Source organism: Crocuta crocuta, unplaced genomic scaffold, assembly GCF_008692635.1.
Source record: "Crocuta crocuta isolate KB4526 unplaced genomic scaffold, BGI_CrCroc_1.0 scaffold85, whole genome shotgun sequence".
Classification (NCBI taxonomy): Eukaryota; Metazoa; Chordata; class Mammalia; order Carnivora; family Hyaenidae; genus Crocuta; species Crocuta crocuta.
The window spans coordinates 841,620-913,708 of NW_027530620.1; the positions used below are offsets into that span (position 1 = coordinate 841,620).

The window sequence follows — 72,089 nt, forward strand, 5'->3', positions numbered from 1 at the left end:
TGTCTGACTCTCATAAATAAAATACAGCTCTTCCCCATACTCTAGTTCTTCACCCAATTTTATTTCTCTTAATAACACTTTCCTCTATGTCAGATGATACTTCATATGTATTTGTTAAGTAATCTTTTTGCTATTTGTCTGGACTACAGTGTAAGCTTCATGAAAGCTGGGACTTTTTCTCGTTCATCACCGTGTCCTGGTCACTGGAACAATGCCTGGCACATAGAAAATACTAAAGGAAATGTTTTTAGACTGATGGATGGATGGATGGATGGGTGGATGGATGGGTGGATGGAGAGATTAATAAATGCAAAGAGATAGACAGGTTAGGAGCTGGAGAAATGGTCCAGATGAGAAATAATGAAGAGCTCAATCAGGTCAGTGTAGTGGGGATGGGAAGAAGAGGGGAGGTGGGGGAAATTACGGCAGCCTGAAAGGAATCAGCAAATCAAGCTATTTGAAGTGGGTGACTGGGGGTTTCTTGATGCTTCATCTCAAGACATGATATAGATACTCCCCAGCAGGTGTTTTGTAGGCAGCTGGATTCATTCATTCACTCATACATTCATCTGGTCCAACCACCTGTTCCACATACCTGAGAGCCAAGGAGATAAGGGAATTTTCCTGGATTCATACAGCAAATTGCTTAAATTTGAGAGTTCACTTTTTTCCCCCCATTATACATTTGATAGGGGACTCGGTTTTCCGGATTTTGCCATTGCCCAAAATAGTTAAGTTTTCAAAGGTTTCAACATGTGAATGCCAGTTAAGAAACTGCCCAGAAGTCTCCCAATTCCTGGTTACGGCCTTTCTTTGTTACTTTCCAGAGACTCAACCTTTGTCATTCTTGTAGAGATCGGCCAAGATTTCTTGTCCTGGCTTTGCTGCTGAGTTTCCTGAGCTCAGTTTCTTCACTAGCAGCAAATGAGCTAGTGAGGCTGTGGGTGTGTTATGATGTGTATCTAAATAATGATGGCCTAGAACTTTGGAAAAGCAAAAGTCTTCGTAAATTATTGTTATTAGTCCTTCTTCAGAAGTCCAAGGAAAGGGATGCTATCTCAATGGAGAAGTGTGGGCTGTACCAGGAAGATGGTCAGAGACGATGAGGCAGGCCCTGAGGAAGAAGTCTTTAATAAGTGAAAAGTCTGACCTTTGTTTACTGTGCAGTTTGTAAAGTGATTTAAAATATACTGGGCACTGGAGCCCCACTGCTATGGTTGAAGCATATGTTTTTATTACTTAAACTTTACAGAGCAAGAAACTGAAAATCAGATATCTCAAGTGACTTCCCCAAATGCCGTACCCAATCATTTGCAGAGCAGATTTCAAGCCCATGTCTTCTGATTTTTAATCTTGGGCACTTCTCTCTAGGTCAGGAGGTTCCAAACATCAGAGCAAGCCTGTCTAAATGGGGATCTCTTAGGGAGTTTATTAAAAGTAGTGATTTCTGAACTTCACCCCAAAAAGTTTCAGTCAATAGATTTTTGAAGCCCCTGAATCAATCTATTTATCAAATATCTGTTTTAGATGGAGCCATTATAAAAAAAAATACTATTGCCTGGGTGGCTTAAACAATAGACATTTATTTCTTATAGTTCTGGAGGCTGGAAAATACAAGATCAAGGTGCTGGCAGATTCAGTTCCTGGAGAGGGCCTGCTTCCTGGTTTGTAGTCATGGCCTTTCCTTTCTACATACATGTGGACAGAGAGAGAGAGAGAGAGAGAGAGAGATCTCTGTTTTCCTCCTCTTAAAATGGCACTAATCCCATCTGAGGATCCCACTCTCGTGACTTCATCTAAACATCCCAAAGGCCCGACCACCATAGACCATCACATTATGGGTTAGGGCTTCAGCATGAATTGAGGCTCGGGGCACAAATAATCATCTCATACAGTAAGTACTCTATAAAATCTTCTGTGTAGCCAGGGTGTTAAGGAAGCCCCCACTAGGAATCATATGCATGTTTGCTATGTGGGATATAAGAACCATAACGAGGGACAAAATTAATTGGTATGTGTGTGTGTGTGGGGGGGTGTGCCCACCTATGCCTTTTCCAGGGAAGTTTTATTGATGCCATTTATAAACACCTTTTCCCACCAGCCCCCATGGAGTTGCCTGCCCTTGGTGAGAAGGCAGTTGTGTTCTGATTCTGGCCCCCTGGGCAACAGCACATTTGCTCTGATGCTGCTGCAACACATGTGTGACCTCGCAGGTGCAGGTCCGTGTGCAAGTCTGTGTCCAGGCCTGGGGAGCAGGGGAGGGTGAGGAGAGCCTGGTCTGTGTGTGGAAGCTAAACAGAACCTTGGCTGGCTGTGGAGCTATGCGGGCACAGTGAGCAAGCTGGGTGGGCACCCCAGCTCCAGCACCCACTGGTGTGGCTGAAGCTCCGTGTCGGGGACGGTATCATCAGAGACCCAGAGAGAGAAGCTGTTAGGCCAAAGAGGTATGTGGAGCAGGCCCGGACAGGAGCCAGGGGTTATTTCAGACGGGGCCGTGTGAATATAGAGAGATAGTCCAAGGTAGAGGAGGCGATGCACAGGGCCTTTGGTGTGTGTCTATGTCTTCTTCCCTTTGGGGATCTGCTTCTTGAGCCCCTGTTTTCCTGAAGCTGAGGGAACACAGCTGCGGCTGGCGATCCACAGTAGGGGGAGGTTGGGAGGGAAACTCAGCTGAAAGTGGTTTGGGTCTCGGGCCTCCTGTGGGAGAAACTGTCAAGGGGCCAGGCTGTCTGTCACAGTCCTTAGGGCTGCTAGAGTGACAGGCCTATAGGGGCAGAGAGGGTGGGGTACTCCAGGAGAGAAGGTGGCCTGGAGGTCAAACGTGGGGTCAGTCCTGCCAGATACAGGATCAGGAGGCCTGGTCATTGAGTAGCAGTAGGGGACAAAAGTGACAGTTTCTACATTTTTAGTCTCTTAGGTGAGATAAACACATAATCATCATAACAATAAACAAGATATTTTAAAAGTGATAAACATAAGGAAGAAATAAAAGGAGAAGATTAGAAATTTAACTACCTGATTCAGATAAGGTCAATAGGGAACTTTTCTGCAATACAATGACATTTGAGAAGAGACCCAGAAGAATGAAATGGGTTAGCCAGATCAAGAGGGAGGTAGGGACTGATCAAGGCAGAGAGAAGAGCATGTGTCCCTGGCCAGGTAGAAAGAATTTAATGTGTTATAGAAATGGAAAGGGGCGCCTGGGTGGCTCAGTCGGTTAAGCGTCCGACTTCGGCTCAGGTCATGATCTCACGGTTCATGGGTTCCAGCCCTGCATCGGGCTCTGTGCTGACAATTAGCTCAGAGCCTAGAGCTTGTTTCAGATTCTCTGTCTCACTCTTTCTCTGACCCTCCCCTGCTCACTCTTTCTCTCTCTCTCTCTCTCAGTAATAAATAAAAACATTTTAAAAAATTAAAAAAAAAAAAAAGAAATAGGAAGAAGGCCAGTGACACTGAAGGTTGATAAGCAAAGGGAATGAGACAGAGGCAATCACCATGGATGAAGGACAGCTAATCCAGGACCCCGTAGACCTTGGGAAGAGATACAGAGTTTTAAGTACAATAGGAAGCCAATGGAGGATTTCATGTAGGAAACCATCAATAAAATTTGCATTTCCAAATGATTTGGGTAAAGAATAAGGAAGAGAAGAAGGGTAAGAAGGGACTTGGGGAGGTTTGTTAGGTAGTCATAACAGAAATCCAGGCGGGAGACTGTGATGGTTGTGACCCGTGTGGCCAAAATAGAGGTAGAAGGAAGTGGGTGGATTTAAGAAATATTTTGATGGAAGAATGAGCGTGACTTGGGCAATAAGCGAAAGAAAATGATCAAGAATGGCCCTGAGTTTTTGACATGTATAACTGGAGTGCCTGAGAGGGCTGAGGGCCACTTGTTGAGCTGGGCCATTGTGAAGAAGTTTCTTTGGGGACAGAGAAAGATTGAGAGTTTGATTTCTCACACACCAAGTTTGAGATGTCTGTTGAACAAGATGGAGACGGTACTGCACTTGCCAGCACAGAGATGGCATTCACGGCCGTAGAAGTGGGTGAGATTACTTGGGAAGAGAGTGCACAGTGGGAACAGGGGAGCCACAGAGAATCCTGAGGAATGGACTTCCGGAGGAGGCTAGCAGGCCGCGCCCCCAGGTGGGGTGATGTTTCTTCTTGATCTGAAGGGGCCAAAAGTAAAGGCAACTGTGACAGCACATGTCACCTTACAGTGAACCGTTTGCTTGTCTCGATAGCCCAATAGACTTTCAGTCCTTCAAGGGTGAAGAGTGGGAACACAGTGCTTTTATTCTGAAACCCCTAACACCTAGCACACATGGCACCTAAAACGAACCATGCACTCTGCTAAGAGCTTTACATTCATAATATAATTTCGTGCTCCAAAATGGTCTTAATGTCATCATTTTACAGAAGAGGAAACCTGAATTAAGAGAAGTTAAATCATCTGAATTAAGCATTTAAAGCATTTGACCACATTACCATACCTAATAAATGGCAAGGCCACATTTAGCATCAGTCTATCAGATTGAAAAACATAACCTTCCAAGTCCAGTGGAAGAGAATTTTTGACAGTATTCTGTGATAAGTGCCTTTTGCTGTAGAGAAAACTTGCACCTGATAGTGTCCATTTTATCAGTCTTCATGTTGTGGTTTATGCATTGTGTCCTATTTAATTACTCTTTTCCTACTCTGATGTCATAAAGATATTCTCTTGTATTGTCTCCAAAAATTTTTTTTAAAGATTTATATCTTTAGTGCCTCTGGAATTTGTTTTTGTAAATAGGGTAAAGCAAGCAACTAATTTTATTATCTTCTTGTATCTATCAATACTAAGCTGACCCAGGACCATTTACTAAATGTTCTTTTTATCTTTATTTTATTGTATTTTTAAGTTGTTTTAGTGTTTATTTTTGAGAGTGGGGGGGAGGGGCAGAGTGAGAGGGAGACACAGGATCAGACGCAGGCTCCAGGCTCTGAGCTGTCGGCACAGAGCCTGACGGGGGACTCGAACTCATGAACTCTGAGATCACGACCTGAGCCCAAGTCAGCCGCTCAATCAACTGACCCACCTAGGCTCCCCTAAAATATTATTTTTAAAGGACTTACTTCCTCCAACTAATTACAATGCCACATCCGACACTCATTCATTCAACAACTGTGTGTTGGGAATCTACTATACACCAGGTACTGTTCAAGTCCCTGAGTAAAACATTGAAATGCATAAAGCTAGGGAGATCTAGAGACGGGTGTGGAAACTGGAAGGATTTCAGTATACCAGAACAGTTATATGCATTTTGCAAAATATCTACATCCAATTTCTAAATTATATGGTGTATAAATAAATAAACAGGTATTCTCATTTTTTAGGCTCTACTTAGTCCAATACCAGGAAGCCCTCTAAGAGCTCCCCTCTTTTGGAGATATGGGGGTGTTCTTTTAGCCTCATATGAAGTTTCTGCTATAAGACTGATTACATTATGTCACTGCTTGTTTACTTATTTTCCCCAACAAAAACCATCTTGAGAACAGAGCCCCTGTTATTACTGAGTCAGACACTTGGACAAGGCCTTGTTTTGGGTCCATGTTTGTTAGGTAAATGGATTCATCTTCAGCACCTGTTTAAATACAAGGGTATGAAGGATCTTACCAGGAAGCAAGCCGTCTTGCTATTGGTCGATCACAAAATATGGAATCCAGAGGATGTAAACAGAACACTTTCACCCTTCTCCACCAAGCTCCTTTTTTAAAGATGTGCCTCAGCAAACCTAGGGAGAGGAAAGACATAATAGGCAGGCCACAGAGGACTCCCCCCAGGAGAGCAACGAAGAGAACTCCCTGATGGCAGCTGTGTGGCAGGTCCAGGGAGCAGCCTGTCTAGTCTGGAGCCAGAGGACATGGGCCCCTGGGGAGAGGTCTCCATGTCAGAGCAAAGAGAGGAGGTGAGGAGATCAATCAAGTGCCCAATGTGAGAGTGTTTGAAAACAATAATCCATGAGACGATCTGATGAGTTTGAAAAAAACTTGACCAACTGTGTTGCACAGTCATTATAATGTAAACCCTGATAAGACTATGGGACGGAGCACAGATGGGAGGGTGGTATAAGGAATGCTAAATGGTTGGATCATAATAGAAAGACACTACATAATGTCTACATTTGATAAAACAGGAGATAGTGAACTATGTGTATTATTTAGACAGACAGAGGCAACTGTCTGGTGAGACAGCTCAGTGAGTCAAATGAGGCTGCCTTTGGAACATGGAGCCAAGAAATGCTGAAGGGCTTGCTGTGTTTCCTTAGAAGCCTTAGGCTACTTTTTTCTTTTTAAGTATCTGCCTCTATTAGTTTGATGAAATATGTTATTATTACAATTTTTTCAAGTTTATTTTTGAGAGAGACAAGGACAGCGTGTGAGCAAGGCAGGGGCAGAGAGAGAGGATAAGAGAGAGAATCCCAAGCAGGCTCCATGCTGCCGGCACAGAGCCCAACGTGGGGCTCGAACTCACGAACCTGTGAGATCATGACATGAGCTGAAACCAAGAATCTGACGCTTAACCGACTGAGCCATCCAGGTGGCCCAGTTTGATGAAATATTTTAAAACCTGAGTGAAGCACTGGTTTACCAGAAGAGTTTTAGGTAAGTCGACTTCCCATCGAGCAGCATGACCGGCAGACTGACAGAAGTCTTGCTCATTTGGAGAGCTGGCTTATCCTGGCCTGTTTATTTTGGCCCAGGGAAGGCACTCCTCTGACTCCTTGCTTCTTGTTTAGAAGTGGAGGGAATGTCAAGTGACCGCTTTTGGCTAATGACAGTGGCCCCCGTGAATGCGTATCTGATTTACTCACATCTAATCTCGACAACGGCTCTTTAAGGTGGGTATTATTATCCCCACTTCACAGACGAAGAAACTGAGACTCAGAGACACGCCTGGCCCAAGGTCAGTAGGCTAGTTAGAGGTGGGGTAAGGACTCGAACTCCGGTTTGCTGACTCTAGAACACAAGCAAGACTGGACAGCAAGCTATCCCTAGAGTCACATCTAGATATGTCCCCTGCACTGCCATACGCCTTGTCACATCTGCCTCAACCCCTTCTACGTCCATCTCCTCACACTGAAGCAAGGCCAAGTCCAGCCATATTTCTGCTCCAGCATGGCCTGGTCCCCATCACCCCTGCTCACTCCTGCCCTCACTGTCAATGCTTGGATGTATTTCCTTCCACTTATCTTCTAGAGAGATGCAAACAGGTGTCTTTCAAAATAGATGGTTATCATATGATACATGCTGTCACATCCTTTGCTGTTTTCCTTCTATGTCCTGTCTCTCCCTATCAGTTCAGGTTGCTCCAGATCATTTATTTTTCACACAGTCGATACTATTCTACAGTATAAATGACCTTAATTCACTTAATCTCCCTTTATATTTCTATAGGATCATTTATCACCATTTTATCACTCTGATCCTTATAGCAACGCTTTTGGCAGAGATGTTATTATCCTGGCTTGTAAAGATGAAGAACGCAGTCTTAGGCAGTTAATTCTTTGGCCTCTGCCACTAACTTGACAAGAGAGGCTTGACAGTAAAAAAACCCAAGATTCCAAAAAGTGCCTCTCAGTGGGCATTGCCCCCGGCCATAGGGAGATGCTTCACTCCCTCCCAGCGGTAGCCAAGGGCCAAAGCCGAGCGGGTGCGGGGCCCAAAGGTCCAGCGAGTGCCCTCTGCCTCAATTTGGACAACCCTGAAGAGTTCCCTCAAGTGCAAGCTCACTGGAGTATCCGCTGAGGGCTGAGATGTAATCACACTATGGTTCAACCTCTCCTCTGCCCAGTCTTGCTGGCCTCATTTTCTCACAGGTATATTTCTTGAGAGCACTTCCCAATCAACCTTGTGCATACAATCTCAAGCTCAGAGAGTGTCTCCAGGCAACTGTGACTAAGACGCTACTGTTTTGGAATTTAGATGCCTCCCTTCTTTAAATAGTTCTCCCTACACAACCTCTTTAGCCTTGTTCATAGCATTTACCAATATCTGATATATTCTGTATTTATTCATTATTTACCTCCCTCTGTCCTCAGAGCATATGTTCCAGGCAAACAGAGGCTGTTTTGTTCCCTGTTGCATTTCCAGCACCTAAAACTGGTCGGGTATTATTTAACGATAAAGGATTTCTGAATATTTGCATAAATGATTCCTTTGGGAGTCATGGAGGCAGCATGAAGAAGTGGGTGAGATCATGTTCTTTGGTAGCCGACAGGCTGCTCTAGTTCAACCCTGTTACCAAGGGCAACGGTGGTCAAGATTCAACCCATCTCAGGCTGTTTCCTCATCTATAAAATAAGGCAAATAGGACCTACATCATGGCGTTTTTCAGATGACCAAACGAGATAATGTATACAAAGCTTAACTCAAAGTTAGCTCTGAAACCTGTTAAGTGATCATTATAATTCTGAACAGACTTCTCAAAAAAAAAAGGTAATTATAAAAATCACTATTCTAAATTATTTTTCTAGACCATTGGGTTAAAATACTGGGGAAAAATACAATTAGGCAGTAATTATCTCTCCAACCTGCTGAAGAACATTTTCCCTAATTACAATGTAGATTTCATTAGCTCGTTCTGTAACATTCAGTCCAGGACACAAAAAGCCCATTGGACAAATTACCACCTTGTGCTCACTGGGCACAGAGCCCTTCATCTGAGCAGCTAGAGCTCTCCGGACATATCATCATCATTTGTAGCAGGCTGCAATGGTAGGTATAATTTGGGAAATCAGATGTAGGAGAACTGGTTTCAAAACTAAGTAATATGGAAGTCAGAATATGGAAAGAAGGTTTGACTTCAAGTCCTTGTTACTTCATCCCATGCCATCTTGAACAGGAGACCTATCCAACCATCCATCCATCCACCCACCCATCCATTCATCCATCCATCCATCCACCCACCTATCAAACACTAGCACTTATCATTGGCAGCCACAGTGCTAGACCCTGGAGATAGGAATGAGCAAATTCAGCTCTCAAGGAGCATACCCTCTAGCGGGAAAGAGAGAAAACCACTTCATATCCAGGTAGTAAGCGTTGAGTTAAGAGGAAAGTGCCATGATGGGGCCTCATCTTTGTGTTGGGACCGGGGATGTCAGGTGAAACTTGACGGAGAAACCGATGCAAGTGAGTCAATTCCAGGCAGAGAGAATGACACGTGAGCAGGGATGGAATCTTGAGAAATGAGGCACATTAACGAACTCTGAATGTTTGAGAAAGACTGGGATATAGAATGCCAGTCAGGAAATGGGCGTGATGGATCCAGAAAGAAGGGCAGAGATAAAAACAGGAAGAGATTTGAAATTTGTGCTAATGATAGTGGGCTATTGCATGGTCTAGAGGAGAAAAGAGACCCCATGCAATTGGCGTTTATCAGGATCATGCTGTCGGCAATGGGATGTGTGGTCCGGAGGGGAGGGGAACCAGAGCGGGCTTGGGTAGGAGCGAGGCTGGCAAGACGGGAGGTCAAAATAGCATCCAGGCCACCAGGATGACCCATTCATGCTCCCCATTTGCCCACATGCTGAAAGGATGCAGAGCCCATTTTCACTGCCAGACCTCAGATGACTGAGGCACATTTGTCATCTTAAAATGCATGCTACCTCATTGCCTGTCTTTTAATTTCAAGTTGTTTCCTCTATGTGGAGGAAAGAACAGGGATGGGCGCAAATATTTGAGCGCCCCCTTCTCTAGTGCACAATGATAAAACCGCTAAAGCCTCATGATTATCCTGCTCATGTCGCACTTTTATTTTTTAATGTTTTTAAAATTTATTTCTGAGAGAGAGAGAGAGACAGCGTGAGCAGGGGAGGGTCAGAGAGAGAGGGAGACACAGAATCTGAAACAGGCTCCAGGCTCTGAGCTGGCTGTCAGCACAGAGCCCGACGCGGGGCTCGAACCCATGAACCATGAGATCATGACCTGAGCCGAAGTCAGACACTTAACTGACTGAGCCACCCAGGTGCCCCCCATGTCGCACTTTTGATGAGAAAGCGCAGATGCTATAGTGTTCGCCTCTCACCTGCCTTTGTGTTTTTAAGGAAACTGCAGGAGAACATACCTTCTGGAGCAGGCTACCCTCGCTCACCAGCTGATTCATGTACCAGAAGATCTTGCTGTACTTAGACTAACAAAGACCTGCAGCTTTTCCGAAACTCTCCACTCTTGTCCTGACTCTGGGGCTTGTTTTTCAAAACAGAGAGTCCTGCTTCTGTACTTCTCTCCTCCTTTTGGTAGGCTGGCATCTGAGTGTAATAGAAATGATTTTCCCTCAAAGGAACTGCTGTCTTTTCTTTTTGTTTTCTTTCATTCGTTCAATGGTTTCTTCATTCATCAAACACTGTTAAATGCCTTCTTAATCAATGCTAGGTATTCTACTAGGCACTAGGGACACACTGTTTAAAAAGGCAGGATCCAAGCTATTCAGAAGCTCATAGTCCAGTGAAGGCAGCAGGCGAGGAAAGAGACAAGGAAAAGCCCGTGTGACTGGGGCTGTGACAGAGGGCTCAGCTGAAGGGATCTAACCCAGTCTGGAGTGATGAGTCAAGGCAGGCTTCTCGGTGGAAGGGACGTTTGAATTTAGAAGGCCTTACAGAAGTAAGACTAGGCTGGAGACGTTTTCCATGGGAAAGGAGAGGTGTGTATACAACTGGTGGGTGGGGCTACACATGTTGGGATTCGCCAAATAGGTCAGTACGATTCAGGCAAAAAGTACGTGCACGTGTGTGTGTGTGTGTGTGTGTGTGTGTGTGTGTTGGAAGGGGAGCAAGACTGGCAAGAGAAGCCAAGAGAAGAGAGCCTAGAGAAAGGACAAGCACATCCGAAGGGTCTTCTAAGCATCCGTGTTGGACCTGGTGCAGAAAGCTTAGCGAGCCTTTGGAGAGTTTTAAGCAGAGAACTTACATGCTAAGTTTGTGCTTCATGAAACAAATAAAACAAAACAAAACACACCCGTCTGGTGGCAGTAAAGAGGATGGAGGGAGACCTACTGCAAGCACAGGGACTACTTTTGAGAACACAAGGTGTTCTTTTATAATTCACTTTTCCCAGGCTTGGCCATGATGGGGAAGACAGAGAGCCATCCTGAAGCAAAATTTCTATCCATAAGGTACATTTCTTCTGTCTGGGTAATAGACTAATAATCCCATGACTTCATCTACGGGATTGTATTGGGGTATAGTGTGTGCAGAATCTATGGGCATCGGATTTCTTGGCTGCCCAGGAAGGTAAGGATTCCCATGAGCTGTGGTCCAGGAGCGCTGGCAATGGGAAGACTGTGTTCTCTCCGTCTGGCCTTGACTGTCTCCGTCTGTGATGTGGACACATCGCCTCTCATCTCTGGGCATCCATTCTCCCAGCCAAAAATCAGATGGAATTACATGGTTCCTTAGGTCCTTTCCAGCTTGGAACCCCACAACATGGACAGTTTGGTGAGCTGGTTTTTGAATCCAATGGATCTCAGTCTGAATTCTGTGTCTGTCATTTCTGGCTGCATGACCTTCGATAAGTTACTCAAACCCTCTAAGGCTAAGGTTAAAATGGGGATAATAAGATTTCTTGCAGGGTAGTGGTGGGGATTAAATGTGATACTGCACATAAAGTATTTAGCACTCTTATCTTTTTAGACATGGAGGGATGCCATTCTTATAAAATACCTTCACATATTTAAAAAAGAAAAAAAAGGCTAACCCGGTGAGACCATGAAACAAGGAAACTCACCCTTGATCACGTAGTGTCAAGGAACTAGACAACTGAATGTTTCACAATGTTTACAAATTAAGCTCTGCAGTGTTTTCTGACCGCTATGCCTACATTACAGGTTACGATCAATCGTGCTCATCCACTGTGCCAGAGCGCCCTCTGGTGGTCCCAGTTAACATTTTCATTAAGATGATTGAAGAGCAAACGCAGCTTTGTGGATTTATAAAGCAAACAGCAAGGCTTTGTGGGTTCGTTAATCTTAGATAAAGTTAATATTGCTAATCTTAGATAAAGCTAGTAAAGTACCATTCATTATATCACTTCTAATAGTAATTCTTTAGTCAACTTTTCCATAAAAGTCATGTTCCAGGCATTTATTAGATCTTGCAGTTTGAAAAGACAAAATTACATTTTAAATTAAAACATAAATTACACTGAACATTTGAATTGCACATGGAATCTTCCCAGTAGTTCTTTATGCCATGAAATTGAAGATAGTTTGGCATCATTCAAAAGATGGTGCCATAGCAAAACTGGGGTTTTCTAGGGGTGGCATTGCTATAAAATTGGCTGGGTGGCTTTGGGCAAGGTGATTCATTTCTGTGAACCTGCTGCCTTGTATTAGGATATAAGACTCTAAGCCTTATCATTTCCAGGTTCTTTCCAGCTTTCAAATTCCTTGACTTGCAGGGGACACATTTTCCATTTTCTTTCAATATTAGGGCTCTGGCTTCACAGAAACTTGATGTCAACTTTTCTTTATGAATTGGAGGCTTCAAACACAGTAGTTTAAGATGAGTTTGTAACATTTTGTAAAATCATCTCTAGCTATCTGTAGCAGAATGGCTGGTCATTAATAAAGATTAGTGTTCTCCTTCCATAGGGTAGAATTTTGTGCAGAAGCCCATTTGGCAGTCCTTAGTAATTTTTTTTTTTTATTTTAAAGAGAGAAAGAGGGAGCACGAGTGAGAAAGAGGGGCAGAGGGAGAGAGAGAGAAAATCTTAAGCAGGCTCCATGCATAGCATGGGGGCTCGATCTCACAACCCTGGGGTCATGACCTGAGCTGACATCAAGATTTGGATGCTTAGCCGACAGAGCCACCTGGGCGCCCCTTCCAGTCCCTCTTTGCATCCAGGTAGGACTAAATGGCTAGTTTTTGATAAAGAATCATGAGCGAAAAGGATGTGTGTCCTCCAAGCCAAGGTAGTTAAATATCAAATGTATGTTCCTTCACTCTTTCTCACTCCTCTTGTCCTCAAATAGATGACACTTGAGCTACGCGGAGTCATATGACAGAGCCACATGGGAAAGTATCTGGGTACCTGAATTACCTGTTGGAGATGGGCCGCCCAGGAGAGCCACCCAATCAGAATACCTGCAGTGGACTTTGCGTGAGTGAGAAATAAACTTTTACTATGTTAAGTGACCGAAAATTAGGGGTGGTTTGGTATGGCAGCTAGCTTTCATTATCTTAACGTATTCTCCAACTGCATGATGCTGAAATCTAATTGGGAGCATTGTATCAAAACAAACTGATTTCATCAAAGCAAGTTCTCTCTCTGTCTGGGAAAGAGGAGGGGTTAGGAGAAGGCGAGGATTAGTTTACTTAATGTTTGTTTCCTGATTAGGAAAATGGTTCTATTCTGAAAAAGGTCTTATCAGGATTTCCTTTGAACTTTGTTACACAAAATGAGTCCTATGTAGACGATCTCCCGGGTGTTCTGGTTGTGGATGGGTATAGACACTGCAATTACTGCTGACTCATACTTGTCAGGTGTTTTGGAACAAAACAAAGTTCAACGACTGCTGATCTGGATAAAATAAGCAAAGTCATTAAATAGCTTCTGAAACTTTCCGATTTGTCTGCATTTTGAAGTGACCTTGTTAACAGGGGATGGTGTTAAAGGAATCACTGATTACACCCAGTAGCACATAGCAGAGTTATTAATCATTAAGTCTTGTTTTTGATAGCGAGAAAAACATGGAAGACAAAAACAAGGATTTTACTTAGCTATCTCTCCCTGCAAACACTGACACTATTTTATTTAAGCCAGAATCCTATGGGAAGATAATTGAGAATCAGTGATGTAGAAACATATCAGCAACAGTAAGAAAAACCATTACGGTACAAATAAGATTGTGGCACAACACTGGTCTGGAGCTATCGGCAGAGCACGATGCTGGTCACAATCCGAAAATTACAGCAAAGTTTTAATTAGCAGGCATCCAGAACAGCTGTCCAGAGGAATGAACTTCCAATGAGATAAATGTCTTGTGGAATTAAAACTCTTAGGGTTTTATTGTACGTTGCCACCTAAATTATATCATTTAGGAGCCTGGGGTTTAAATTGGTTCTGTAAACAAGATGATAAATGTGGCTGTATGACTTATGAGGAAAATTAGCTTATAGAAATTGAAGATTTTTCTTCAGATAGTGACAACATTTAAAGGGTACATAGAGCTTGCTTGATCTGACAGCTAAGCTTCTAGGAATCTATTCAGAGAAATATTAACTGTGCAAAATAAAAAAAGAAGTATTTTTTGTAGAAAAATGGAAACACCTAAAGTTCATCAGTTAAAACCTGATTGAATCAACTGTGGCAAATCTGTACTATAGAATGCTGTGTACCTCTTGCCAAGAATGAATAGATATTTATGTGCTGATGTAGGAAGAAGTCCTCAATGAAAGGATAGAAATTGAAGATATATCATATGACTCTGTTGGTCCTTGTTGTTTTCAAATTCATAGTGTAACTTAAGGCCCAAGGGTGCAAGAGCATCTGGTTCCGAGAGCCCCAAACAGGCCAGGCTCTGCCACTCCCTGCTTACAAAATCCAAAGGGAGAGAGAGAGAGTGATGGTAAAACAAGAAAGGAATTTATTTCTGTGCGGCCAACAACGGGAAGACAGTGGGCTGAAGTCACGGTGATCCTCTCCAAAGCGCTCAAAATACTTCCAGGTTTATATTAGGAAAATGTGGGGCAGTAGCTGGTGGGTGCACACAGGTGGGCGGTAAAGATGAAGTCGGTCATCGTCCCTGGGAAAGTCATGAGGGCTCTTGCTGGTGTCAGGACAGTTCTCTATTATTTAAAGGGGTAGTTTCAGTCCCTGTAGGTTGCCTGCCAAGTCTTTTGCCGGAGTTAAAAGATAAGCTACAAGAAGAACTTCATCAAGTAGAAAGTACAGACTGAGGTCAGAACGGAGGGAGTTGAAGTCCGCTTTCGAATCCCCACTGTCAAAACACTGTTTCGTTTCTACAGAAGGTGAACAGATGATGGCCATGCCTTCTGTAGCTACTCCCTGCTGATGGGGATGACGTAGGGAGTTTGGAATGGAAGACTTCAGCAGGTAGGAGAACTTTTCTTGAGTCTCTCCTGAAATAGACACTAAAGGCATCTCCACGCTTTTGCGAAGAGCGCAGGCTCCCATTTGACAAATACAAAGACCAAAACAACAACCAAAAAGAGAAAGAGTAAGAAATATAGCAGGGTATATTTCTGTTTGGGAAAAGATCTAATGTAGCAAACTGCTAGAAGGATCTAGGTCTAGGGCATTTATAGCAGTGATGTGTCTGTTTAAAGCTTTCATGGCTTCGGTTACATTTTTCTGAATGATTTTGAAAATATAGGCAACATTCTGTTTTAATGAGAGCACAGGTCCCTCTTTGGGTTACAGTCAAGACATCGGAGACCATTTGGTTTTGAAAGACTAGTTTCCAAATTTGTGTGGCTTCACCATTTATGAGGGTGACTGTGTGCTGGATTTGGTTAAAGGCAGCTGCTGTGTGCTTAGCTAAAGCCTCTACTTGGAATTCTACATCAGTAGAGGCAGCTCCATGGACAAACAGGGCTAAGGCAGAAGACCATGAAGAAGCCTTCTTTGCCTGGTGTCTAGCTTTTAACAATATCCCAGTTATGAATCACTGGCAAGTGGGAGGGGACTCTTCTCGGGAGAGATGTGCATTCTTAAATACACCATCCAATCCAGTCACCTGTCCACTATTTTTACGAATCCACAGGTAACCCCATAAAGTGCGGGCATGCTCTGGCTTTTAAGGGGGTTTTGAGCCCCACATTAGGCTTGCACTAACAGTGTGGACCCTGAGTGGGATTCTCTCTCTCTCTCTCTCTCTCTCTCTCTCTCTCTGCCCTTCCCCACTTTTGCATGCCCATGCACTCTTTCTCCTTTCTCTCAAAATAAAATAAAATAAAATCTTCAAAAAAAGAAAGTTTTTTGGGGTTTTCTGGGCCGATAAAGAAAAAAACGTTGTTTATGATTTCTTATCAAGAGTACACCAACAATCTTTTTAACAAAGAGAAAAACCAAATCCCAATCTTGGAGTGTATTTTTTAAAAATCCATTCATTTCGATCTTAGTCCTGGCCATGCATGAAAGTCTTTTCTGAAGATTCCCCTTACAAACCTACAATTTCCTTTTTCATTCAGATTTGCTCCTAAGCTTTCTCTCTTCAACTAAACCAGTCTCATTTTAGGACAAAATCACTCCCTTTTCCACAAAAATGTATTCCCATTCCTCATGCCTTTCTTTTCAAAACCATATCTCACTTTCTTTGCATACGAAGTTACTTATCATTTTCTAGCAGTCTTTACTGCATTTATCAAAATTCTCACTCTTAGAAACCTTAGCTTCCAATGAAACCTAAGTAGCAACCAACTGTAAACTGTCCATTACACACAATTCTTTAGATCAGAAGTTTACAAATACATTTCATATTTTCTAGAAACATGTGCTTTTCCATAATATAACCTTTCAATGAAGCATAAAGCAGACCCCAGTACCTTTGGTTTCTCTATAATAAGAAGTCAAGAGTAGATAAGGCTATATTTAGTAATTAATGTTTCAGTATTTTATCTTATTTCGAAAAGATGTAGATATCCAATGAGTTCAAACCAATTTATTACTTAACCTAGCAAAAAGATTTAGGTTACAGAAGATGTTGAAAGCTATAAACCTTGTCATTCAACCTTGCTCTGGATAATTACCCATGAAATCTTTATGAAACAAACATTAGCTTTCATTTTAAGTCCAACTGTGACAGATAAAACATGAGTTTAACTAACTCAGGTAGAAGTTGATTCTCTGCATTTATATTTGATGTTGACAACTCCACAAGACACGCCCATTTTAATTAAACCACCAGACTTAAACAGGTTACACCTGTGACAAAGTCAATCACTCTGTTCCCTACTGTCAGTTTCACCTGGGTCTCCTGTGGGGCATCTGAAGTGGGCAGTCTGAGGTCCGGAGCCCCTTTGTGATGACTTGGGAGCTTGAACCTCATAAGGAGGTGGGGACAGCCACTCAATAGTGAGAGTAGGAAATTCAGGAGTGATGGGGCCAGAGGCAGGGAGCATGGTAAAGGCGCTGGCCGCGTGAGACACAGGCAGTGCTGTAGACAGACACAGGAGAGGGGGATTCAAAGTTTGGACTAGCACTCCTTAATCTCGGTCTCCTTTCTCTCCTTTTTCTCTGGTTGTTTTTCAGCCCTTTGCACCATTTATTCAAAATATGTTCTAATCGCCTTTCTTTGGCAACAGAAGGCATATTCCCCAATCTTCCTAGATCAAAGTTCAGAAAAAACACAGAGAAAACACAACTGTGACTAAATGAAGCCCAGAGTACCTACATTCGCGTTCGTTCTTCCCCAAAAGTCAGCTTCACTGACTGAACCACATGGCTTCCCAAACTAAGACAGCCAAAGGGAAGTCCCTATAGGGAGGCAACCAAATGAGAGGAAGGAATCCCAGAGAGCCATTCAGTGGCCATTTTTTCTCTGAGCTTAACATACATGGGCCACGCAGAATTAGAATTAAAAAAAACATCCTCTTAGGGATGTCTGGTTGGCTCAGCTGGTTAAGTGTCAGACTCCTGATCTCAGTTCAGGTCATGATCTCACGGTTCCTGAGTTTGAGCCCTGTGACCGGCTCTTCGCTGACATTGTAGCGCCCACTTGGGATTCTCTCTCGCTCCCTCTCTCTGCCCCTCTTCTGTCGCGCACACGCTCTATCAAAACAAATAAACTTAAAAAAAACCCCAAAAGTCTTCTTATTCATATATTTATAACTAAAAGCAGACCAGTCAGCCTGTACTCTCCCTGAGGGGTTGGGGGGGCGGGTACTGGTAGGGGATAGTTAGCATTCCCCAACTTGCACACACACAATTTCCAACAAAAATCTCCCCATAACTCCCCAAATGCACACCCTGAATTCCCGTGTACCTCACAGTACTTTTACACATTACAACAGCCCCTGCCACAACTCTAGCTACACAACCGGAGCAAATGGGTTATGAAAACCTGAAACAAATGGTTCATAAGAACCCAACAGCAGGGAAACAAGGATGGTATCCAGCACGCACCTATGGGGGCAAACTTACCGGGAGCCAAATTTCTAGCACCTGCTTACTCTTCAAATTGTTGGTTTCTCTGCTTCACCAAATGCAGTTAAGGCAGTGGACCGATGCTGTTCAGGGCAAGTCCTCAAAACATAGGTGTCAGCAGCTGCACAGGACTTCCTGTCCTCGCCACCCATTCGGGGTGGACTGACCACGAGTAGCTGATGCTGACCTGTCAAAGCCACGGGCTCAGTAAAGGAATGGCGGAGCCCAGGTGCGCTGCCGGGACCAACCGCAACGGTCAGGGGAATCTCAAGGGGGCCGGATAAACTGAACGTACAGCTCCTGGCTGGCTTGCCAAGAATTGCAACTAGGGCACAGGGTGCAAGAGCATCTGGTTCTGGGGGTCCCCAATGGACCAGGTTTGGCCACTCGCCACTGACAAAATCCAAAGGTGTTGGATTTTGCCAATGGTGGTAAAGTAGCAAAGGAGGTAAAGTAAGAAAGGGATTTATTTGTGAGGCAACACCAGGAAGACAGCGGCTGGTGTCGCAAAGATGGTCTCCAGAGTGCCGAAAATTCTTCGGGTTTGTATTAGGAAAATGCGGGACGATGGTGGGTGGATACACGCAGGTGGGCAGTAAAGGTCAAGTCCATCACTGTCTCCTGCTAAGTCCGCAGGGTTTTGCTGCTGTCAGGGCAGTCCCTATTATTTGAAAGGGTGGTTTCAGCCCCCATCAGGGGATGTTTGCCGGCCAGGTCTCTTTTGCCTGAGTTAACAGATAAGCTGGAAAGAATTTCAGCAAGCCGAAGGTAAATAAACATTAAACAATTTAAAAAAAAAAAAAGAAGTAAAGTCTTTCAGTAGATTTTGTATACGCTAGAAAAAGAAGACTGCAGAGTTAAAGACCAGTTACTGAATTAATTCTGGCTTTAAGGTGAGATTTTCTTACTTTATACCTTCTATATCCTTAGTTGTCTCAGCATGAATTACCTAAACATCTTCACTTACTCTACCTTCTGGCCAAAGACTCACCATTCTCCAAATTTCCCACTCCTTATCACCATACCTATGCTAAGGTCAGTTCTCTCTGGAGCATCCTTCCCTAAATATCATGTAACCAAACCCTGCCAAGATGTTTAAGGTGATCTCTTCTAAGAAATCGATCTCACCACTCACACTCTAGAGAATTATTTCTTATTGCCTAAACACCGATTACCCTTGAAGTCTTTTATAGGCACTTATAATCAATTCCAGTTTGTATCCTAGCCGTTCATGTTGGTTTTATGTGTTTCTCATGTACTAGGTAATAGGTTCCTTATGGGGAAAAAAAAATCAAGATTTGCTCATCTTTGTGTCCCCTACAATGTTCAGCATAATAGAAAATCAATGTTTGAATTAATGAGGTATATTTTGCAATTCAATGTATATGATGTTAAAAATTGAGAAAGACCAGGGGCGCCTGGGGTGGCTCAGTCGGTTAGGCGTCCGACTTAGGCTCAGGTCATGATCCCGCGGTTCATGGGTTCGAGCCCCACATCGAGCTCTGTGCTGACAGCTAGCTCAGAGCCTGGAGCCTGTTTCAGATTCTGTCTCTCTCTCTCTCTCTCTGACCCTCCCCTGCTCACGCTGTCTCTCTCTCTCTCAGAAAAAAATAAAACATTTTAAAAAATTGAGAAAGACCAAATGATTCACCAGTTTTTTTTCAAAATTTTATTTATATAGAATCTTCAGAATGTTTGCGTTTAATTTTTACCGCAAGCTAAAATTTCAAAGCTTAAAATCAGATATTTTAAACATGTCATTGTTAAGTAAAGGGGGAAGAATTAGACCATTTTGAGGAAAAACTTTCGTAACTGTATAAACATTAATATTTACAATATTCTTTAATATAGATTTAGACAATGTGGCATCATATTTAAATGTACAAAATAGTTTAAGCCATTATCTTTCATTACAGAACATTCCAAAATTCAAAGTAATAAAAGAAATCCATAAACACTAATAACATTTGGGGAAAACAACAGCCGCAGGCTTTAAGTGAACTTATACATAATATACAATTTACACATCAAATCCACAAATTCAAAGATCTAGGGCCAGTCTATTTAAATCATGCTGGAATCTAAATACTATTTTACAATTCATAGCTTGAAACAAATATTCATAGCTTGATAACCTATGAAACAGGAGTACAAACTATGAAATCACATTTAACATTCTTCTTAAATCCTCAAAGAAATATTCTAGAAAACCTCAAAGACAGCACACAAGGCATTTTTCCCTGAAATTAAAGTTCTTACGAATATCTTCATAAATATAGTCGAAGGAAGAAAATACAAACAACCCAGATATCCTAAGTTAATTTTACCTTCTCAAATTTTGATTTTCTCCTCATTTTAGGGAGCTAACATACTTATTCTCTGCCTTGTTCCAGAAAGAATTTAAGGTGGCTTAAAAGATTCATAAAAGGCCAGAAAGCACTAATTACAGGGTAAATGAAAGGAAAAAAAAAAAACCCCAAAAACAGAAAAATAGAGTTTGGGGGGAAAGCACATATAAAACCACTTAAGAAAAGGTCAGGAATTAAAGTATATTACATTATTCTCCACAGTGATTTTCTGGAAATATTGCAAAGTATGGTATTAATTTGTAAGAAAACTATTTAGCTGCTGGTAAACTGGGGATACTGATCAAATTTGTTAAATTTTATATTAATCCTGATAGAGATGATGATAAAAATGTGCTTTTTTCCTTTGTGCTTGGATGAAGTAAGTTTTCCTAAATGCCATGATGTAGGACTCTGGACTTAAGTCTCTTGCTACTGGTAGAGGAGAATGTAGGTTAAAAAAGAAAAAAAAATTAGTTGCCCTTCCTTAATTAAACTACTGAGAAATCCATCAACTGAATGCCTGCTGATGACTTGAGGAGAGGCAGCCATAGGTCAGGGGGCTAGGTGTCCTTCAGTCTCTCTGTCCACATGCAAAGCATCAATCCTGGGGCGTCCTGCCTGCATCACTTGCCCCGGGTCCCCCAGCTCCCCCGTCAGGACCCGGCGAGACTGACGGGAAGCAGGCGCACGATGGCAGAGCAGGAAGCCCGCCGGGGTTGGCTTGTTGAGGCTGTGGCCACTCTGCGGCCCACACCCACCCCGCTCCTGTGGGGGAGCATAGTTAACGGAGGGAAGGCGGGGGCACCGTTAGCTCCCACAAAACACGAATGGGTCTGTTTAACTCCACTCCTCAGGCCCCGTTTCAACAAATGCCATATGCTGAGAGGTAAGAGGTGCAGGGGGTGGAGATGAAGAGAAGGGCTTGAGGGACATGAAGAAACGAAGGTGGTAGGATACGTGGCTTGAGTTTCAAAACTATAGATTAAGGATCAGAACAAAACTATCTACATGAAAGCTAAAACTAATCACTGCCGCCTATCTTTTTTTGGAAGGACTGTTCCTAATCAACAAGTTTTGGTCAGGTGAGTAAAGAATGAAGTTCAAATCTATAGATCTAAAGCCCCAGGAACTGCGACGTTCTTGGCTGGGGTGAAGCTGCCGCCCTAGGTCTGTGACACTGGCTTTGCAGGGAGAGGGGAAGGGCTGCGGTCTTCCCAAGGATACCCCTCGGAACCGGGGTACCGGCAGAGCCACCTCACCATCTATTAGGCACCGTGACTCCAGCCCACAATACCTTTAAGACCCGTAAAATGTTTTAATTCCTTTTAAATTCAGAAGGAAAAAATTCAATCTTATAGATCGAGGACATGTTTATATACATTAGGTTCATTTCATACAAATGCAATTGTAATGAATTTTAATTTTTTTTATGGAAGAAGATATCCAAGAAGGCAAAAGTGTCTAAGTCCTAATGTGGCTTTGAAGATAGTGCAAGGATACAATAATGGAAGGGGAAGGAGAGTCTGCGCTTGTTGATTTTATTCTTTTTCTTTTTTGAATGTTACTTTCAGATTAGACTTTAAAAAGAGCTAAGTCTAATACTGGCGAAGTACTACTGTCAATTTCCACTAGCCAAGCAGGAAAAAGAAAAACGGTTCATTATTTCATCATCACTGGGCAACAACAATAAGAATCAAATGAGGATGGAGAGATCTGCATGTTTTCAGGTCGTGTCTCCACTCCCGTAAACATTACCAGAGGGAGGTTTTCCTTTGGGTCTCTGCCTCCTCCACTTCCTATGTTACGTGGCCCCTCAACAGACTTCCTCTGTGCTTCTCCAAGGCCCTGGCTCTGACCGCCCTCAGTAGCCCAAGCCAGCAGTGAATGTGGTCCCTGCAGTTGCAAAGATGTTTTAAGAATATGATAAGAGCAAAAGAAAACAGGTAGAATGAACGAAGAGGAAGGAGAGGAAAATACTACAGATTTTAATGTTCTAAAATTACATGGTCCTGGAAAAAAAGGGGAGTGAGGAATTTATGCTAAAATGTTACCTGTGGTTTTCTAGATAATAGGATTTATATGTTTTTGTTTTATTCATTTTCTGTTTTTTAAAAAATATTTTATGATAAATGTACTCTATCATCGGGAAAAAACACTCTGTAGATATTATTTAAAAAACTGTGCTCTGCAACTCTAAACTCTGAAGATTACCGTCTCGGAGGTAATGAAGTCTCTGACTTCCTCACAGTATGGCTTAGGTTGGTAAATATGGTTAACTGTTGGCATGCAGAAGAACCGGCTTTGAGAACAGAAATTTTAACAATTTCCATCACCCAAATACATCAATATTATACAGAACTATCAATCAAGAGAGCTAATTAATACCACTTTCTAGGATCTGTTCCCAATGTACAATGAGAAAAATATGTCAAAAGGAAGAGTACAAAGGAATCAATTACTACCTTTTACAGAATTGCAGACTTTCTGTGCTTGGAAGGAAAACTAAGTCATAAAACTTAGACCCGTGGATTACAGGTGAAGAGCTTGAGGTCCAGACAGATGTGATTTTTATCACTGTCACAGAGCAAAGCTGATAACAGAATTAGGATAAGAACTCAGGTTTCCTGATTTTTGGTCTGTAGCTCTTATAAACCCCGGTCCCAAAAGTAATTGCTTTATACACTGTTTCATTGTTTATCCTAACTACATATAGAGGAATACATTTTAGACCTGGAAGGATGTTAGGAAGGTAATTCAGACCTCAGTTACACAAGAATTTAGGCCCAGAGAAGGTCAACTATATCCCTCTCTCCACCCCCCACCTCCAAGTCACAAGGTTGAGCCAAGACCCAGGCCATCTAAAACTGGCTCACTGCTCTCTCAAACATCTTCTTCTGTGGCTGATGATTACAACCAAACAAGAATCATATTCAGATAAGATGTAATAAAACTGTTATTAGTAAGGATGCTTGGGGAATGAGTGTAAATCAGTTCCAAGGCTAACAAAAATAAACTCAAGTCTATTTGAGTAAATCAGGCAGCATCATTGCCAACTTTACCTGAAAATGTACTTCAATGTAAATCACAACCGTAAGTTTTGTTGTTGCTGGAAGATGATGTAAATAAGGGCTTTCAGTGTGTCAGGTTCATGCCTCTGGAAATAAATCATAAATGTTTGTAATTCTCTAGAGTAGGGGTTGGAAGATAATGGCCAGCAACTTGTTTTCTGTGAGGCTCATGAGGTAATAAGATTGGTCTTACAGTTTTAAAGGACTGTGAAGAAATACAAAGAAGAATGTCTGATAGAGATAGTATGTGGCCTACAAACTTAAGTTATTGACTAAATGCCCCAAAACTGGGGCATAAGACGTTTGATGACTTATGTTCTAGATTTAGAAAGTATATGAAACTGGGCTAGATATGTAATATACCCTGGAGGCTTTTTTGTTTTTCAAATTAAATCTCGGATTTAATATTTAAGCATTATTATAATTTGCCTCTTCTCATAGCAGGTAGTAGAAAAATCTAGTTTGAGGGTTATGATTACTCATCTTCTACTTAAATGAGGTTTTACCACACACACTACTAGAAGTGGACATACAGTTGAAGCTAATTATTTCTTGTATCTGAAATCCACACAAAATGTTTCAGATAGCTGAGAAAACGGCATATCCTGTTGTATTGCGTTGCTGCTATAAAATACAATGGAAACAAATATCTACAGTGGGAAAACTGGCAAGCTGATTCTCTCCTTTGGGTCTCTTCTCTATGCATGGTTTAAGATTTTCTCCTGAGGTCTCCCCTGGCCTCCTACAGCATGTTGTTAGATTTACCATACCACTACTTCTCAACCATGTTAGTTACCTCAGTAACCATCCATCCATATCTCATTTGTAACCATAACCAAATATCACCAAAACACATGGAAAAAAATGGAAGTGCTCCTAATGACACACAAAGTACCAAAAATGGAGTGACTAGTTTGGGGAGAAATAAATATCGACCTGAACACAACAGTACAGCAGACAGCCCTTCAGAGTCTACTGCACTGCTTACTGGCCATGGTCGGACTGGAACACTGCAGCAGGCCCTGGTTCACACAACGCTCTGATAACCACTGTAAGAAAACAAGTCCGTATCTCCGTGTCATATGATCTGTGTGGCTAAGCTGGATTTTGTGAACTAGAGAAAAAATATTAAAGTGGTGCCACTATTAGCTAAATTACAATAAATAATTTCAAGGTTATTACTTTGAGAGTAGGATCTATTCTGTCCAGATTAGAATGCCTTACTTTAAAATAATTACATTAACAATTCCTTTGGACCCACAGCACCGTCCTCTTCAGCCACTCCATTCTCTTGCTTGCTTTTATAATTGGAAAGGAATAAATTTTCTATTTGAGTCAAGAATTCTTCAGCAATGAAACAATTAGTCACGTTGCTCAGAGTTTTCCTCAGACACTCCAAGAGCTATTGGAAAGAAAAGTTTTATATTTAAATACACAAAAAGTATGAGAAGAGGGTTTTCACTACTATAATTATTGTATCCCTTTCCGAATCTCAATTTTCTAATAGGCAAAAGAGAAACATTCTCCTTAAATGTGGCTGAAGATAAATTTGTGACCAATAATCATGCATCTAGAGTGTGGGAAGTCACTGCTGAGAAACGCTTGGGCTGGTTCCTTTATGACTCTATATGAGGAGACAAACCTGAGATTTTAAGTGTGATGTTTCCTACTTTGGACAAATATGTGACTTCGCATCTTTTTTTAGTAGTTACATTTCCAAAGCAAACTAATCCTGAAGAATAAAAATCTATGTACATACATGGGTTCTACTATTTCAAAATCAGGATGGTAGAAACAGTCTGTTTCCTGAGAAACAAGCATATTAATCTTCCAACAGAAAATAAAGTTTTAATTCAAAGGGGTAAAAATATTAAAAAGAAATCTAATATGTTTAAATTTTCTCTTCTTAAATTGTTACAAAAAAAAAATAGATGTTGCCAGTCTACTGGTCTTTCACTCTTTATACTCATAGAAACAAAATAAGAAGTGAAATAAAAGAATTCAGGACTATTTCCTACTAGAAAGTTAAGTAAAATGACACTTAAATTTAATTATTAGATTTACACTACCATTCTTAAAAATGAACGACTGTTAAAGCTAAATGGCAACATGAGACTTTTGAATTTAATAAAATAAGAAAAACGTTCTCCACTGTATACAATAATAATATGCTAGGAAATTTATCAGCCAACACGGACAAATATATTCTAAAACAGTATTATTTCTATGGGCAAGTGTGGGCAAAACACATTACTAATTATCTCCCAGAAATTAATTTTAGAAAGGAAACAGCAATAGCAAAAATACACAGAAAATGTATCCACAAAGCATTAGGCATCATGGGAAAACACATCAAGATGAATAGCTTTAGAATCTGTGAACAACAGAACCAATTAAAACGAAGGCAGCTTACTTTCTGCAAACAAGTCAGGTCAGAATCCCGGCGAAAGATTTTATCCATAGGGACACTGCTGTTGGAAGAAATATGAAGACAAACCAATGAAACAAATACCATAAACGAATCAGTTTTCTAATAAGCTGTCACTGACGCCATACATCATCATTTTATATTTAATGTGGGCTTTCTCTAAAACACCACTTAATGAGAAGCACTGCAGAATGTGCAGCCGTCTCAAACCACGGCACATACCTATGGGATAGCCGGTATTTTTCTATTATCCATCTTGCCTTTTCAAACACTAATCCCCACTGGGGCTCTTCTAGCATCTGTTGTACTTCAAATTTGTAAGGTAAACCTAGAAAAGCATAATGAAGCAGACTGTCATCAACTATTGCTTAAATCCCCAATCTCCTTTTAACGACCTAGAATCCCCACAACCACAACAACCTGGCAGACCAGCTGAACGCACTTTAAACATAGTGGGCCTTCATTAAATATCTCCTGCCTGGCTGAACCTGGCCCATCGAGCACATTAATGCTAACCAATTAATAATAATAAAAGTACAAGTACCATTTGCATGACAATTCTATGTAAGAAACTGAGAAGCAGGATGATCACAGAATTTATATCCAAATCAAAAGACTTCTGGAGTGAAAGGGGGCACTGTTAAACCGGTGCCAGAAGCACGGCTTAACCAGACACTGAGGTAGGCAAACCAAGACAACGCCATCGAGTGATTTTTTTATTTTCACATGGGTTACTAAGCTAACAGCATTGCTATAAATAAAACAGCATCATTTCTATCTAACAGATAAGGAAACTAAGGCCGAGACATGTGAAACAACCCGCTGAGACTGGTGCAGGTTTTTTAAGCCCGAGCAGGTCCGCCCAGCTTCTGGGCCCGCACTCACTTCACCTCCCTACAGTGCTAACCTAACCAGCCAGGGAGGAGGATGAACTCTGGAAGGGCAGCAACTGCACTCCCATCACAACCGACATGCTCAGTTCTAGAGAAAGGAGCCCAAGGGGTGGATAGCACGTACATAGCCAGAAAGGCAAAAGACCAAAGGATGAGTCTACTTAGAAATTTCTGATGTAGCCTCCAAAATCCCCCTGTAGTTATAAGAAAAGCTCAGGTGATTTGTTAGCAAAGGCCAGTATCATGAAAATAATAGTAAACCTTATATCATGCTTACTACGTAGCAGGCTTACGGTGCTTTACATATGGATGCCACTTAAGTGAACTAGCTACCAGTACTGTCCCTTTATTTATTTATCTTTGGATGAGGACACAGGGCCACAGAGAGGTTAAATAACCTGGTCATCAGCATATATGTAACTACTAAGTAGAGCCAGGACCTGAGCCCAGGCAGTCTGGCTCCAGTTGATGCTACTAACTACATTATACTGCCTCTCAACTGGGCTTTAGCCAATGTTAAGACTTTTCAGGTAAATAAAATGCTGGCAAATTGAAAAGCATGAAAAATATGAAGGAAAACAAACAAACAAACATTACGACTGTCCTTCCTTACAACATAAGCATACTTTGTCAATATGCTCTAAAATGGCCTTTTTTCCCCGGTGGATCTTTTTTTTTTTTTCATTTCTTAATTCTCTTCTATTTCATTTCTTCCTTCCAAAAACTTACAAATAATTCATTTGACTAGTTTTATTGTGGTATTTACTTTATGGTGGTGGTCTGGAAGCAAACCTGCAGTATCTCTGAGGGAGGCCTGTAGCTAACATGCACGCTGCTTGGCCCTAACTTTTCTGCACAACTTAATCCTTTGGCCCAGAGGCCATGGTGACACAGTGGGGAGTTGAGTCTAGAGGATATCACTGAAGGGAAGAGGGAAGCTGACTACATGGTATGCACACAGTGACTGTCTAGTGGAGCGTGCAAAGTTTTCCATCACACAGTTTCACAAATAACAAATTCTTTGCTATGAAAGATTCAAAGAAATGAAGGTAGAAATAGGATGAAGTTGTTTTTGTTGAAAACTTACGGTAAGAGCCATCTGGGCTCATTTCATCACTTATAACCAGGCAGGTAATCTGGGAATAAGGTAAAGGATTGCTTTGATTGTAAGGACTAACGATCATTCCAATGAACTTTGCACCGCCTCTGGAGAAGTAAGTCTACAATCAAAAGAAAAGTATAATTAATCTTGACTACATAAATTTAAAAATCAGTATTTACCCACAGCAACATCTTAAATACCTAATGGAAGAAAAAGGAACACTAAAATGTGTTAAAAACTTCACATCCAAACAGCAACCAAATGAAATATATTATTATTATTTTTTTAAATATTTTTATTTATTTCTAGGAGAGAGAGATAGACAGCGTGAACAGGGGAGGGTCAGAGAGAGAGGGAGTCACAGACTGAAACAGGCTCCAGGCTCTGAGCTGGCAGTCAGCACAGAGTCTGACGCGGGGCTCGAACCCACGAACCGCGAGATCATGACCTAAGCGAAAGTCGGACGTTTAACCGACTAAGCCACCCAGGCGCCCCTGAAATATATTATTATATATCATTCCACACTCTTGACATTTTTCAGGGCAAAATGTACTCAACCCAACCAGAAATGACCCTTAAAAAAAAATCACCTGGCCTGCAAAATCTGTATATACCATGAATATGTCTACAAATTAGTTTCACTACCCTTCAGCTATAATCTTTATCGATATGATAACAATAGCTGCCCATAGCAAAAACATATACCTATCAAACATAAACTATCAGAACAAAAGTTTCTTTTTTCCAGAGATGCAAAATAGACTGCTTCTGATTATTTCCCTTGTACCCAGTCCCTGTCCTAGTTGTTCCCATCAAGTTTTAAAGGCTCTGGGAGTAATTATCACTGTCACTTAGATGGTTTGTCTGTACTAAACAAAATAGCTGATTTTCCAAATGTTTAAATAAACGTATATTACTTCTGTAATCAGAAAAAATGCAGTTATTTCAAAACTCCAGATGTAAATAATATTAGAAATGCAATACTTTGTTAGAAATGTTAAAAGTATATTTATAGAGGGCGCTTGGGTGGCTCAGTCAGTTAAGTTTCCGACGTCAGCTAAGGTCATGATCTCACGGTTCATGAGTTCGAGCCCCGTGTCAGGCTCTGTGCTGACAGCTCAGAGCCTGGAGCTGCTTCAGATTCCGTGTCTCCTTCTCTCTCTGTCCCTTCCCTACTTATACTCTGTCTCTGTCTCTCAAAAATGAATCAACATTTTTTAATAAAAGGTATATTTATATAATAGAAAACAAAGAGGGGGAGAAAACCTGCAACTATTTACACACAACATACATATCAAGACTTAGAGGCACACCTGGTATTTGGCTTGAGTGTCAATATCTCTCAAAGAAGGATTTGGATCAAAGGCAGGATGAGAATGATACCACCCAATAACACTATAGCCTCTCACAGCCAAGGTTTCCGAGGCCTGTGTTTGTGAGACAGGATCCATCTCACACTGCAGTCCTGTGCTCAGACTGTTACATGGCTCTGCTGCACAGACCTATAAAAGATTAATCCTTATATGGTTACACTGAAACCTGCTAATTCTATTACTTTTTTAGTTCTTTTGTACATAGACACAGAGACTTTTTTTAAGCCAAGTCTTGTATTTGACAGCATCACAAGCAGCCTTTAACTTGCAAATGAATTAGACTTCAAAAGTGTGACTGTGTGTAGGAACTCAGAATCCACTTTTCTACTCAAACGAGGCCATAATAACTGTTAGTGTTCCAGGTCAGCCCACATAATACCTGCACATGCAAAGTCTTTCAGTAACTCCTATTATTTATGATAATAATTTCAACAAAGTGATGCATGCTAGGTTTCAACTATGAGGTTGGTGCAGGTTTCCTGGCCTCTTAAGAGTAGTTGTAGCATTTTGTTGGTGAAGGCAATGAGGAGGCGAGGCCTGGGAGTGCTCCCACTCTCTTGATGGCATAAGGAAAAAGGTGCTCAATATATGGAATGTTAATTTACTCCTGGGAATATCAAACCTAAATTGGCATATTCTCATTTATGTCACAGGTAAGTCTATATTTTAATTAAATCCACTGAAATCTATAAAAATATTTGGTATGGCAGCAGGACTAAATAATTTTTAAAAATATTTAAAAGAGAAAACTTACTTCAACGATCTTATCAACTTCAGAGTATCTTCCTCCTAACAGACCAATCACTTCTGCCATAGAGACATGAGCATGCTAAAAAGAAGCACAGCATAGACTTAGCCCAAACACACAAATCCATCAGACAAGAAATCAGAGTACAACTCAGTAGAGGAATCAGACGCTAGGCTCACTGCACAGAGACTTAGGACTTCAGATCTATCTGCGTCGCCAGCTAAGAAGCTTCGAAACCAAACAATCAAACACTCCAAGATGTCATTTTTTAATTTACAAAATGAAGACACCATTTGCTTTCCTCACTCAGGACCCTAAGGATACCAAGTAAAACTCACTCCGGGCAGTCCTACAGAAAAACATCCTACCGAAAAACATCCAAAACCAACACAGCTACTGGAGGTCTCAGTAACTTAGTATAAATAAGGAACCTCCAAGGGGTAGGAGTTGTGCTTTGCTGAGTTATCTACAAGGCAGCAGACAAAGGATGCCAGGAAATGAAAACAGGGTTAATGATGATAAACAGTCTGCAAAAACTCACATTAATTTATTTTCTCTAAAATATGGAAACATGCAATTGTTTGGCTTTTCTCCAAAAGAAAAGACTTATTTTTAGATTCCTTGCAAAAGAGGATAGTTAAGATCCAAAATACACGTCTTCCATACTCTCTCTTAAGCCTGCAATAAAAATACACAAGAATAGAAATCAGAGTAAGTAAACACAATAGATTATCCTTACCAAATCCATTATTAAAAGTGCTTCTGAAGCCACTTTCACCTGAAATGGCTCCTGAAATATAAAAAAAAAAAAAAGGGGGAGCATAAAAATAGAGATTTATTCTTTCTCACTGGAATAATCACCCTTTTCTTCTTTACCTATCATACCAAGTTCCCATCATCAACCAAGCCTCAGCACAAACCAGAGATTTTTAAAAAATTTGTCATTCAAAACCCTAGCATGGAGAAATTCTTTCATTTCCCATCTGCATCACTCATCTGACCCTAATGTACCTTGCCTCATCCAATCTTTCAAATACATATATGCCTTGCACACACAGGAAAGAAATACTTCCTGTCGACAGAAGGGCATGATTTATGGCCATTCAGTGATACATAAATAGTACCTGCTTTTCTTCACTGAAAAAATTACAAGGTATCAGCTGGAAGGGATCAAATGAGCTGAAAAAGAAAAAAAAAATCATTTCTAATATAATCTCAGTAACAAGATCAGGAAAAAACATTCATTTAAATTTGAAAATGTGTATCAATAATCTAAACCTAGATTCTCAGAAAATACTAAGCTAGGAGAGTTTCTTAGGGCGTTCTACATAACCCTACTGAGTTTTGGACTTGATAAAAAAATGGGAAATGGCAGGACTTTTGGGAGAAAATAACTCTGTTGTCGTAATTCCTTTTAACACCCAAAGAGAAGAACGTTGTACCCACACGTGTGTCCTACACTGAACGCAGGTTCCAAAAAGACTGAAGAAAATGTAAACAACCCCCTGACATGACATGGGAAAGAAAGCTCAAGAAAGATGGAAGCTTCTCAAAAAACACTTGTCAGTGCAGTATCAGCATAGGGTAGGGACCCAAATATTTGTTGAATGAATAACAATGATTCTACTAAAGAAATTAATGTATACAAAAAGTTCAATGATAAACTTGTATTTAAAATGAAAAAGTTAGGGTCAGCTGGGCGTCTCAGTCGGTTAAGCATCTGACTTCGGCTCAGGTCATGATCTCATGGTTTGTTAAGTTTGAGCCCTGCATCAGCTCTGTGCTGACAGCTAGCTCAGAGCCTGGAGCCTGCTTCAGATTCTGTGTCTCCCTCTCTCTCTGCCCCTCTCCACTCACATTCTCTCTCAAAAATAAACATTAAAAAAAAAAGAGCAAAAGTTTAAAAAATAAAGACAAAAAAGAGGGGCATGTAAGCAAGGGTAGATACAAAAGCATGTGTAAATCTGAAAGAAATATTACAAAGGCTTTGACCAGTAAAGAATTGAACAGTAAGGTTTCTTTAGGCTATGGTCAGAGAAAGAAAAACCCAAACAAGGAATATATATTCATGTTAACACAACCAGAAAAGAGCGACTATTTAGTTCCTATATCTACCAAATACTGTTACTGTCAGCAAATCAGACACTTTGTACTCCAAGTACCTAGAACAGTGCCTGATACATAGTAAGCATTTTTTCAGAAATATCTGTTGCATGAAGAGGAAAGATCTTCAAGTAAAAAAATGCTTCATCAACATGAATAAAAAAGCACACAAAGGCAGGGTATGCATCCCAGAGCCCTGAAGAACCACGATGTGAGTCCCACTGACCTTTCTGGAGGAACTGTACAGAATGGAGAAATTATTGGAGTGCTACAAAGAGGCAATTTTGGGCTTGTGTTTTTTTTTTCTTAAACAAAAAAAGCAGATTTGGGGAGCAGAGGAATTAAATGTGAATACTGAGAAAATTCTGGAAAAGATTACTAAACAGCCGATTTTGAGCCTTTAGCAAGTGAAGAGATGACTACTAAGAAGAATAATAATGAATTCATGAAAATATAAGTCATGATAATAAGCAAATCTAAATTTCATTTTTGATAGAACTGATCTGATGGAAACTAGCAAACTCATAAAGATTCAAATGTATTTTGTCTGAATATAAGCAAGACATCTACTATGATTTTTCTTCTGCATAAGATGAAAAACATGGGTCAACTGGGGCGATGTGCTGCTGATGGGGCACTGTCTGAGGCACACCCTTACTCCAGTTAAACATTTTAAGCAGTGACTAATGGCAGAAGAGGTAAACTTACTGAAATGTTGATTCACATCTACAAAGGCTAAGATGAGAAAAGTGGATCTGGAGTCAGACTGTGACAAACTGGAACAATGACTTGGAAATCACAATAAATATGTCTTACATTTAGATTCAGAAAATCAGATGTCTGGATACTGGATAAGGAGTCCTAGCTTATGGGTGATGATACTGTTTACACAGTTTATCTCATTTAATTTACTCTCACAACAACTGTAAGTTTGAATTTTTATTTTAGAGAGGCGATATATAATGTAATGTTAGCAATATGGATTCGGAAGCCTTAGTGCCTGGACTTAATCACAGCTCCACCACTAACTAGCATGAACAAGTTACTCAACCTCTTTGTGCCTCTCGGTTTCCTAATGAATGATAGTATTAACTACTGCATAGGGTGGTTATGAGGATTAAATGAGTTAATATATACAAAGTGCTTAAAGCATAGCTAACAGTGTCAGCTATTATAGCTATTATTTTATGAATGAGGGCTGAAGACTTAAGGCTTTACACAACTCATCTAGGGACTTACACCTGGTTAAGCATCAGGGCTCTTTCCACTGAAAATGACCTAGCGGCATTCTCAGATATCTTGTTTCAAAAGGGGCACTGGTGAAATTATAGTCTTTCTGCATCTACAGAAAGTGAAGGTCCAGAAAATCAAGACATTTAACTTATTTGGTGACACTGTTGTATGTTACAAATATCAGATTATTAAAACACACACACACACACACACACACACACCCCAAAAAACCTTGCTAATAGCACCAACCAAAGAAAGAACTAGTCATTTCATGAGGTTCCCTGTTTACAATGTCTAAGGAGCTGAAAGACCACCTGTCATAATCAAGGCCCCTTTACAACATATGTTGGATCCTATAGTCACTAAACCTATACATTTAAGACTTTTGCTCAAGCTCTTCCAAACTGATAACCAGTGAAATAAAAAATATCAAACACTTTAGTAGTATTTTTAAATTTAATATGAATAATATGTTGCTAATCATATAAGGTATCTTTTCCATACATTCCTAATTGTTTGTGATTAGGGTAAAAATTATACTTGTATAACACTATACCTTTTTGTTGGTCTTGGTACTTTTGAGGATTTAACAGATTTACATTTTTCCTCTTTTCTTCTTGCCAATTCCTCAGCAGAGAGATGCTAAAACATAAAACAACCAGTTGATCAAAGAGTCCGTGAGCCACTGAGAGGCAGAATCAATAATGATAATAAAAAATACTCTTTAAAACCATAATTAAAGGCATGTGAGAACAGGATTGACTATGTTGATGGAGACGTACCTCTGTCTTTCTACTAACAAACTGAAATGCTAGATAATACATTAAAAAATTGTTCCAAAATCCACAGCCACAGCAAATTAAAAACCTCAGAATCACCTGAGCCCTCCTCTTACTTATTTCCCATCTCCAGTCACCAAATCCTACTGTGTTGTTCTCTTTCCCAACAGCAAGACATCGCAGCGTAATGATCAAGAGTACAGATTGTGGAGATAGAAGGCCTCGCTCTGCTACTTACTGATGACCCTGACCAAGTTACCAAAGATTTCTGTGCTTTAGTTTCCTTACCTTTAAAATGGGAACAAAAACAGTAATAATAACAATGTCATGGTGTTATCGTAATGATTCATTAATGTTTAGAAAACACTGACAAGAGTGTTGGACACATACATGGTAAGTCTACCGTAAGTACAAAATAAATCTTTTCATTCCATTTCTACTACCATTCTTACACTTTAGCCCAGATAACTATGCACCTTTTCCACAATATGTCTGGTATTTTCTCCCATCTCTACCTTTGTTTACGCTGCTCCCTTAGCCTGGAATGCCCTCACCTACTTTTCTACATTTTGAGACGGTCCTGCTAATCCTTCAAGTCACGTCTTCTGTGAAACCTTGTGTCATTACACACACGCCTTGGGGAAGACCTGACATTTCTTGAGGTCAATCTTACGGAACTTAACACAGGTTTCATCTTTCCTACGAAAAACCAGTCCTTTCTAGGTAGGAATCACGCATTACTAATGTAATCTAATGCTTGGATTAGAGACCAGGTGAGGCTAGGGGCAGGGAATGGGGAGGCGAAACACAGGAGAACAATCTGTTTTGTTGTGTTGTACTGCAACTCACGAGGAAAACTAACATTTACTGAGTAATTTGTATTTGCAAGGCTTACTAAGTACCTAGTGCCAGGACCTTCATCCATTTTATTCCATTTACTTCACTTAATTCTCTTAACAATTCTTGGAGAGAGATATTATCCACACTCCATAGATAAAAACCTGAACTTCAGCGAGGTTAAGAAACTGCTCAAGGTGAGAACGCCAGTAAGTACACACTCACACATTCTTTACGTTCTACTGCACTGGGTGTTCACAAATAAATTATACAGATACAGAATATACACACACACACACACACACATTCACTGCCTATGTTTCCTTTCAGAACCACTGTTTTTATTGGTAGAAATAATACTTTAATATTTCTAATTCAATTTATGTCTAATGCTTGGGACAATATTTTAACTGGTATATCAGAATGTCATTCTATAAACAAATGGTTACTGAAATGAATTAGGCATACCAACTTCCTGGTACCTTGGCAGATATTCTTGAGCTAGAAACCAGAATACAGAGATTAGATAATTAAAATCTGGAAATTCATCAAACTCCTAGTTAACTGCACCAATGCCTTCTATTTTGTTGTTTATTGGTGTCTTCTAGACAAATTAACACGGGAAGGATACACACATGCACATGCAAACAAGTGTAATATATATGACATTAAGATATATAAATATAACTGATGAAACAACTTTTAGTAATGACCTATTTGCTAAGGTCAAAAGGTCAAAGTTACCTCAAAGGTTTGTCCTTCTAAGTCTTTTGCATCACACCAATTTCCCCACGGGTCTCGGACCCTACGTCTCCTTGTGCGCTGTGATCAGATTAAAATGAAGCAAAAGGTAACAAGATTAACTTGGAGAAATCACAGCACATCAATACACAAAACCAAAATGATATTTCTTTTAAAAAATCTGTTAATTTCTCCATTAAAATATTGTAATCTCTGATCAGCAATGCCTGACTAAATTTTATTTTATTAATTTGTGTTTAATAGTTAGCACTCTACTCAGAAATAAATCACTAATGGTTTTCTGAACTTTACTTGGATTTCTTCTTGAATTTTCATTTCTTTTTACCACTTAGAAATTAAAATACCAGGACAGAAAGTATTTTTAAGACCAAAAAGAACCATCAAGAAAATGACTTCCCTTTCAACCACTTGTGGTAGAAAACTCACAAGAACACGTAGCAAGAGGTAGAATATTAAAACTAGAAGCAAAATAATTAGATCTCAGCCTGAGAAAGGGAAAGATTGCCTAGTGGATACAAATAATAAAACATTACAAAGTTTGTTGACTGGATTACTAATATCTAGTTTTATAAACCTCAATACTGAAGCCTTTAAAATGGACTGGCTCAAGGGTGTCTGGGTGGCTTAGTCAGTTACGTGTCTAACTCTTGACTTTGGCTCAGATCATGACCTCCCCGTTGTGAGCCCCCATGGGGGCTCTGTGCTGGGCGCAGTGGAGCCTCCTTACGATTCTCTCCCTCCCTCGTTCCCTCCCTCCGTTCCTCCCCAGCTCGCGCTCTTGTGCACGCGCGCGCTCTCTCTCTCTCTCAAAAAAAAAAAAGACTGGCTCAGAAGCCAGTGTATGAGTGGCACCTTTTCCAGCAACTGTATCTAAAAAGATCCTTTCTTATAAAAGTAAATCTAGGTAGGCAGAAATGGTTTACAGTCTAAATACTCTGAGAAAAATGTACACTCTATTATCTATACTTTTCTTCATTTACCTCACCTATTACCAACCTACTTTATTAGTAAAACCAACAAGCTCACACTATGACTCTGCCTTTTAGGAGACCTGTAGGATCACTCATTTTTAAAATGAGACTCATGAAATGTAAGATACTGTAAAACTCCCTAACCTCAAGAATTACAAAAGAAAGGCTATAATAGTTTGGATAGCTATTCCAAAAAGCTGAATCTTAACATAAGACTTTTTAAATAAACAAAGTAACTGAAAGAAAACGAGCTCAGCTATAGGTATGGAATCTATGACACAGTATATTCAGAAACCAGAACCAAGAATTCTAAGACCAGGTTAGCAATGTCCAACGCTTCTGTGTCAAGTCTGCCAGTGAATTATGAGGTGTTTTTGGTTTCTGCCATACAACCTAACATGACACTGAAGGGCTAAGGTGACATACAAGAGAAAACACGTTCTTTCACTAACTGCCCAGGTGTTCGTAGTCGGCGAGAAGGGGGCACGCCCTAGCGGACAGGGGAGCGCTTACCATAGACTGCAGGCGCTGTGCAAGCTGGTAAGCTTCTGCTGCATCTTTCCGGTCTCTGACTCGTGCTCTGTCAGCTGGCTGTGGCCTGTTGTACACAGCCTGTTCTATTGGAATTCAGGAAAAATAAAACCAGCTATTATTTTCTGAAACTCATTCGTTCAGTGGGAAGGCACACCTATACTGACTGTAATTCATAAGCCAATTTCTAAGTTTTGTTATACCTGAGCTTCTATCTTAATTCTACAAGCACTTGGCAGTCCTCAAAAGTAATGCTCTTAAGGAAATCTCAGTAAAATGGGATATTCAGGAGATGGGTAATTTAATTTCTAATCAAATGAGTGCTAAGCCCACTTCCCTGAATTCAGAGGTCTAATACAGAAAACATGATTTCATTTCTCTTTAGTGGCTGAGGAAGCTCTGACCCCTTAGTTTTCCTGAGCAGCCAGTCCCAAGATCCAGTGCTTGGGGAAACACCGACACCAAAATGAAGGACACACCACAGGGCAGACTGTAAATTCTTGCTCTCTCTGAAATAAATAAATAATCTCTGGTAGGACATTTTCTGGTTAGCTGTCTTCTATATACTCTTCTGAAACCATAAGTTACAAAGTTCTAATTATCTATCTAATTACCTTTTCACATCTATGGTTATTAACTTTCTTCAAAATGTCTGTGTCAAGTTAATTCAATAAAAGTGAAGAATACATTTAAAATCATGCATATTTGAGAAAAACTAGGGTGAATGAAACTTTCCTCCGTGAAAAATATTTTGTCACGTTTATTACATTTAAGTGTAGAGGGTCATAAATTATCTCCTTTACTTAAACACTGCTAGACAGTATTTCTAGCACTAACACAGATTTCGCATATTAAATGGGCTACTACTAGACTTTTCTTAAAATGACTACTTTTACTTCACAAAGAGCTGCATTGTTAAATTATTTCTCCTACTTAAGAGAATATTTTTCCTTTTCATACCAACAATTTTCACCGTAGGTTACAGGAAAACATAGCGTAATGAACAGAAATCTGTTTTACAAAAAAACTCAGTAATACATTTATTCCATAATGTTACAGCATCTTTCTGAATTCTGCATCTATACTAAATCTGCTTGAATTCTAACCATCAAGGAAGTTAATGGGTTCTCTAAGGATAAAAAATGTTGAGTAAAAGATGTTGTTGGGTTTTTATTTTTACCACATCCAAAATTGATTGCTCCTATCAATTCGAGGTATGTATGAATCCGTCCAATACAATTAACATCCCCACAGTTCTTCAGGCCAGGACGTACTGAGGTCTTATTTAAGTATTTCGGTTTGCATATCTCCCTAATTAAGAGACGGAAGTACAGTTATTTTGGATAAATAAAAACATGAAAAAAATTTCTGGGGAAAACTTTTAATATTTGAAATATCTTAAAAATTTACCCCCTCTCAATCTGTAAATGTGTAGTAAAAACAATGCTAATACATAATATCCAAGTGTACTTTTTCTTGACATTATCTTTAAATGATATAATAACTTACAAGTATAATGTGATTTTTATTATTATTTTTTCCCATATGAAATGCCACAGATTTCACTTATCCCAGGATTTTAAAGTTAGAGGTTCTGTCAACAGATCCAAATTCAAGCCTCAATCTTTGAATAAAAAGGGCACTCTGATAACATATCTAAAATATTTACTATTAGACTTTTCTAACTTTTAATATATTACTCAGGTGGATCCATCCACTTTTAATTTGTTGGAGAGCATATTTTAATTATAAGCTACCTTATGAGTGCTTAAAAATTTTATATTGGTTTTTAATCATTAGGCCAAGAAATAAGAGTAAGCACTCTCAGTGGAAAACAGTAATAGATATAGGGGATTTCCAAGGAATCAAGAAATGCCCGAAGACCATGAAAAAAACATAAGGCTACAATAATAAAATTCATGTTTACTGAATGTGCTTATTGTACACTGGTAGAGTTTAAGAGTAATGGAGAACTTAGTAACAGTAGCAAATAGTTCCCAAGTGCTTACGCCAGTACTAATAGTTCACAACCTTAATTCTCACAACAGTTCTGCGAAGTAGATTATTTTAGAGATGAGGAAGCAAAAAGTCAGAGGAATTAAAGTACTTATTTAAGGAAGTGAAAGTCAAGATTTACATGTAGACATTATAGACCAAGTATTCAGATATGTCATGTAACAGGATTTCTTATTCAATCTTTATTTTATTCCACATATATTTACTTTGCATCCCACACATGAGGCACTATTCTAGGCACTAAGGATATAGAGATGAATATCAAGCTCCCAACCTTACATGCTAATGGGAGAATATATAAGGGCGCCTGGGTGGCTCAGTCAGTTAGGTGTCTGACTTTGGCTCAGGTCATGATCTCACGGTTCATGAGTTCGAGCCCTGTGTAGCTCTCTGTACTGACAGCTCAGAGCCTAGAGCCTTTTTCGGATTCTGTGTCTCCCTATCTGCACCTCCCCTGCTCTCTCTCTCTCAAAAATACACATTTAAAAAAATTTAATGGGAGAATATATGACTACTAGATATTACATATTAATGTATATGAAATTGTTAATATTAACATATTAACATATAATAATAATTATATATATAGCAATAAGTGCTAGGAATAAATAGTAAGAAGAGGATAAAGGGATAGACAAACAGGCACAGACTACTTCAGAGAGGTGTTCAGGGAAGGCCTGTCTAAGCAGAAACCAAATTTAAAATTATACATTCTATACACATTCAATGAGGGCAAGAAGTAATTTGTGACGTGGGAGGGTATCAGACATTCCATTGAAAAGTTGAGATTTCAGTGTTTTCACTTCAGTTCAGTGCGAAAGAAAAGGAAACACAGTCCACAAAAGAAGGCAAGAAAGCAGGAATGAGCATGGTGTAACCAGCTACCAAAGATCTGTAGCAATCTAAAAATGGTATTGATTTAATTAAAGACTGCCTAAGTTGAAAGACTTTAAACAGAGCTCAGCACTACTTTGGTGCTGAACAAACGGTAAGGCCTCTAAAGACACCTGTTCCTGACTCATTCAGGCCAACTTTCCCCCTTAACAAGTAGAGTGCCTTTTATACTTGCTTAGAACAAGCACTGCCCTAAGCACTAGGGGTGTACCAATTAACCAGACAGACAAAAATCTGTCCATGTGAAGCCTGTATCATCATGGGGACGGAAGGGGAAGAAAGGGGAAGGAAGAGGAGACAATACAGAAATGAAAACATATTTTCAGTAGTAATAAGTTCTATGAAGATAAAGAGAACACAGAGTAAGAGATTGAGGGGCAGGAGATGTGAGCTATTTCAGACAGTGTGGTCAGTGAAATCCTCTCATCTCCCTGGAGCAGACCTGAGGGAGACGAGGATGCACGATTCACCAAGATATGGGGGGCAGCGTGGGGGAAACATCCAAAGCAGTGAAAAAGTCTGGGTCAAGGACCTGAGATGAAGTGTGAAAATCATGAGTCAAGACTGCAGACCCTGATGTCAACCTTCACCTAAATGTGACCTGGGACAAGTTCTTTTCCCTCTCTGAGCCTCATTTTCCTCATCTGTAGAATGAGGACAAAGTTGTCAGCAGGACTGGAGATGATTTAAATACATTTAAATGCATCTGGTAGGCATTCAATTACAGTATTAGTTAACTATCTTAATTAAAACATACCCCTAAACAGAGTGTCAGTTGCATGTGTTTTTATGGGAAGGATCTTATAGCTACAAACAAATCTTCAGGTCTTTTATTTTAAAACTTTAACTCTTCTACTTTTTTTTCTTTTTTTTTAAACACCACCTCCAGTCCCCTCTTCTATTTCTGAAGAGAATAGTTTTGAGTTCCTGTTCAAAACATTTCTTTCTGCTTTCACACTGTTCTATTAAATCACCATACTGAAACAGCATTTAACTGGTGTTATGACTAAGGCAAATGTCATTAGGAAACTACTGCCATATAATTTATACTATCTACATAAGTTACTCTGCCTTACTGAAAATCCAAAATTCAAACAAATCAAGTTTCATTAAAGTACCTTAAGTCACTCATTGATGATTCATACACATAAAAAATGTTTGAGTTATTATTTTAAAGTCCTTCAACTTTGGCCATTTATCGGCTTATTTCCAAAAACAAAATTAGATACCCATGGAGATCTAATCTGACTGCTCTTTTTCAACGGTGTGAATCAGGCAATGTGAAATAATAGAAGGAATGACTGACAGAATCAGGACCGGCTCATAGGTCCTTCTTCCATCAGTAGCTGGTTACATAATCAAAGGCAGGCCCCTAGACCTCTCCTGACCTCATAATCTACCAGACACAGAAAATACCACCTGCCTATTTTACAGGACTGTTGTGAGGAATCAAACGACATAGAAAAGCTTTCTGCAAACTGTAAAGCGCTATGTGAATAGCAGTTGTTCCTTATATTTACGCTTTCCTTTGAGACCATCTTACCCAGACATTTTACTTGTAGCCATCTTAACCATCAGCAAGACAACCATGAGCCAAGATCAAAAATCTTTCTTTTATGACAAAGCTATTTTTAAAAACCAAATTAACATTGTGTGGGTACTGAAGGTTACTGACGGAACATGCCTGGTTATCTGTTTTTCTCTGGTAATCTTCCGAGGTTATGGCAGAAGTCCTCTGTAAAGACGGCTCTGAGCAATTCAGTGTCTCCGGAAGCAGTAACAATTATAAATGTTTGGTAATGTCTTAATTAAACTATTATGAAAAATTCAATTTGCAGAGCACTTAGGCTAATAAGGTGGGAAGTTTTTTGGTTTGTGCCCCATCCAACACTAAATAATTCAAATAAAAGGTACTGACAATTCAGAAGATAAACTTCATCTATCAGAAAATCCCTGTATCCTGATGAAACTGGATGAAGGGATTATTAACACATTATATTACAAGTTCAAAACTGAAAACATTTGTAGCAATTTAGAAGAATGGTTTCTGTAATCTAGCCACATTTCATGACACTATCCTTCTATCATCAAAATTTTCTCTTTGTACTTACAAGTACATGATAAACTAGGAAAGACATTCTCCTTTTCCAGTGCAGTTTTTTTCTAGATCTTCCTAACACTGTCCTAAGAAACTGCTTCTTAAAGCAAATTATCCCTTTTTTCCAGGACCAAATACTCTTAATGAACAGACAGATGGGTTGAAATAGCTATAGATAACAATATTTACCAAAGTTTTCAAGGAAAACTTCCTTATGAGAAATTTTAGTCTTGCCGATTAAAATATATTCATATGTTCAAGCTCTCTGCATCACTAGCAATGTAAATGACTAAAATCTCAATAGGCTTAATTAAAATATCCTAGAGTATCAGAAGTTTTAAAACAGTATCTAAAATATAATTCTTTCTTACCACTGATCCAAAATGTAATTCCTAATTTTCAAATAGCGTTCTGGTGTTTTAGCTTGGCGCCCCTCAAAAAACTCAGGAATTGCTTGTTTTTCTTCTTCTTGAATGGTATTTCTATCTATTTCTACTTCCTGCTCTGGTGGCTTAAGCTCCTCTTCCTCGTGGTTCTCCTCCTCCATTTGGCAGGAAGAATGAAAAAGCATTTCATCCTCACTCAGATCTTCCCGAACTTCACAAAGCTCTGGAGAAGGCAGCGGTCTGGTATTGTCTATTACTCCATTTCCATCATGTTTTTCACAGTTTCTCATCAGTTTATTACATTTCTGATCATTTAATTCAACTGGTTTTTTGTCACTAGTGCTCTGTTTTTCAGTCCAAAATGTAATTCCTGAGCTTGAAAGTACTTCCATCTCACCCTGCTTTGTATTCTGAAAATATTCCTTGGAAGATTTAGATCTGGAAACTTCCTGGTTCGGAGAAGCAATAAATTCTCCTTGACTGGCTTCATGACTTTCACTATTAGGAATGTTTAATAAGATACCATTGCTAGGATTTTGAGCGAGAGCTTGAGAAGTCACCTCATCTGCCTCATCTGTAATGTCTACTTCTTCATCATCAGATAACTTTTCAATTTTTACAGCATTCAAGTTGGGATCAGCACGTCCCCTTAAGCCTGATGGAGTCCATGCCTCTGTGCCTTCATCTTCATTTTTAATCTGAAGATCACTGCTGCTCTTCTGATTTGGCATTTCCTTCTCTGGACCATCTAATTTTACCTTATTAAAAATCAAGATAAAACCCTCATATTAACATTAAAAAATGTAACCACTGCCACATATATAATAAATACATTACTAAACTGAGTATACATTAAGGGTATATTATACCTTTATTGTGCTTTCCTTCTAAGGAATTACAACTGCATTTTAAATGTAGAATATCATCGTTTCAAAATTCCATAAATAACTCATTTTTGGTCTGGTGATTTTTATTAATCAAATAATCATGACCTATATACAACTACTACTTGTTTTTCCATTTTAAGTTTAAAACAGGAATCTGGTGCAGATGAGCCACAAAGAATGAACCAAAAACTGACATACTCAGGGATTCTGAATTTTCAATGGCTTATTACTTAGAATGTCAGATACCTCCACTGATCTTTTTTTTATCATGCTAAAGAGCTCATTATTTAAAGGCATCTATGTCACGTATCTTTATTTAGTAAATTGAAGGTAATCACAGAGTAATAGAAACAACTATTTTTCAAAGGTTCATTTAATATAGTTCCAACATTATATAGTTTATAATTGAAGGCATGAAATTATCTTACATATCTGCTGTTATAGACATAAATATCTCCTCAGGGAAAAGAAAATGATTGTCAATGAATACAAATGATATGAAATAAAATCTTTACATAAACAGTTTCTGAAAAATCCTGTACATGATGACATTCCCAAGGACGACAGCTCCTAAAAGAGCTTACTTATTGATCCTATATCACACTAGAATCCCAGGAGTCAGTAGTCGAGCTTAACTGGCTTACTATGTAAAGAACAAATGCATAGGAGGAGGAAGAAGAGAGTGGACATATAGCCTGGGATAGCTTTTAACAACTTTGCTATTACTCCAAATCTCCAGTTTTTACCTTAAAATTCAGATAAAATTTTGTATAATACTTCATAACATATTAATGTCTCTTTTAGCATCCTTTCACCCCAAATCTTTCAGTAAGAGTAACACTACAAGATGTTCTCCATGTTTGAGTCTGAGAAGCATGAGAGTACAAATAACCAAGTTAATCTTTATTCTCTTCCATAATACCTTAACCATGGTGGGCTGCCCTGTAAATGCTTTTGTTTGGTTAAAGAGGGAGCACATGACTGATGTGTAACAAAACCATTCCATTGCTTACTTCCTATGCTCAAATGACACTCAGATAAATCTTGTGTACAGGGTAAAACCTATTATTTGCATTAAAAGAAAACAGGAAATTTCATTTAAGACCCTTTCGAATTCTATCTAATTGTGTTCCCAGAACTCAAGCAGAGGACATATTAAAATTTTCTAAATATCACAACGACACAGTAAAATATAGCATAGATCACTTGAAAGAGTAAGGCACTAGACCATAACACTACAACTTACTGAAGTTTTCAGATAATTTGTCATAAAAATTATAAAAGTTTCACTGCTATTAAACAGATTTTGGCGTCATGTTAGCATTTACGGCTCCTAAATTCTAATCACTCTTAAAAGCTACAATGCAGCAAAATCTTTAAAAAGAAATTTTCCAGGAAACAACGACCTCAGATAGCAATACTCCAGAAACTGAAGATATGCTTTCAGATCTTCAAAGATAAACATGCGTTAAGTACTTTATGAATATAAAATACTTGTATTACAAAAACTTTGGACATTGACTTTAACGCCTCAATTAAAGAACTACTTTAAAATTTGCTTACTAATTTTTACTGCAAATATTATTACTGACTAGGATATCTTTAGCCTGCTTACCTTATTTTTAAAGTACTGCCTGGCATAACTCTTAACTTGTAAAACAGTGCGACTTCCAATTAGCTTTGCAATTTTGGTCCACCTTCGGCCAAATTTAGCCTAAGTTATCAAAATGGAAAAGAAATTGATTTTGATTAACTTGATAATATTCCAAGCAACCATCGCATTAAACCAAAAACACCTAAAAGAACAACCCATTTTTATTTATTTTCTAAGGCACACAATCAAGTCTGATATATAGCTAAGACTCTTAAAATCATTGGAATCTAGACCTGAAAACTGACCAAAATGATGGAGAAATTAGTTTTTACCACTACTGAAATGAAGATGCACCATTTATGTATTCCTAACAATATGTATTCATATTGCACATTAGGAGGTTCCCAATCTAAAAAAATGCCTCAAAAAAGGCAGGTTACGTTTCCCATTTACAGAATCAACCGATTATGTTCTAACACTGATTTCAAAATACCTTTTGTTTTTTACCCGGATCCATGTGTTAACAGTACCCATTACCTGTCCCATAGTTCTTTCACTCTACACAGTACTGCAATAAACGGACTTACAAGAACGAATCACACATGACAGGACCTGCAACCAACAGCTCCCTGTAGCCCTGTCCCGTGAAAGGCTGTGTGCCTGATGACAGTGAAACTGTGGTGGGGAAGAAATGAGACCCAGAGGGAGATCTGGAGTTTTCTGAAGATAGAAAGGAATGTAATATAATTTTTTAAAACTAGATTTGGTGTTCTAATTTTTTTAAGTTTATTTATTTACTTTGAGAGACAGACAGTCCAAGCAGGGGAGGGGCAGACAGAGAGGGAGCATCCCAAGCCGGTTCTGCGCTGACGCAGGGCTTAAACTCATGAACCACGTGAGATCATGACACGAGGTGAAACCACAAGTCAGAAGCTTAAAACCAACTGAGCCACTAAGATGCCCCTAGGAATGAAATATAATTTTAAAGCTAAAAGGAATTTTTAAGTGTCAACTCTATTACTTGATACATAAATCTTCACAACAGCTGTACAACTCAGGTAAGCTGATCCCAGGGCCAGATTTACAGGTCAGGTTATGACATGTACAGGTCATGACCTACAGTGGCAAGTCATCTTTAAGATCTGACCCAAATGATAAACTGATTATAGATTTATTTCTGATATTCATGAGAAAATCTGACACACGAACAATTTTTTATAACTGAAAGCACTTTGTGGGCCCTGGTAGCTTGGTCAGTTAAGATTCTGACTCTTGATTTCAGTTCAGGTCATGATCTCAGGTTCATGAATTCGAACCCCACATCAGGCTCTGTGCTGACAGTGCAAAGTGTGCTTAGGATTCTCTTTACCTCTCTCTACGTTCCCCCCACCCCCAAATAAATAAATAAACTTAAAAAAAAAAAACCTCAAAGTACTTCTAAGATAATTCCTACTATCAATTAAGTAATTAACAATTATCTTAAATAATCTTGTTCTTAACTAACACCTAGCTGAGGTCAACTTACTGAAAAATTAGTTATATTTATTGTGGGATGAAGGCAAATGAATAACTTCATAGCATGGAACACTTTTGGACACAGCAAAGATCTGGACAATTAGGACTGTAGGAGCTTAGGCCTTATGAAAAGTGGAGAGGGTGCACTAACAAGGGGAACAAAGAAAAAACTCACCAATTTCAAAATAGGGCAAAGAGACAGCTCTATGCCCCAGAAAGGGAAAGAAAAATCTTCCTTCATCATTCAGTACCACATAATTCCCTTCTCTAAAGCCTGAGAGAATTCAGTGTATAAACAAACTATATCAAGAGATTAAAATACAACCAATAGTTCCATTTAGTTTTGTGGGAAAAAATTCTAAGTTTAAAATATCTTATGTATATAGGTAGACACCTACATATGTATGTAAATAAATATGTATTTGCTTATATAGGGACAAGGTATCTCCGGAAGCATACACAAAGAACAGAGGACAATGGTTACCTCTGGCAAAGAGAACTGGAGGCAGAGATAGAAGCGATAAGGAGACTTAACACCCTATTAACTTTAGATACCCTTTGAATTTTGAGTCATGCAGATGTAGCCCCTGTCATTACCACCAGGGTCAACAGTAATCTAAAAATTCACAACCCATTATTGTGTATACACGTACACACACACACACACACACACACACACACACACACACACACACAGTCTTCAGTAAGGGGCAAAACACCAAAAGCAGTCAGCAATCTTACATAAGTAACTAGTTAATTAAAGTTCAGTTATAAAAATGATAATCATGCAACACAATGAAATACCAATATAAAAATCATCAACAGTACAGGATAAAAAAACCTCAAGATAAAACCTTCAAGATAGTTTATTTATTTATACAAAGATATCACAGAATATATAGATGTCATGGTGATAACTGTAAAAATACAAATACATTTTATTTCCCACCATCTGTAGAAATGTTAACAATGACATTTCAATTTGAATTCATAAATCTCACATAAATATTACATAAATATCCTACATATAAATATATATAATTTCAAAATTAGCATAACATTGGGTGACGTGTACCTTAAAAGAAAAAGATACAACCTACTCTTAATAGTTAGAAAAAAATTTCCAAATATTTTCTTAGAAGTTTCTTTATATTAATAGAATTTTCAGAATTAGAAACTGGCATACATTTTTTTTTCTATTATGTAACTTGTGGACACTTAAATAGATCTCAGTGAAACATTCGTGCAAAAGAAATGTTTCTGTCTTCCACTAGATCCACTAAAAAAATATTCAGACTGTGCGCACAATGCCAAATTATCTGAATAAAAAAGAACTAAGCTGATTATGCAGACAGTTCCAAATAATATGTTTTTTTGTTTTTCTGGTTTCTCCCCCAAGAGAAAACAGCAGATAACTAAATAATTGTTCCTTTTAATCCAGGTAGTTAGTGTCATGTATACAGACAGAGCTCAATTTCTTGGGTTTTATTAATACCAAAAAGGGGGGGAGGGGGAGAGAATGAAAACTATCTACAATACTGACCCAAATCTATTTTAATATTTTAGTAACTTAGGCACGAGTTAAAAGAAATTCTCGCATGGTATTCTACAAACATCACCACTACAGAAAGACTAAAGATGTGATCATTAAAAAGAAATTTCTGGTCTCTATGAATTAACCTTATAATTCTATTAATATTGGCTTCTAGAATTATTTTACTATGAATTAAAAATTGCACTATTTACCAGCCCTTGTTCAAACAGCTCTTTTTCTTCTATCGTCCACTTTACTGAGTAACTGGCTGGTTTTGTAGGAGAGTGTGCCCTGAAGGGAAAAAAAGGAATTGCAAAAAAAAAGTCTGAAATGGAACATTCCATATTTATGCAGCTAAAGGTTACACAGATAGCCATAGGCTAAATTCAATACTGTGTCTAAGAGTAAAAAGAAGAAGAAAAAGAAGGCTGCAGCCTCTACCTGGGGGCAGATTTACCCTGTCTCGTAAACTTCTCTAGCCCAGGATAGGAGCCTCAAAACACATAATCCTTGGGTCTGAGTGAAGATAACACTATAAGACATCAAAGGAAGTCAATGTGATAGCCAACAAACAGGCTTCCTTACACTGGACACAAAGCAGCAGACATTAATACATTTCCAAATCCTGAAAGGTATAGGAGTGTTTAAATAGGCTCCAGAAATATTATCTCTTTGATTCTTCCATGTAAATCTATGTAAATATCGAGCAAGAAGAAATTGTGGCATTATGTTTATTACTTCTGAAATGCAGTTCCTTAAGAAATTAAAAATAAAAAAGTGATGAAGCTCATTAACTTAATTCAAGCAAACTATTAATCTTCATTAACTTCTTTGTTTTTATTCAGCAAAATGCAAAAGCCAAAGTCTGCTCAGTGCTCAAAACCCTGGAAATTTTAAATCTATCCTTATAAGTCTACCCTTTGAAGGACCATTAACGTGAAAGTTTGTAAACAATAACATGAAATTTTCTTCAATTATAGGTAAAGAATATAAAATAGTTAATACTTAATTTTTTAGATAATTTTTGAAGGCCACAAATTCAAATTAAAGTTTTGTTTGAAATGAGTGAAAATTAACTGACAGGGCAATAGAAATCAAGCCAATTCCTAATACATTAGCAGCTTTAAAGTTATTTCCCCACAAGTCCCTAAGAAACCATCTTTTCCATAACCTAATGGAATTGCTTATGTAGGACCATAAAAGAAATTCTGACGTATAAATAACATTATAAAATTATCTTGTGGCATTCCAATATCTGTATAAGAAATTTTGATTTTATATTTTTGTACAACCCAAGGTCAAGAGTTTTTCCACAGGCTATAATTTTTATTTAATTCTCCTATAATTTTAAAATGTAAAACATATAAGTACATACATGATTTTTGCTGTTTTCTGTAGACTGCACCACATGAAAAAGAAAACAAGGGAGCTTATGAGCAAGTTTTTAAAAATATAGTTCATAATTTTAAGAGTATTAAAAATTGATTTTACCTCTTCATGTATTTTTTATCATCATCCTTTTGATCAAGCCAGAAATTTTCTGGAAGTGATTTTTTAGATAAGTAATACCTGTGTTATTATTAAAGAAACTTTTCATTTTTTATTTATTTAAAAAAATTTTTTAATGTTTATTTTTGAAAGACAGGGAGAGACAGAGACAGAGTGCAAGCGGGGGAGGGGCAGAGAGAGAGAGGGAGTCACAGACTCTGAAGGAGGATCCAGGCTCTGAGCCATCAGCACAGAGCCCCATGTGGTGCTCGAACCCACAAACTGCAAGATCATAACCTTAGTCAGACGCTTAACCGCCTAGAGCCACCCAGGTGCCCCAAGAAACTTTTTAAACAAGAATAAAATCATGTGATTTTTATAGTGACTTATATTAAGTAGGCACTCATTATCATGTAAATCACACTTGAACCTGGCTAAATCAATTCTTCTTAAAATCCTTTCAGGTCTGCAAAATTACGATGAAAATATTTATACCTCACAAGGGTGTTATATGGATTACATATTACATGTGAAATCACATAATCACAAAACCTGTGCTACAAAAAAATTAGCTTCTCCTATATTCCCTCTTAGAAGTGGCTAAGAGAAGAAAGTAGACTTAAATGTTTCATTTAAATAATTCTTAAAGCATATGGGAAAATTAATGGATGAATCTGACTGGTTGGCCAGGATTAACTGGGGAGTATGGTTTCATAGTTCTAAAGAAAACAAAATTCAGGGTTGTTCTCTACCTTAATAAAAATAACTTAGGTCAACTCTACTAGGGAGCCTCCCTCTCAAACTTCTTAAAACTGGCCCACTGTAATCCTTTTAGATTAGTCCAAGGTGTTCTTCCCTTGAAAAATACAGACTATGTATCTTGTATGTCAGGAACTATGCTAGGTACTAGGAGCTGAGGACAAAGCTACAAGAAAACATCCCTGTCCTCTGAAAGTTCACAGAGTTTTGACTCTCATTATTTCTGTTTCCCAATCTGGAAGTGAGCCAATGACCACTTAAGTATTCACTAATTGAGAATTGCACTGTCCAATACACTTGGCAATAGCCACATGTAAACAAAGACTGTAAAATATCTCAGTAATGTTTTTCTATTGATTAAATGTTGAAATATTATCTTATATATACTAGATTAAATCAAATATCTTAATAAAATTAATTTCACCTGATCTAAATGTGGCTACTAGAAAATATTAAATGATATATGTGCCTTGCACTATTTTTCTATTGAAAAGCAATGATCTAGGCTATAGCTGTGATGTTGGGGAAGAGAATAAGAAAGTCTAAAAGGAATTAATCTAGGATAATTAAAGCTACATAGACACTCTAAAATCAACATAGCAATAACTTAATAAAGAGAACAGAGAAAGTTCTGGCTTAAGAAGGAAGTAGATATCCATAAAACACAGATGAGAGAGTTAAAAATAAACCACTATTTATTAGACTATCATTAATAATCTTTAAAAATCATAAAATCAGAAATCATTTTGTTCAACCCTTTCATTTTACATATAAGAAAGCAGAGTCCCAAAGAAGTTAAATTGCCATCATCAAATTTAAACGAGGACAAGAAGCTAGTAGTTAAACTGTGGGTAAAGATCTACGGTTATAGATTTTTTCTGAGGGGAAAAAAGTCTTCAACCTGCAGTATTTGTTTTGTGCTTTTTTACCTAGATTCCTCCCACATAACACCTGTAATTTGGTGGCATAAGAACTTTTACATATTCTAGTTCTGTGTCCCTGGGTAAATTACTGTCTCTAGGTTTCAGCTTCTATAACTGAAGATGGAGGCTCGGACTAAATACTCTTGGACATGGTTCTAGCTGACATAAAACAGTCCACAAGTCCTACTCAACATTCAGATATTAAAAGAGTTGGTTGACAACAGAAACCCAAACATACTGAGTCTGAACTGACTCTGTAGTAAAACAGAACCAAAGGAATAAAATGTGACTTTCTGCACAGGTAGGTAACACATTATGTAACTGCAGTCTGGGGCCAAACAAGATCCATCCAGTGGTAACAGAGATCTCTTTTGTAAGTCTTGCATTTATTGGTTTTTAACCCTGAAAGTTTTACTTTCCTCAAAATCATTAAAGGATACTCTTCTTCCAACAACATCTTCTCAATGACAGCTCTGTTCTCTTCACTGATAGTGGTATCCAGAGTCCAAGGCTATTAAAAAAGAATGTATTTTTCTTTTTATTTATGGTTTTTGAAATTATCTTCTATGTTTTGTTAAACAAAATACATGATACAAGGATTACAAATAATAAAGCTACCATTTACTAAGCACAGACATATCTCTGATTCCCTGTGAGGTAGGTGTTATTCCTTCCCTGATGCATTCATAGCCCCGCTAGCGTCTCAAGTGGAACAGCAGAGGGCTGGTACACACAATTGCTGGATTCCAAGGCTCAGGCTCCTACGCATCATGAAGTCACAACAGCTATCATGTATGAGGAGTTATCAGGTAGCAAGCATGTTGCTAGATATTTCACCTATTTCCAAAACTCACTACACTTCTTTTTTCCCTCAAGTCACAATCTCTCCTTAAATGATCATACTCATTTTCAACTCTCAAAAGTTAAAAATTTTCAACTCAGGTCTCTTATTCAGGCTCCATATGGACTGTTATATCTAACTGTCCACTCAAAATGTCCACTCAGATACTTAGCAGCCTTCTCAACATTAACATATTCAAAACTCACTAACACTTACCTTCCCCTGCTTCTCCCGTGTTCCCGATTTTGTACACAGCACCATTAGTCACCTAGTTATTCAACCTTGAAACTTAGGAATCATTCTGGACTTCTCCCTTTTTTCTCAAATCCCCTATCCAACCTACCAAGCAGTTCTATGCCCAAAATATAATTAAAATCTGACACTTGTACCACAACCTCAGGCCATACCGCCACCAACTCTTGCTTAGATTATTGCAAATGTTTCCCTCCTGGTCTGTTTGATGCTACTCTTGCTTCATACAAACACAAAGCTCTGGTCTGCCTCTCCAGCCTCGTCACAGCTGCTACTCCCCCCGTTCCCACTATATTCTAGACACTGGCTTTCAAAAGGAGCCTTTGTGCTGCTATTCCTTCGGCCTAGAATGTTTTTCCTCAACTCTTCATGTATCTACTCCTCTCTGTTACTTGTCAACTTAACTGTCACCTTCTCAGTTTCCCTCAATGACACCTTCATCTAAAATAGGCTCCCTCCCCGTTACTCTCAGCCAGCATCTTAGGTTCTGTATGGTCTATAATTAATTAGCCTACTTATTTATCACCTGACTCCCTTTTTAGAACACAAGCTTCTTGTGAGCAAGATTATACCTCAATTATAGCTGTATCCCTGAACCTGGCCTAGTGGCACACAGTAAGTACTCAATAAATAAGTGCTAAATGAAAAAAATGAGCCTTGCAATGATCTCCATCTTTTAGAAAAAACTGGAGTTCAAAATCTGATAAGTGGTAGCGCAAGGAGATAATACCTAAATCTAGCTGGATCCAAAGCTGTTTCTCAACAGAACATTTTTCAAAGTCAAAAGAAGTAAGACCCAGACGCCCCTCTTTTACTTTTAAAGTAGGAAAAATGTTTCAGAATATTACCCCTACAACTGCTGAGAACCACTAAGTAAAAAAGAGGTACCCGAGCAATGAGTAGTAGCTTAATGCACCTAATATTTTCATAAAATACTTACAATAAGACCATTCTCAGTTCTCCATGATGAATCAAGATAGTGATCTTGTAAAACAGATGTTGTATTTTCATCACTTCTGTAATAATTAAGAAAATGGGTTAAAAAAAAGGGATATTATGCCAGTTAATGAATATAATTTACACAGCACAGTGACTGGTAGGGTATAGACGCTTTGCAAATATTTTGTTCCCTTCTTCCCTTAACAAACAGACTTACCCTGCAGAAATGCCTTCTCTACTTCTTTAACCTGTCATATATACAATGGCTTTAAGTCACCCTATCTCAACCGCTAACCAGCAAGTCTGTTCACCTCTGTTTGCCAAGAGTAAACAACTTCATTGAGAAAACACCCCACTGCAGCAACCACAACATGCTCTATGGCCATGAACTAACACTTCATTGTTCTTCTGATGCACTCGCATATGAATACAGGAATTCAACTTTACAATTAATTCTTTTAGTTATATCTAAGGTATAAGAGCCATCAACACCACCACCCTCAAAATGAAGAAACAAGACAGTAGATCGAAGAACCGAAATAGAAAAAAACTCACAGTAAAGAGAACAGAAAATGTGATGTTTCAGTAACAACTTATATAGTAAAAAAAATTAACCTGGGTTATCTGGGGGCTTTTCTACTTCCATGGGGGGTTAAACTTTGTTCATTCTCACTCCTGTCACCAAACTATTAAAAACTCTCTAAAGTCACATTGTTCACTTCTTATGCAAAAAAGCCAAAGAGTTAAATTTTGGAGGGCCCAATCTAGGATATAATTAAATTTAATATTTGCTTTTTTATGTCTTGAAGTTATAAAGTTTCCTAGAAAATTACCGACTTCTTCCAGACCTAATCTAGTGGTAAGAATTTTGTACCTTAGGATGCAAAACCTATCTACAGGTTTATACTTTTGAATCTTCAACCAGTTCTACAGTAGTTGTAATAAATTGCAGGACTAATGGATTATGTACAATGAACTAACAGCAGTAATTTCTCTCCGCTGTTGATGGCAAAAAGGTTTTAAATCTGGTGTTAACTCTGATTTGGTAGAGGCTGTCAGGAATGCTAAACAAAGGATTCTGAGGCTTGTGTCAGCAGAAGGAAACCTCTGCATAAGGAGGTCTGCCAAGGGGGCAGGAGGTGGGACTAGTATCAAGTCAGGTTTAATGCAGATATCGTTTTACACAGTGTTCCTCAATAAGGATTAGCAACTTCTACACCTCTGGTATATGCATCTGGACACCTACCTGAATTTCCACAGGTAGCATACATTAACATGTTTAAATCTTAGCTGAGAAATTCCACCCAAATCTACTACTCTTGCATTGTTCCCTATCTCAAAACATATCCATTGCCCTAGATGCCCAAGCCAGAAATCTGGGCCTGCCCTTATTTCCTCACAATGTATGCTCAATTTGTTGCCAACCTTGTGGCTTCCTCCCTTTTCAAATCCAGTCCTTCCACTATATTCACGCTGACCTCGAAGGTCCCATAGTTTCAGACCCACTTTTCCTGGGGAAGTGTACAAGATAAAGCTGACACTTTCCCTTAACTTTTTCCACATATCCCCATATGTAAGTTTTACTGTCTCTCACCCAATAAGTATGTTGGTTCTAGGAGAGCAAGGAGTTAGTCTGATAACTGCTATATACCTAGGCCTTGGCATATAAAAGGTGCTCAATCAACCTTTGTTGAATGATTGAATGAACAAGATAGGTGGAGCATGGATCACCCAGATCTGCAGGAGTAAAGGAATGAGGATTTTATCATAAAGCAAATTAGTGGCTGAAGGAATAACATGATCAGATTCGGACGTAAGAAAGACTGATCTAACTTCAGTAAAGAATAGAAGGGGACCAAAGAGACAAATTAAGAGTGATTATATGAATACTGGAGAGGTGACAGTAATTTAGACCTAGGGAACAAGCAGTATAAACAGGAAGAAGTGGGTACACTTGAGAGGATACTTAGAATCAACAGACTCGTAGCAAGTGATAGGACAGAAGTGGTGAAAGCAGAGAGGTAAGGAAAAGGGATAAGTCTAGGTCTGTGCCTTGAATTACTAAGTGGATGGTGCCATTTACTGACCTAGGGAACTTGGAGAGCAGATGGCAGGTGTGGTGGGAAAAGTGTACATGCTGAAATTGAGGTGCTTATGGAACATCCAAAAACAGATCCAGAGAATCAGATAAATGGATCTAAAGCTCAGGAGTGATTTGGGTTGGTGACGGATTTAGGAAACATCAGCATATTTCAAGGTGGAAATTGAAATAGCTGTCATTTTTTTTTTTATGGTCAAAAATGGTTGAACATTGGCAAAATTTTATACGTTCCAATCTACGAGAGAGAAATTTTAAGTCTTGAGAGATGGTATAACCAGGACTGTGTGGTTAGTGTTAGTTCTGTCTTATGACAAAACCCTTTGGAACAATGATTTAAAGGATACGCAGAAGAAAAGGAAGATGAAAATGAAAGGTAGAAATGAAAGGGAAACCAAAGTTTCAATGCTACCTTCTAACTTTGGTAGCCAGTTTAGCAAGTACTTAAAAGTATGTTTTCAATTCATTCTCAAGGGTTCCACAACTGTTGTCATTAGCTGAAACTACATATTTCAAGGGGCACCATTCACACTACATTCCCTAAGATTGGAGCTCCAACCTCAGAGAACACCACTCAGCAGAATATAATGTTAATGACGCTCCTTGGAGTTGGGTAAGGCAATGGCTCTGACCATCAGGAACCAATAACTTTTGTAGTCCTGCTTGCATGAGTCTAAGATGATCAGAGATGTCACTAGCAGACCTAAGGCTCAAGCACACTAGAAAGAGAAAGGAAAGAAAAAGAGAAAGGCAGAAAAATTAAACGTGATCCGAAAAATAAAAAACTTATGGTAAAGGGGTAGAGCCAATGCTGTCAGATATTTTGAATTTCCAAGGCCAACTCACTTTTCTCTGGACTGCAGATAGGCATCCCTGCTCACTTATCACAGAGACTTATTCTGAGAAATAAATTAAATCATCAATGCAAGAGCACCTGGTCAAGATTAACTTGGTCTACACAAATATGAACAAGTTATTTCATATTTAGTTTAATCGTTAAAAGGCTCCCTACTCATCTGCAGAATTTTGCCTAAAGGTTTGGGAGAGAATGACTATATGAATTTAATTATCCCTCACATTGCTTTAGACTTGAGTAGAGTTTTAGACCCACTATCTTAACCCCTCATGGGCAAGGTTGGTACTATTCTCCATAACTTACAGAGGCCCTACTATTAGGTATGACCATATGAAATTGCATTTTTAAAGTCAAAACTGGTCTAATATCGGCAATTCCACATGGTTCATTCAAACTAACAGACTTCTAATGAGGTTGCATTTATAAGCAACATAACTGGCTGAGTTTAGAACATAGGTCTTCTGATTCCTGACCTGTCTAGGCCTCTTCCCCTTCTAAAAGGTGACTGGGGAAGCACATTTTAAAAATAGTATGTATCAATTTCTTACTTGGAAAGCAAGCAGCCAAAAGGCTAGATCTCTCAAGCTGGAGGTTGCTGCTTAAAATCACATTGGCCTGGTCTGCAGGAATCTATATTAAATAAATAGTGACCCCTTCACTAGGTCCACACCAGTACCTTCCACGGGGAGACCGTGGAGAACAAAACATTTACATCGTTTGTACTGTATGCTAAAGGACATCCCATAATTACCTCATTTGATGTTCACAAGAACCGCATGAGGCACATACAACGACTGTCAGTTTACACGTGAGCTGTCTGAAGCTCAGGCAAGTTAGATGCCTGGCCCAAGGCCACACTGCTAGTAACTGGCCAGGCCGGCCAAAGCTGGAGAACCCAAAGCTGTCCAACTCTAAAGTCCCTTCCCGTCCCTTTAAGTCAAACTGCCTCTCGGGAATTTTTTCACAACTAACCCCCCCGGAGGGATGAAACGACACGCCCAAGGTCACACAGCTTCCGGGCGGCGGAATAAGGATTCTAGAGCTCAGGTCCCGCCCAGAGGCCGCCCTTGTTTTAGTTATGGTCCGGAAGGGGGCAAGTGGGCGGATTCTGGCGAGATTCTACGGTGGAGCTACTGGCACAAGGAATCTAACTGCTGCACAGAGTGCAACGTGCTAGGCGAAATCGGCGCCCTCGCAACATCCCGGCAAAAGGTTAAACAGCCATCCGACACTGGCCTCAGGTCCCCGTCCGCGGGGCTCGGGAGGGAGCTCACAGGCGGGACGGGCGCGGCGCCTGCCTGGCCGCTAGGAGACCCTGGCCCAGCGGATGGTCTTCCGTTCCCTGTTCCCTGCCGGACCTGCAGCCTTTCCAGGTTACTCTCCTCGCACCCGCGCTCCTCCCCATCCCAGCGACATTCCATCTCCACGCCTCACCCTGGCTGTGCCGCGGCTGGCACCACGTCCCCTTCGATATCCACATCCGCCTCTTCAGCCGCCATGATGGGACCTAAACCCATCCGTGCTCCCGAGAGATCCCGCGAGAGGTGGAAGGATTGGGGGTGGGGCCTCGTGCGTCACGGGGCGGAGTTGACGCCTCGTCCAGCCCCTTCCGCGCAGGGCGGCGGGGCCTCCAGAAAAAAGGGGGTTATAGCGGTGTGCGTTTTGGTTCTTCGGCCGTGTTAAGGCCTTGGGAAGCAGCTGAGGCCTGGGCTTTGAAGAGATTGTGCTGTCGGACAAATTCTTGGCTCCTCACTTCTCTCATTGGTAAAATGGAAATAATAGTAAATATCTATCTAGAGTGCTGAAAAGGTCAAACCAGACCTGCATTGAACAATGAAAGGCGACAACGGAAGACCCCTACCTGCTGGTTTTCTTTCTTTCTTTCTTTCTTTCTTTCTTTCTTTCTTTCTTTCTTTCTTCCTCTCTCTCTTTCTCTCTTCTTTCCTTCTTTCCTTCTTTCTTTCCTCCTTCCTTTCTTTCCTCCTTCCTTTCTTCCTTTCTTTCCTTCTTCCTTTCTGTTTTTTTTTTCTTTTAAGGAAAAGAATCATTCAGCGATTATATGAAGTACTGAACTTCTATTTTAAAATTCAAACAACACTTAAGAATGTAACTGATTTTGGGGCGCCTGGGTGGCTCAGTCGGTTAAGCGTCCGACTTTCGCTTGGGTCATGATCTCGCGGTTCGTGGGTTCGANAAAAAAAAAAGAATGTAACTGATTTTATAGAGATCTTTACAATTAATTAAATATTCACTTTCATAACCACTGGTCTTTACAGTAACCCAGTGAGGACTGGTATCATCAGTCCTCATCACATTTTACAGATGAGCAGACAGAATCAGAAAACTGAAATGACTACCGAAGGCTATATAGTTAGTCAAAGACAGAGCTAGGACCAGAATCTGGGTCTTTTGACTCTTTACTGAGTGCTCACCCTCTACAAATCATGTTGTTAGGAAACTGAAAGATGAACACTATTTCTCTCAAAGAAATTTTGGCTACTCAAGAAATTAGATATTGGGTTTAAGGATTCATCTACCTTAGGGACACCTAGGTGGCTCAGTGGGTTAAGTGCGGACTCTTGATTTTGGCTCAGGTCATGATCTCAACGGTTGCTGGGCTCCAGCCCAGCTTGGATTCTCTCTCTCCCTCTGCCCCTCCCCCTGCTCAATGCTCACTCTCAAATTTAAAAAAATATTTTTAAAAGTATTCATCTACCTTAGCATTTATCAACTCACATTATTGTAACTATTCATTCACTTGTGTGCCTCTACCTCTGGACTGTGAATTCTTTAGCAGACTGTATCTGCTAGTCTGTTTACCAGTCCTTGTACCACCAACATTCAGCATGGTGTCTGATACTTCATAGATGCTCAATAAATATTGAAGTGATGAATGAATGAATGAAACAATTTAAGTGTGCTCAAGACAGCCTTCTAACTGACCCAGGCAGCTTCTCCGCTGTCATACCCCCTCACACCACTTTTTGCTAAGTTTGTACAAAGAACAGAGGACAAAATGACAAAATTTAATTGCCGTATCTCTACAATTTCATTATATGTTAAAAGGAAAGTTTTCAAATTATCATGTTTAGATTTTTTCCATCAAAATGAACTTTTATAATTATTCCAACCGCTGTAAATTTAGTCGTTTATAATATCTAACACGAACATGAGAAGAACATTTTAATTCATTATGATGCTCTGCTTTCCATAAACTGAAACTGAATGAATGTCAGAATAACTTTTAGAGTAGAAAGGGAGGAAGATGAGTTACAGAGGGCATGGCTCATGGCTCATATGATCACCTCTCACATCCCAGATATTGTGTAGGGTAGAATCCCAGATACTGTGTAGGGTAGAATCACTTTTAGGCTTCCCAGGAATTTTGCAAAGTAAGTACTATCACCTCTTTTCCCCCGCTCCACTCATTTTAGTGGTGAGAAAACCAAAATTCATAGAGTTACAGTTATACAGCTGAATACTCAAGATGGGATTCCAACCCAGGTCTTTATCCTTCTGTACTTAGCTCTATTATATTCTGATTCACAACATAAAGAAGAGGGCCTTTTGGAATACTATATGAACTGGTATTTTCTCATTTGGTTTAATAGTAAATTACAATCAACTACTTTTCTGATCTCTTTGAGGTGCTTAAGTCTAGAAGTGAGTAGAAAGTGTATTTTGAAGGTTGGAAACTTATCTTGGGTTAGCAATTTCCTTTTCTGTCCTCCATAAATACATTCTATTTCCTTCATTGATCCTCAAGCAGAATTAGGAAGAGGTGCCATATCTGCAAATCCTCACAAATGTTGTTAGAGGAACATTCAGTCAGTAAGATGTCTGTCTCACATTTTAACTACATTGTGTTTGCATCCATTGGAGAGACAGTTTATGATTTCGTTTCTCCCCGTTTCTGGTGAAAAAAGATCACTGCATTTTTATTGAAAAAGCAAAGTATAATTGCAATATTAATCCATAAAAAGCTGGCATGTTAGCATTCATGCTAATTAGCTCAGATTTGTAAAGTGCTTTAAAAGCGGGAACTGTCACACAACTGCTCACTAATGTTATTATTACGTTATGATCCAAACTGTCAGCTAAATGATTGCCAGGCATTCAAAAGAGTTCCCATTTTAAAAATAAAATGGCCAGTGAGCAGATAGGAAAACCACTTTATCTATAGGAGGTGAGATAATAGATGAATGCAGACGTAGACTTACTTATGGGCTACACTTGGCAAGCAGTGGATATGGCTTGAATTGTTCCAGGAAAACAAGCTGCATTTTATTTTATTTTCCCTCCCCAGTTCCCTGAAATCACATAAGGTAGCTACTGAAAAAGCTGTTCTCAATATGTCGTAAGGAATGTCTGCCAATGCACTTCTTACATTTTAATTACAGTAATGCTACATCCATCTGACATTATTTGGAAGGGAAAGAAAAGATGCCAATATTAATGAGCTCCTACTGTGTGCCAGGCATTTTACATACATTATTTCTTTACAGCTCTTTGAGGTAAGGAATTATTATTTCCACTTACAGATGTAGTAACTGAGGTTCAGAATAGTTAAGCCCAAGGAACCGTGGCTTGGCGTTTTTTCCTGACATCATGCTATCCTGTGTTAGGTTCTAATAGCATCATTCAGAATTGCATCTTTTCTTCTCAGCAACCCCCATTGAAAGGATTATGCCTCTTTCTTCTTTTTCTTTCTTAAATATTTTTTTGTCAAGTTGGTTTCCATATAACACCCAGCTCATCCCAACAAGTGCTCTCCTCCATGCCCTCATTCCCCGTCCCCTCTCCCCCACCTCCATCAGCCCTCAGTTTGTTCTCAGCATTCAAGAGTCTCTCATGGTTTGCCTCCCTCCCTCTTCCCAACTATTTCTCCTCTTCTCCTCCCCCATGGTCCTCCGTTATGTTCCTCCTAATCCTCCTATACGTGCAAATCTATGGTATTTGTCCTTCTCTGCCTGGCTTATTTCGCTCAGCATAACAACCTTGAGTTCCATCCACGTTGCTACAAATGGCCAGATTTCATTCCTTCTTATTGCCATGTAGTAATCCATTGCATAGACAAACCACATCTTCTTGATCCATTCGACAGTTGATGGACACTTAGGCCCTTTCCATGTTTTGGCTATTGTTGAGAGTGCTGCTATGAACATTGGGGTACATGTGCCCCTATGCATCAGCACTCCTGTATCCCTTGGGTAAATTCCTAGCNATGTGTGGTTTTTTTTTTGTGCAGTTGTGAATAGGATCAGTTTCTTGATTTCTCTTTCTGTTGCTTCATTGTTGGTATATAAAAATGCAACCAATTTCTGTACATTGATTTTGTACCCTGCATCTTTGTTTAATTCATGGATCAGTTCTAGTAGGCTTACAACCAATCCCTCAGAAATACAGGCAGTTATCAGAGAATGCTATGAAAAATTATATGCTAACAAACTGGACAACTTAGAAGAAATGGACAAATTCCTAAACACACACTCGCTACCAAAATTCACACGGGAAGAGATAAAAAATCTGAACAGACCCATAACTAGTGAAGAAATTGAATCAGTTATCAAAAATCTCCCAACAAATAAGAGCCCTGGGCCAGATGGCTTCCTTGGGGAATTCTACCAGACATTTAAATCAGAGTTAATACCCATTCTTCTCAAGCTATTCCAAAAAATAGAAATCAAAGGAAAACTTCTGGACTCATTCTACAAAGCCAGCATCACTTTGATTCCCAAGCCAGACAGAGACCCAGCAAAAAAAGAGAGCTACGGGCCAATATCCTTGATGAATACGGATGCAAAAATCCTCAATAAGATATTTGCAAATCGAATGCAACAGCACATAAAAAGAATTATCCACCATGATCAAGTGGGATTCATTCGTTGGTTACAGGGCTGGTTCAATATTTGCAAATCAATCAATGTGATACATCACATTAACAAAAGAAAAGATAAAAACTATATGATCCTGTCAACAGATGCAGAAAAAGCATTTGACAGAATACAGAATCACTTCTTATTAAAGACCCTCGAGAAAGTCTGGATAGAAGGAACTTACTTAAACATGATAAAAGCCATTTATGAGAAGCCCTCAGCTAACATTGTCCTCAATGGGGAAAAACTGAGAGCATTCCCCCTGAAATCAGGAACACGACAGGGATGTACACTCTCAACCACTGTTGTTTAACATAGTGCTGGAAGTCCCAGCATCAGCCATCAGACAACAAAAGGAAATCAAAGGCATCAGAATTGGCAAAGAAGAAGTCAAGCTTTCACTTTTCGCAGAAGACATGATACTCTACATGGATTATGCCTCTTAATAGCTCTGGGAGGATGGGTATAGCTGGCCAGGCTTGGGTCACGTGTCATCCAAGAAGCCAGGTGGACTTAATTCCATCAGCATCACATGGAATAAGGAGGCACGGTGGCTCCCCAAACAAAATAAGGGTACTGTTTCCAGAGAGAAGAAGAATGGATGCTGGGTTAAGTAAAACAACAGATGCCCGCTCTACTGCTCTGTGTTGCGAGTCCCCTCTGTTTCCTCAGGCCTTTAGTACAAATGTTATCAGCTACAGGCTCATGTTAGCACTACATTGGACAGTTTACTCAACCTCTCTAGACTCTTGCTTCTTCATTTATAAAATGATCTATGAAATAATCTCCTTCAGAGGTGAAATGCTTTCATCACGTTCTTATTTATTTCACAGACATTTAGGAACATTGTTGTGGACAAGACGGGGATAGAATTGTGGAAGTTTGCACAGGGTTGTGTATGATTGGCTGCTTAGTTAAATACGGGCCATAAACAAAATATTCCCTCTGCCTGGAGTCTGCAAGTCTTCCCCCACTCCCAACCCATCCGATCCAGGGGCACTCTGCCTCTCTTTCTCCCACCTCTGAAGGAGCTGGTTCTGACTCAGCTTTAGTCAACTGTTGCCATTTTGGAATTCTGGCTCAGAGCTGCCAGATCTTCTGAGTTTTCTTTTAAGACAAGCCAGAAATCAAGATTAATTTGTGAAAAACAATTCAAATTAAAAAAAACAAAAACAAAAAACAGTATTGAACCAAACACATATGTGGGCTGCATCTGACCTGCAGCTTGTGACTGTGTCCTAAATCTTTCTTTTGTACTACATGTAATACTTCAGTATTCTTATTTTTCACAGGTCTGAGTATGGCACTAGACTAGAGTCTTCTTAAGGGCAGGGAACATGTTTCTTTTTTTCTTTTTTAAAGAGAGAGCATGCACACATGCAAGTGGGGAAAGGGCAGAGAGAGAGAGAGAGAGAATCTTAAGCAGGCTCCATGCTCAGCAGGGAGCCCTAAGTGGGGCTCGATCCCATGACCCTGGGATCATGACCTGAGCTGAAATCATGAGTCAGATGCTCAACTGGCTGGGCCACCCAGGCGCCCCCAGGTTTCTGTTCTTCTTTGCATTCATCGTATCTAGCACAATGCTGGATACATAATAATCACTTAACAATTTTTTGTTGAATGAATGAGTCAACCAACTAGAAAGAATAAAGCCAGAGGTTTTTTTAATTGAATACAAAAAACTTACTTTATAAATATGTAAATTTAAAATATCAATGGATATTTTAAATGAGAAACACACACACACACACACACACACACACTTAACAGTTGCATTATGATCCTGACAAAAAATACACATCCCAACAGAGAAAGGAAAAATTTTAGACTTAAATAGATTCCCAAAGCCCTTTCTCATTAGTGAAGAAGAGATGTATGAAGTTCTATTGCCTGCCTATTTATTTTGTACACTGCCTATACTTTTGGAGGGAATTGAGGGTAGGAAAAAGGCAGATAACCAAGCTGAAGGGAAAAGTTCATTCTGTGTTTATTCTGAAGGGCTGTTTAAGATGAAATGTTAACCTCTCAGTTCTATAGCTCATACATGATCGAGTGTGTGTGCATAGAATCCAGTTCAATGTCCTTATTGTCTAAGTAGCTCCCTTTCTTTCTTTTTTAAAGAGTGGGAAATAAATCATAAGATAATCTTTAATGTTTATTTATTTTTGACAGACAGATAGACACATACACACACACACACACACACACACACACACACGACAAGTGGGGGAGGGGCAGACAGCGAGGGAGACAGAATACAAAGCAGGCTCCAGACTCTGAGCTGTCATCACAGAGCCCAACATGGGGATGGGGATCGAACTCACGAGCCATGAAATGACCTGAAGTTGGACACTTAACCGACTGAGCCACCCAGGCACCCCTAGGTAGCTCCCTTTCTATATGAAAAGACAGTTTCAATGTTGTGTCCTTCCTTAATATCTTCCTGACCACCCACACAACCCCCCTCCTCTGTGACCCTATAGCCATAATTTATGCTTGTGTTGGGGTGCCCATCACTCTGGCCAGTAATTGTCTGTGGGCCTTCCTGTGTCCACACTAACCTGGGACCTCCTTGAGGACAGGGATCATGTCCATATTATCCAAACCTAGGACATAGTAGGTGCCCTACCAATGTTTGGATGAATGACATGCCCTCTATATTATGAAGCATCTTGTTATCTCAGAGCTTCATGGTATTTCGTTCAATTCAGTAAATGTTTATTAAGCACCTCTATGTGTCAAACACTATACTCCATGCTTGGGTTACACCATTAAATAAAAAAGCCTCAGTTTTCTACCCTGATAGAGCTTATATCCTAGCAGAGGGGAAAAGGAAATAAACAATAGACATAATAAATTAATTATATATTTGTTAGAGGTGATTGAGTGCTATGGAAAAAGAAAACAAAAGGAGAGCAGGATAAGGATCCCAAGTGCTCAGAGTGGTAGAGGGGTGCAGGTTTTAAAATAGGAGTTTCAGTGTAGACCTTGTTGGGAAGGTAACATTTGAGCAGAATCTTGCCAAGTTCAGGGAATTGCCAAACAGATGTCGGGAGAAAGTGTTCACGTGGAAGAAATGCAGCCCAAAGATTCTGGGCAAGAATGTGCCTGGTGGAGGCTAGCCAGGTGGAGGAAAATGAACAAAAGGAGAGTAGGAGGGGAGGAGGCCAGACAGGTAATAGGGCCACATGTTGTAGAGTTTTAGGTGTCATCGTAAGGGTATTCTGGCTTCATTCTGGGCAAATCCAGGAGTCATTGTAGGGACCTAGCAAGACCGAAGATAGATATGAGCCACGGCAACCGGTCTCACACAGATATAACCTGACAGCACCGTGCATCTCTCACTTTCTGCGCCAGAAAGTGCTCGCATGTGCCGTCTGGGAAAGCAAGGGTGTTAACATCCCATGAGATGACGAGACAACAGATCACCAATGGGATGCAAATCCCTGTGGGATGGAGCCCCGGTTGGCCACAGAATGGAACAAAGCAATAACTTACTCTTGAAATGACTTTCCCTCCTTTACCATTATGCTCTTTCCAGTCCCCCTTCATAATCCTTGGGACTACATCCCAAATACGTGAGTGTCTAAAGCCCTGGTCTCAGAAGTTTCTTTCCTGCGGAAGCCTAAGATAAGCAGGAGTTTCTTTCCTGGGGAAGCCTAAGTTAGACCTGGACTTTGAAAGTTGAGCGAGAGCTGTTCAAGTGTAGAGAGAGGGAGAGTGCATTCCAGGCAAAAGGGAAAAAAAATGCAGAAGACAAGACAAGGAGGCATGGATGATACAAGAAGGCAGGGTAAGGGATTGGCAGCAAGTGGCTATGGTAGAGGCTTGGGGTGTATGGAGGACACAAGGGAGAGAAAACCGGTGGCAAGGTTTGTTGAGAAATACCTGTCAGATTCACTAGACTGAAAATATTGGAAAAATGTTACCCCCAAGTTGTGTTTGCTGTTTGTTCCTTACCATAAGCATTCACACAGTCCTAGGGGTGTCTGGCTGACTCATTTGGTACAGTGTGCAACTCTTGATCAGGGTTGTGAGTTTGAGTCCCACGTCAGGCATTGAGCCTGCCTGAAAAATAAAATAAAATAATATTTAAAAAGAAGTAAGCATTCGGGGCGCCTGAGTGGCTCAGTCAGTTAAGCTCCAACTTCGGCTCAGGTTATGATCTCGCAGGTTTGTGGGTTCAAGCCCCATATTGGGTTCTATGCTGACAGCTCAGAGCCTGGAGCCTGCTTCGGATTCTGTGTCTCTGTCTCTCTCTCTCTCTGCCCCTCCCCAGCTTGTGCTCTATCTCTCTCTGTCTCTCAAAAGTAATAAATATTATAAAAAAATAATAAGCATTAATATTGTTCTTCATCTCTGGGAAATTAGTGCCCCATGGACTGAGTAATAACTGTGAGTCATGCACTCAAGACAAAATTGAATATTTGGGTGAAAGACCAAATTCTGGAAACTAACACTGTTCTCAATATGCATATTATCAGCAGGTACATAAAACACATTTACAGCCATTTTATTGTTACCAAAGGACAGGGGTTCCTGAAAAATTTCAAGGAAGTGAAGTGAATAGAAATGAATTATGTAATATCCATTACTATTATTATTAATTAAAGTTGTATAAAATAGCAGTGCATGTTCATTGTCTTATTATGAACAAAACAATTTATAAGTGCACCTACCTTACTTACCCTTAATTACCCATTTGGACTTCAGTTCTTTAACCACAACTACTCTTCTAGGGAGGGATGGTACATTTAGGCTTGAAAGGAAATTTTGGACCTCTTTGTTTTAGCAGTATGTTCTGTCTGGTGCAATAATTACCATATTTCATCGAATCTAAACTTCATTGTCATCGATAGTAGGTTATTCCCTGATTTCATGTGCCATTAAGAAAGAAAAAGTGCTGCCAATTACATTTCGACGTATTGTGGATTGTAAGATGCATCCCATCCTGATTTCAGAGATTTGAGAAAATGTATCACTTAGAATTGATGCCTGGAATTTCATTCCATCCCTACCCTCCCGATTGTGAATTCCCGAGTGGTGAACAGTGATTTGGCTTCTTCAACTTTGATTCTTCCTAATACTTGATACAGTTCCTCGTACATGTATGGTTGATATGTGTTCAGCAAATGTTTCTTGGATGAGATGGAACAGATTTCTATGTATCCTTACCTGCCTTGGCATAGGAGAGTTCATGGGATTAAAATTTCATGATCCAGGGGCACATGTCTGGCTCAGTCAGAGGAGTGTGTGACTCTTGGTCTTGGGGCTGTGAGTTTGAGCTTTGTGTTGGGGGTAGAGATTACTTAAAAATAAAGTCTTTTAAAAAAATTTCATCATCTACCTCAGAAATCTGCAAAGTATCATGAAATAGACCCACTACAATTCAGAATCAACAAAAATATCATATTACCATCTTTTTGTTCATACTGACTTGAGATTTAATGTGTGTGATTATCCACAATGTGTTTTATACGTTTGTTTCAATGCCATGGATTATATTCTATCACATTCAAAAGAAAACCAAGGACTTCTTTAAAAAAATGGTTTCGGTAAATGTGGTAGTAAAAATAATTTTGAAAGTAGAGATACCGTGTTAATTATTTACATGTGAGGGTGTGTTTGCATGACCACATGCAGTCCCTAACCCTTCTAACCCTTTGAAAGGATTTACTTGGATAGAAAAAAACTGGACATCAAGGAATTATTCACATACATTTTCTGTGGTTTTCATTTAAGACAGGAAGGGGTTTTTCAAGGTTTTCCACGCTTTTATTTGATTTAATTTCATGCTCACTGGAGCCCATTTCCATCATAGTCACCGACACCTTGAACTTACTGTGATTAAGCAGCCCAGATGATATTCAGTAAGATTCTTGGACTCTAAGCCTCATGTCCTGGAAACAGACCTCATGGAATTAGTGAAGATTCCAGGGCATTCTTCTTACTCAGCTGGCTAAGCCTTTGAAAATATACTATGGCCACTCGGATTTGCAGTCTTAGTGGACCTGCCGTAAAAGGTTCCAGAGACCTTGGAGGGCTCTGGTGCCTGGGGTGCAGTGGTTACACCTCATTAGCCCCAGAGCAGGGGCTGCCTTCCCTCCTTTCCCCTGTGGTCTACATCTTCCCATTCTGGCTGCGGGGCCTCAGGAATGCAGCACAGAGTCACTGAGCTGCTTCCCAGGGAAGTGCAGACAGGCGCACAGCCACCCTATGCTTCCCCTGCTGCAGAGATTTCGTCTTTATTTCTCCTTCATCTTCTCCCGTAGGAGTTTAGGTGGATTCTCCAAACGGCATAGGTGATGCTTGCTGGGGTAGACCACAAATGGTGGAGTGCAACATGAACAGGAGGGGATTCTGGCTCTGCATTTATTAGGAGGGTGCATTTGGAAGGTACTTGTTCCCGAGGCCCAGTTTCACCATATACAATAGTGGGTCAGCATCCCTATCTCAGTGGGCTGTTGCAAGGAAGAAATGATATGAAACAAAAATGAAATAAAGATAATGGAAATGAAACAGCCCAGCCCGGGGGCTGGTGCATGATAGGTACTTAAACGTTGCTGCCTCGGGCTACAGCCCATCTAGGTTACTGCTGCGCTCCATACACACTGGGCTAGTTTTGATCCTAATGCCTGCCGTAGGTCTGTGCTCAAAAAAGCTCCTCCTTCAAATGGGCACCAGCCTGCCTGCAAGGTGTGGCTAAGACCACTAGCTATCAGCCTTGCTATCTGCCCAGGGAGGAGGGCTCTGTGATTTCTGGTCATCATGGCTCTGTGTTGTCAGCTGTGGCCCAAGATGAGTATCGTGGCCTTGTTGCTTACTTTATATCACAGCACCCTGCCCACATTCTCCCCACTAAATGAGTAAGACAGACAACTTTAAAGCTGCTGAATGATTAAAAAAAAAAAAAATCTGGTCTAATAATTCCTTTTCAGGTTGTGCAAGCAGGAAGGTTTACAATCACACGAGAACGATTTAAAGGAAAAGACACACTTGTTTCTGTTCCTGGCAAACACAAGCAGCTTGTGCTTTCCTGGTCTGGTTTTCTTAGACGATCCTTATTACAGAAGGATCCATTACCCAGAGAGAGTATCTGTGTCCGGAATCTGCCAGCGGGAAAGTGACTCAGAGCAGCTCTGGAGTTCAGACAGCTGAGAGCACCAAGTCTGCTCTGAGGCGTGCTTCCCTCCTCAGAGAGGCTGGCTTTTGATGTGCCTTTGCCATGTCATCATGCTCCACCCTAGGACTCCAAGTGAGGAAATCCCTAGTGCATCTGTTTCCTTCCCTGCAGGCAGTGTGTCCCAGTCAATGGGTAAGGTCCCTACTTACACCCCATTTCTCCCTTCCTTTATTTTCCCTCAGCTCTTGCTCCCCCTTTCTCCATCTTTCTCCTGCGTCCTCTCTTCTTTGGGTAAAATCCAAAGCCAAGTGTCAACTCAGAGAGCCTAGCTTTCTGACTTGATCTCTTACAAACTGTGTGACCTGGAGCAAGTCACTTACCACCTTGGTATTTTTCTGAGTATCTTGAAAATGGGAGAACCATGTTTTTCATGCACCCAAGTATTTGCAAATCCATTTATTAATCAGATATCTATGAAACACGTTTGGATGCTAGACCCTGGACTGAAGGTACGGGGGATGTGGTTACAAAGATGATTAAAATACAGTCCCTATCCACTGGGTGATCACAATAGAGTGGAGGATAACACTATATTCACAGTGTTGTTTCAAGAATTGAAGGAAATAATGTAGTTAAAAGTATTTTGTGAATGTATAGTGTTGTCAAAGCACTGTGTTGTGGACCTGAAATGAATATATATCATTGTACATCAACTATAATTCCATTTAAAAAGTATTTTGTGAATGAAGTAGTTCATTAGGGAAGTAAAGTATGAACATGTTCAGCTTCCTTTTAGTAACTTCTAAAAGGTTTAATTTCTGCCATCAAAATATTTCCCTTGGGTTGACCCTAGACTTTCACATTCAGGATAAAGTCCTGTTGGCATATATGAGATGAAGATCACATGGCCATTGTCTTCGATATGGTAGACATTTGCCCTCTTATGCAGAGATTTAAAGTAAAATGGCTCACATACATGGAGGTGTCTTCCTTTCTCATGTAGCAACAGATCATGCATTGGAAGGTCAGCGCTGCTGTGACAGCCCCTCCCTGGGTCACTCTGTGGCTCTGCTGGGGGGGATCCAAGATGGCAACGTGCAAGACAACTACCAGCGTTAACAGCTGAAAGTCAGCCAGCAAGGCAGAGGTAAGAGGCAAAGTGGAAGGCATGCCTCATCCCTTTGAGAAATTGCCCATCTCCTTCTGCTTATGTCCCATGAACCAAAACTTAGAATTTGGTGACTCCACCTACCTTCAGGAGAGGCTGGAAAATGAAGTCTTAATCCTGGGCATCTGGCACACCCCACATCCAATCTGTCAAATGGGTCCAGAGTCCAGCCATTCTCACCATTTCACTGCTTTCACTATGGTCCAAGTCCCCATTACTCTCCTTTGGAAGACTGTGGTAGAGGCCTAACTGGTACCCCTGGTTTTCCTCTTGCCCTCCCCTGAAATCTTCACTCAACACAGAACGGTTCTTTCAGAATTGTTCAGATCTTTAACTCCTCTACTTGAAAACTGGTTCATGAGGCTCTCTAGGTTGGGACTCCTGCTACCTATGACCTCCTGCTCTCTTCCCTCACCTATTCTAGTCACTCTTGCTCCCTTGCTGGTCCTGAGGATGGCAGACACGCTCTTGTGTGGGTCATTTTTCACTAGCCGTTCCCTCAGCCTGAAAGCCCACCAGCTCAGATACTTACACGGCTTGCTTACTCACCTCCAACTCTTTGCTCGAATGGCACCTTCTCATAGAAGTCTACCATGACTACCTTATTTAAAACTGCAGGCTCCGTTCCCTTTCTCTGTACTACCAATCTGCCTTATGTTGTTCTACATCTTCTAATATACAGCATACTCTCCTTGATTACTATCTTTACCATTCATTGTGTATCTTCTTTTGCTAGCATAACAGCTCCATGAGGGTAATTTTCACAACTGATATATCCCAGCACCTAGAACTGTGCCTGATATCTACTAGATATTCAATAAATATTCTTTGAATGTTAGATTGAATGAAAAGATGGAGTTGAACCCAGTTCTGATGACATCATTTGAGTGGTGGATTTACTGTGTCTGCAGCAAGACCAATTCTAGACTTCTCAGTTCCAACAGTCAAAACGTTACTTTTTCCAAGAAAAACTGCTTATTTAACTAAATCAGTTAGAGTAGAGTTTTTGTTATTTGAAAGGGAAGAGTTCTGGCCTCCACGGGGAGCTAATATAGACTGGGACATCATGGAAGACCTCTCTGAGGAAGTGACAGTTAAGCTGACATTTGAAGAATGGATAGGAACCAGGCAAACAAAAGTCAAGGAAGGAGGCAGGCAGTACAGGGAGAATATTCCAGGACGGTGGGAGATGAGAGCCCTGAGGCAGGCAGGAATTAAAAGCTGTCTGTTGAAACGAAGCCAAAAGGTAGCTTTTGGGTTCCAAGGCCATCACAGGGACCTTGGAAGTATCAGTGAGGATTTTTAATGACATTGTGAGGGCAATGGAAAGCCATTTTGGGATTTTAAGCAGAAAAGTGATATGACCTAGCATATTTTTCTAAGAGATCACTTTGGGTATTGGACAGTTAATGAATTGTGGTGTGTGTGTGTGTGTGTGTGTGTTGGTGGGGGGAGTATTGCAAAAGTAGGGGAGCCCAGGGGTCCAGATGGGAAATGATAGCTGTTTGGACATGAGTAGATG

At 39.8% G+C, this 72,089-nt stretch overlaps 1 protein-coding gene across 6 annotated transcripts; it reads right to left on the reverse strand.

The window, feature by feature from the left end:
- Positions 1–19,967: 19,967 nt before the first annotated feature.
- MYSM1 (Myb like, SWIRM and MPN domains 1) lies at positions 19,968–57,942 on the reverse strand. Of its 6 annotated transcripts, none has more exons than XM_077768069.1 (21): positions 57,835–57,942; positions 53,448–53,520; positions 51,855–51,925; positions 49,736–49,813; positions 49,620–49,643; positions 48,457–48,535; positions 45,217–45,315; positions 42,700–43,472; positions 38,501–38,631; positions 37,303–37,406; positions 35,801–35,878; positions 33,997–34,082; positions 31,229–31,283; positions 30,844–30,894; positions 30,111–30,185; positions 29,297–29,485; positions 27,969–28,101; positions 26,211–26,316; positions 25,974–26,031; positions 24,799–24,962; positions 19,968–24,674 (listed from the first exon to the last, which is right to left on the reverse strand). In XM_077768069.1, the coding sequence occupies exons 1-21, from the start codon at positions 57,915–57,917 to the stop codon at positions 24,656–24,658; spliced, it is 2,529 nt and encodes an 842-aa protein (XP_077624195.1). In that variant the 5' UTR covers positions 57,918–57,942; the 3' UTR covers positions 19,968–24,655. The 6 variants fall into 6 exon arrangements, with proteins under 6 accessions (XP_077624195.1, XP_077624194.1, XP_077624191.1 ...); XM_077768068.1 differs by having other exon boundaries at positions 25,974–26,028; positions 53,448–53,523; XM_077768065.1 differs by having other exon boundaries at positions 53,448–53,523.
- Between the last annotated feature and the right edge of the window lie 14,147 nt (positions 57,943–72,089).

What these genes read in the sequence shown, in the direction of transcription:
- MYSM1 (XM_077768065.1), bottom strand. Translation starts at nt 57,917, where the DNA reads ATGGGTTTAGGTCCCATCATGGCGGCTGAAGAGGCGGATGTGGATATC. An exon ending in GAACTGAGAATGGTCTTATT is followed by an intron (nt 51,926 to 53,447) that starts GTAAGTATTTTA and finishes CTTTTTTAATAG; the next exon opens with CCTTGGACTCTGGATACCAC. An exon ending in AAATACCGGCTATCCCATAG is followed by an intron (nt 26,032 to 26,210) that starts GTATGTGCCGTG and finishes TTCTTCCAACAG; the next exon opens with CAGTGTCCCTATGGATAAAA.